General features: G+C 43.5%; 4 protein-coding genes across 4 annotated transcripts; all 4 read left to right on the forward strand.

Moving 5' to 3' along the window:
• Nucleotides 1-5,653: 5,653 nt before the first annotated feature.
• Nucleotides 5,654-9,598, forward strand: LOC310798137 (HORMA domain-containing protein 1-like; the record flags this gene model as incomplete). Its single annotated transcript, XM_083660620.1, has 7 exons — nt 5,654-5,749; nt 6,005-6,067; nt 8,347-8,491; nt 8,825-8,888; nt 9,286-9,322; nt 9,483-9,503; nt 9,587-9,598. Exons 2-7 carry the CDS (start codon nt 6,026-6,028, stop codon nt 9,596-9,598), a joined length of 321 nt encoding a protein of 106 aa, XP_083516746.1. The 5' UTR covers nt 5,654-5,749; nt 6,005-6,025.
• Nucleotides 9,599-9,751: 153 nt separating this feature from the next.
• On the forward strand, nt 9,752-16,948 carry LOC310798138 (HORMA domain-containing protein 1-like; the record flags this gene model as incomplete). The annotated part of the gene is made up of 5 exons (XM_083660621.1): nt 9,752-9,778; nt 10,132-10,199; nt 12,065-12,216; nt 12,734-12,891; nt 16,715-16,948. The coding sequence occupies 5 exons, from the start codon at nt 9,752-9,754 to the stop codon at nt 16,946-16,948; spliced, it is 639 nt and encodes a 212-aa protein (XP_083516747.1).
• A 3,651-nt stretch (nt 16,949-20,599) lies between these two features.
• Nucleotides 20,600-24,544, forward strand: LOC310798139 (HORMA domain-containing protein 1-like; the record flags this gene model as incomplete). Its single annotated transcript, XM_083660622.1, has 7 exons — nt 20,600-20,695; nt 20,951-21,013; nt 23,293-23,437; nt 23,771-23,834; nt 24,232-24,268; nt 24,429-24,449; nt 24,533-24,544. Exons 2-7 carry the CDS (start codon nt 20,972-20,974, stop codon nt 24,542-24,544), a joined length of 321 nt encoding a protein of 106 aa, XP_083516748.1. The 5' UTR covers nt 20,600-20,695; nt 20,951-20,971.
• Nucleotides 24,545-25,093: 549 nt separating this feature from the next.
• Nucleotides 25,094-39,603, forward strand: LOC310798140 (HORMA domain-containing protein 1-like). The gene is made up of 9 exons (XM_083660623.1): nt 25,094-25,128; nt 27,091-27,242; nt 27,760-27,917; nt 32,035-32,115; nt 34,133-34,193; nt 36,076-36,137; nt 36,505-36,588; nt 37,856-37,921; nt 39,199-39,603. The coding sequence occupies exons 1-9, from the start codon at nt 25,115-25,117 to the stop codon at nt 39,355-39,357; spliced, it is 837 nt and encodes a 278-aa protein (XP_083516749.1). The 5' UTR covers nt 25,094-25,114; the 3' UTR covers nt 39,358-39,603.
• Nucleotides 39,604-72,089: the final 32,486 nt, after the last annotated feature.

Genomic DNA, 72,089 nt, shown 5'->3' on the forward strand with positions numbered 1-72,089 from the left:
GGCACCATTGTTCCAGGGCCCCCTCCTCCTCTCTGTAGGCCGTCTCGTCGCCCCCCGAGATCAGCCCCACGACCGCTGTGTCGTCTGCAAACTTCACGATGGTGTTCGAAGTTTGAGTCGCCAGATGTGTGAAGTACGTTACATTGAAACTGAAACATTTAGCCTGTGTTGGGTTAATAATTACTATCTCTGTGGATTAGTACTATCTACAAATGGCAGATTTGCGCTCAGACAGCCCAGATGGACATCACCATGTAGAAGGCTCAGAGGTCGATGGGGTTGGCCCATCGATGATGGTCGATGCCATCATCCATCGTGCCATAAGCCTAACTCCCAGCCCAGGACATTTTTCATTGAAGGAAAACAATTGAGTGTGTGTCCTACTTAAAACAACTGCATGTACAAAATGTGAGACAGAATTTGAAAATAATTTATTTCAATTTAGTGGGGTATGCTTAACTCAACAATAAAGAAAGGTATTGGAAAAAGTCGCATTTTGACTTGTAAAAATATCATTCTTCTATTAAAGAAAGTTATATATATATTTAAAAAAAAAGTAGCATTTTAGATTCAGTTTTGGAGCTTGAATTGACAGCCTCACCATTGTTATCTTGCAACTCCAACAATCCATGTTTCTCCTCTATGGTTTTGTTTGAGCTCTTCTTAATCTGCTAACAATGCTGGCTCACTGTTTGTTCCCCACAGCCAGCCCGCCATACTGATTAGGCTATTGCTATTACTATAGCTGATAAAGCATAGAAACATCTGCTTTCTAAGAAAAGATTTGAAGTGAAATCATCCCTGCCTCAAAATAAGTTATGCTCAAAGTTAAGTTCCCATATTTAACAAACAATCAAAAGTACCATACTTAGTAAGACATAATATGATGAGCTAGTGAATGATATGAGGCATGCCATCTGATTAAATATACCTCTGGAGAGAAATAAGAGGAGGCAAGAGAAGAAATCAGTTGTGAGGAGTGAGGAGAGGATAAGGCAGACAGCCCACTATCATTTATCACTGAACAGTACACTGCCCTCCAGAAGTATTAGCACCTCAAAAATGCTGTTTATCTAATTTTATTTATGCTCAGCAGAGACAATTATAGAATTGTATTGTGATACCTTTACTTGGATTGATTGATTTAGACAATGATGTATGTGGTGATTATTGGCATATCTACAACTGGCACTTTGTGTGCCTGACTGACTGACAACACCTTTGTTCTGGCTTCTGTGTGCCTGAGATGAGCCTGACTGACAACACCTCTGCCCCAAAATGTGCACAGGGCCTTCTGGGATATCCTGGAGTGTGAGCTGAACGACGCCCCCTCCTGAGTATCAACAAGTCATCAGACCTACTGCAGGAGATCAGAGAGGTCAGTTCACATGATCTGCTCTTTACAGCTCTATTGGATCATTGCAAACAAAGATCAGCCGTGCTTCTATTACATTGAATGCACAAAATAGTGCAGACATCTTTCTGATATGAAGTTGCCTCCTTTGGCATAATCGACATCTCAATTGTGTCAAAGCTGAAAAATCCTTATCTAACTCATCTGCTTCTCTTGAGCTACAAAGATAACACTTGAACTTTTCTCTCAATGGGATAGATCTTAACTGTCATTCCTTAATCCGGGCACCATTTGGATGCGGACCCAAAATCGTGGAGGTGCTGGACATGGACCTGATTTGCCAACAGGCTGACAATGATGCTGTGGACATCCAGGGGCTCGCCATTTACATCATAAACACCATGGAGAAGATGTGTGCGCCATCTAGAGATGAGGAGGTCAAGAAGCTCCAGGAGAGCACAGACAACATAGTGGCACTGTTCAAGTCAGCCAGGAGGACCTGGGGATCACTTGCTGGCTTGTTCTCTTCTCATCACTACTGTCCTACAGTAGTCAAGTCCCACAATAGTCCACTTAAGTGACCTACTGTAGGACTTGTACATACATGCATGAAATACAATTCCAAACTTATGTCAGTCAGAGAAATACAGTAAATACTTTTTGGAGTTTTCTTATCTAATTATCATCAAACTATGCTTGTATTTCAGGAAAAGTGTTAACAGTGAGGGAAGATCATAGATGGTAGCTGACTTTGTTGAGGTGGTTGCATCATTAATGGCAGCACCAGGAACACACTGATGATGGGCAGTCTATGGTTTTTGCACCTTGTGAATGTGTTCAGTTTTTATACATTTATTAGCAAAATCCTCCACCTTGGGTGGACCCCTCCCACCCCAGCCACCACCTGTTTCACAGACTTCCATCTGGGAAGAGGTTCCGATCCGTCAAGACCAACACCTCACGCCATCTTAACAGCCTCTACCCCATGGCTGTGAAGCTCTCCAACAACCCCCCTGCCCTCCCATTGACTCTGTGTGTGTCTGCCACACATCCACAGGGGAGCCCACCAACAACAACCCCCCCACCCCCCACTGACCCTGAGTCTCTCTCTCTCTCTCTCTCTCTCTCTCTCTCTCTAACACCCGATCAGCTGGGCTCCATGTTGCTATGTTTACAGATGTCTCTCTCTCTCTCTCTCTCTCTCTCTCTCTCTCTCTCTCTCTCTCTCTCTCTCTCTCTCTCTCTCTCTCTCTCTCTCTCTCTCTCTCTCTCTCACACCCGATCAGCTGGGCTCCATGTGGCTATGTTTACAGATGTCTCTCTCTCTCTCTCTCTCTCTCTCTCTCTCTCTCTCTCTCTCTCTCTCTCTCTCACACACTCACACACACACACACACACACACACACACACACACACACACACACACACACACACACAGTCTGACACCTCACTGTCCTTTAAATCCTGCTCAATGCACAACATGTTTCTCTGTCAATACCTGCAACCCCATGTGCAATACTAAAGCTCATTACTCTGCTGCTACTATTGGGCACCTTTCCACTGTACATATTGTGTTACCCTGTTATCTCAATACTGCTGCCATATCATGCACCTTATATATCATGCACCTTATCACTGTAGCCTACATACTTTATTACTCTGACTGTCACTTATCTGCAAACCATGTCAACACAAGCTCACCCACTTTTGCTACCTCTGATGCACCCTGACCCTGTACATAATCTGTAAACGGCAAACTTAAGCTACCTCACCTAGCTGGCAAGTCTGTTTATACTCTGTTAATACTGTTTATATCTGTTAATACTACCTATATATGTTAATATCTTTATCCTTTCATAATATTTTATAAGTTTGGTATGTTTCCACTCACGCAATATTTTTACAAGTCTGTTTATGCTCTGCTAATACTGTTTATATATATGTGTTAATACTACTAGTATTAACACATATGGTATATATATATAAACAGATAGTTTATATATAAGAGACTGTAACTTTACAGACAACCCACTACCCTAAACTTTGCAGATAGTATCTATATCTGTTAAAATCTGAATCCCTTTATAATATTTTATAATCTCTTTAGACTATTATTATATATTATTATATTTTATTTGTTTATGTCTTGTATATTTGTTCTTATTAATGTTAATGAGCAGCACCAACCACACCAAGACAAATTCCTAGTATGTGAAAACATACCTTGGCAAATAAAAAATAATTCTGATTCTGATTCTGAATAATAGTTTCCGAATGGAAGCTAAAGCTAAGCTAAACCTAAGCCACTTTCAGACATGGACTCTGGACTATGTCAGCTGAATCAAAGGAGTTAGTTACACTTTCATACAAGAGGCTTTTGCTTTCACACACGAGTCAATCTTTCATGTGGTTTGGCTGGGGGGGGGGGGTAAGCACACGCCCACTCACTCGCTCTGGACATTGTACTAGGCCCTAGGGCAGTGATTCTCAACTTGTGGCCCGCGAAGCGCGATAGGGTGCAATGTGGCCCCCTGATTATTTTCTAATTCACAATGAAAACAAACATTAAATAAAGTTTGACTGAGGTCCTGCTAAATTGTCAAATATAGCCACCTGCTCTCTGCCCAGGCACTTATATGTACTTAAATAACTTAACTGAACCTAACTAACTATCCTGTCTGTGCACAATTGTCAGACTAAACTCTGGCTGATGACCCAAATGGCCAAAAACCTACAATACACTACAGACAAATTTATATTAATGTTTGCTTATTAACTGGCCCCTGGCCTCCTGTCATTTAGATAAAGTGGTCCCCAGGCAAAGCAAGTTGAGTATCCCTGCCCTGCCCTAGGGCCTTGGGTGGTTAAGATCCATTTGTGTGGCTGCTTGCTCACAAGGGACAATAGACCCTTTTCACGGGGGCCATTTTGTGTCGAAAAGGCAGAATACACACAGGTGCGAGCAAAACACTAATGAGGGTGTTGTAGCCAATTTTGATGTGTTCTATATGTTGTGCATGTGTGTGGTATGGATATTGGTGTCAGGGGTCAACTTTGCTGTAGTTGATTCACCTGTACACTAGAGGGCATGGGCACCTAGGTAATCACCCTCACATTACTCTACATAGGTGGGTCACAGGTGCACGGCATGAGGGGAATCAGCAACTGGGAAGCCACAAAGTTTTTCAACCGTGTGTGGTCGGCTGGTTGAGGTCTTGTAATGCAGTATTAGTTTGTTTGTTTGTTTATTAAGTAAATTTCATGAGCTCGGTTTTATACCATTACTTAGTGCACCCGGCTTTTTGTAGGTGTATTTTTAAATATTTGCAATAATAAAACGTCAAATGCATATTCCATGGCGGACCTCCCTTCTTGCATCACCATGAGTTGGAAATGTCTTCAAATTCCCTCAAGTGGCATTTTTTGTTGTTGGATTGCCACTACAGAGGGTTTCCACATTCCAATCATGGAAGTGAAATGAAACCCTCATTAGTGTTTTGTTTGCAACCTGTGTTAACCCTGCCTTTTTGACACAAAATGGCCCCCGTGAGAAGCGTCTATTGTGTTCATACAAACTAACTGTCCTATAGTGGAATAGTTCTCATATTGAGTTGTCTTCATACCTTTTGAGGTACTGTGTCATTGTATTGCTTTGCAGTCCTAATGTAGACTGTCACATCCTCTTAAGGAAAAGAAGGTGCTGATTGCTGAACTCAAAAAGCTATAGTGCTCAAAATGTCTTATGGACCCAAAGAAAAGCATTTATATTGTTTGACAAAAGTTTACATGAATATGTGAGAAAGTTATTTTCCGCTGTAACAGTTAATACATTAAAATGTAAATGAAACACTGCATGTCTAATTTTTATTGAAAGACAAGCTGTGTAAAATATCAGGATCAATTCATGATTGATTTATTTGTATTTTTTCTGACAAAGATTTGAGATGCTCTGGGGGGGGGATCAGTGAAAACATGGCAGGCTTCTTCATTATTCATGGCTAACTGATGTCTGTTGGTTTGTCAGTCTGTAAATTAGATGTGTAACAGAACCCATATGGAACACAACATAAATATTTGGGATTGTAATGTCTCAACTACCCTCCTTTACCTACACTCTGGCTTTAGCACTACTAGATCTGCACCATAGACTATAGGTTAGAAAACCATTGAGATAATAGAAACACCATAAACAGTAATATTTCCGACCAGTGGGAGGCAGCAGTGTGCCGTAAGGCATCTAGTCTGCCGGAAAGCTATCCGAGGAAGAAGAAGAAGAAAGAACAAAGTGTTGCTGCCTGTCAATCAAACAGTCTGCGGGGAGACGACTTTACTCTTCACATCATTTCATCGAACATCAACACAACAGCTAGCTTTCATCCAGACTTTATTTTAAAGGTGCGTTGTTTAATAACGTTAATTGTAATTTGTGTTACTGTTAAAATACCGTTTTATTGTTACCACGTGAGTAAAAGGCAATGTTAACCAGCTAGGCCTACAACGTGAAAAGATGACAGATTAGCTTGCCGTAGAAATATAACGCTAATAAGTTAGCTAACTAATGCGAGCGCTAACTCATTTAGCCTTTGTTAGAAACAGCTGTTAGAAACATTAATCTTAGTCTACTTTGGTCCTCAAACTTCTCTGTTGTAGTTGCTGTTTTTCACTGCAACCATGGCATGTGTGCAGCGTCTGAGACCGACACAACAGAAACAGGTAAACGCTAAAACACATGAAGACAGTCACTGGTTCTCCCATTTGATGAGATCTCTCTCTGACACAAATATGAGAATATTTTATTGACATATAGTTTTGTCCAGAATTCATGTCTGTGCAGTTGACGTTGGCGAGATAACGGATAAACTGATCAGGACAGTCATTCTGCTACATTCTAACTGTGTTCACTTCTTGTAAATTAAATAATGCTGAAGTTTAACAAATCCGCATTAGGGCCTAACCCCTGGTGAGAACCACTGGACCTAGACGTTGCAAAAACCATGACTGCATATAACGGTATATTTCCCCTATGCATTCAGCAGGTCAGCTGCCGCTAACGTTATATTATTTTGTGTAATTGCTTCCAGTTCCAGGTCAATTCACACAGTAATAAACAAGAAACGTTGCGCTTATGTCAGCACATTATAACATTATGCTGACATTATAAGCATTAAAACATTAAAAGTGGTAGGCTACATGTCCCCTCCAATATTAAAAGGTGCTCAAAATGTCCTCTTTAATTTGTACATGAATGACCTCTCTGTACAGCTCAGTAGCTGTAGAACTGGATGTGTGCTGGCCGGGTAACACCTGGATAAATCATTGTATGTACGCTGACGATCTGACCATCCTGTCGCCAAGCAGTGCTGGTTTTCAACAGCTGCTGAATATTTGTTCTGCGTATGGAGTAGATGTTGATGTGAAATATAATGGTAAAAAGAGTGTCATTATGGTTTGCAGAACACGAGATGATAAGGATCTCTCCTTCCCTTCTTTGTATTTGTCAGGACAGGTTCTTGAAGTGTGCTGTAGAACCAAGTACTTGGGTCACATTCTTACTGATCAAATGAGTGATGATGATGACATGTATAGGCAGCGGCGTGTCTTGTATGCACAAGCTAATATGCTGAGGGAAAAGATTAGCCTGTTTAGAGCCTATTGTACTCCTCTCTATACTGCCCCCTGTGGGTCAAGTTTAAGCAGGCTAGCACGCTTATGTGTGTGGGGCATCGCTGCTCTCCATCACTGGTCGAGGGTTGCCGGTAGGTTAGAATAGCTTAGGTTAGGCCATAGATTACTACTGTAATTTGCTACTGTTGTGTCAGATAGAATTAGCTAGACATATTTTCTGTGAAGCCCTCTGAGACATGCTTGTGAATTAGGGCTATACAAATCAACTTGACTTGACTTGACTAGCATTCAAAAGCTTCAGGTTGCTTACAATGACTGCATGAGGATTCTGCTCAGAAAGCCAAGGTGTTGCAGTGCTAGTGAAATGTTTTGTGGTGCAGGAGTCTACACCTTTCATGCCCTGCTGAGAAATCTGACCTACAAGTTTATCTGTCGTCTTAATGTGTCTCAGAACCTGATTATCATGCTGCTGTCTCAACCTGGTCTCAGTGCTATTAAGTACCAGTCTAGCATTTGGGCACATTGGTACAACTTTTTAATGTAATGTATTGGGGTATGTGTATGTTATGATTTTATGTATTGTCTGTTTTTATACTGGACATTGTGTCTGTTAATAAAGTGATGATGATGATGATGTCTCCCTCAAAAAAATGAACCGATGGACCGATTTTTAAATGGCGTTGTTTTGAAAAGCCGGCTTCGTGGCAGAGAATGAAATTGAATGAAGAGTATCTTCTCATTATAAAGTGCAACATAAGTTACTGCTTGTATCATAATTTGCATGATTCCTCCCTCAAATATTGATGTTATCCACTCCACTATTTGTACTTAGGCTTCAAAAGCTCTTCTGGTGCTGTTAGACCTATAGGCCCATTTCAAACAATCGTTTTGAGGTGGTAAAGCAGGGAGTAAAGCAGGTGTAATCAATGACATTAATGAGGGCCCTGGCACTAAATGGAATGGAACAATCATGAATGGTATTGGTTAGACCTGCTTTACTTCCTGCTTTGCCATGTCAAAATGGTTGCTTTGGAACGGGTCCATAGAAACCTCCCGGCAGGGCACGCTTTGCTAGCGGAGAAGAAGAAAAGGCGTGTGTGTGTGCTTCACCTGCCCTGCTACAACTTCATTACAGCATGAGTTTACAAAGATTGAACACATAATCAAATAAAAATGTCAGTTCTCTGCTTGTTATGACCTTTCACCTGGACTTGCAGTTGTTAGCTTCTACATGACTAATATGGTATCTGTCTTAACTGGCGAGTAAAAGCAAAACTACAAAACAAAAGACAGTAATTACTGGATTGCTGCCATGTTTACCTGGTCCACACATTCAACCTGTGAGTCATTGTGTTTCACTCAAACAGCATCATCAGGTGTTGCTTGACACAGTTACCACAGAGCAGCAGTCCGTGCTTGTTGTCAAGAAACTTCTGGCCATTGCAGTGTCCAGCATCACCTACCTCAGGGGCCTTTTCCCAGAGAAAGCCTATGCCAGCAAATATGTTCAAGGTACCTCACATTCACATACTGTATGAAAATGTATTTGTCTCCATACCACAGCACCTGGTACATCCCACATTTCACCAGCCGCTTCCACTATTTTACCAGCCAACTAGATTTTTAAAGCTGGATACGACCTACAGTACAAACTAATAAGAGTCCGTTTCTTGCCAGTGGCTGGTAGCCAAACTGATCACCCACAGCCAAAGATTGACCAACATTTGGCTGCTGTTAATTTCCTATTGATGAAGTGATACTAGCTGTCTTGATGTTTCATCTCATTTACCATTTCAAATCATGATTTGCTAACGAGAGGCTTATATTTGTTTTCCTCTCCCACAGATCAGAAAGTGATGATTCTTAAGGAGGGCCGCAGTTGTCCTGGTGCCAATCAGATTGTTCAGTGGTAAATAACTCCAGTACAGTTTGACACTTAAGGGGCATAGCCACTGTTTAAAGTGACTGGGGAATGGCCTTTTGATGGTCTTGTTTCTGGAATGGGACATAGCTCTAGTTCAAACAGGGACTCAAAAGTGGGCGGATTGGACCGGAACAAACATGGACAGTGACTCGGAAGAACTCAATGTTAGTTCTGAAATCTGGATTTTTGACATTAGATAAATCCTAGGTACAGGGATCCATTCCACTCCAAGAGGATATTGATATAAATGTACAAGAAATATTTGTAATGTATTATGATACATATAAGTAGCTAAAAAGGTGAAGAAGTCATTTTTCATAGTTCAGTTCTAAGAAGATGTTAGAGAACATGTTAACTGGCTGTGTTTACTTCATCCTTCCAGGATGCACGGATGCTTTGATGCCATTGAAAAGAAGTATGTAAGTCATCTCCTGCTTTGAGATGTGTCATGTCAGCTTGGTGGTGCGTCATGATCAACTTAGAGACCACTCCTAAAAGTCAGAAATACACTCAACTGCCAAAGCCCATCCTCATTGACACTTTTGCTCATGTAACTGACCCAACTTGTTTTTCCACCAGCTGCGGACAGTCATTTTGTCTGTGAGTATCTTGGTACCTATTGACATACGCATTGTTTGGTGTTTATGGATGATGTGTGACAGTCATATTCACTTTGTGAGGAGCTGACCAAGTAAGTCACAGTGGAAATGGATTTCAAAAGATTTTGACCTGATTGATATCTACAATACTTTTGACAATCTTGCTGATTATTGTGGGGCAGCCTTTGCTCTTTAAGGAAATCCCAAAATATCCAGTGCTGATGTTGGATTCATTTGATCCCTTTCTAGATGTACACTGATCCAGAAAACCCCCAGGTAATTTGCAAGTCTAGTCCTTGCAGTTGTTGATGTTTTAACACCCGGTCAGCTGGGCTCCATGTTGCTATGTGTTTACAGATCTCTCTCTCTCTCTCTCTCTCTCTCTCTCTCTCTCTCTCTCTCTCTCTCTCTCTCTCTAACACCCGATCAGCTGGGCTCCATGTTGCTACGTTTACAGATGTCTCTCTCTCTCTCTCTCTCTCTCTCTCTCTCTTTCTCTCTCTCTAACACCCGATCAGCTGGGCTCCATGTTGCTATGTGTTTACAGATGTCTCTCCCTCTCTCTCTCTCTCTCTCTCTCTCTCTCTCTCTCTCTCTCTCTCTCTCTCTCTCTCTCTCTCCACCACCAGAAAGTGACTGAGTTTTACCAGTTTAAGATTGAATACACTGCAGAGGGACATCAGATGGCCTTTGAAAGGTAGGATTTGTTATGCTGGGAGTCAGTTAGTTAACTGACTCATTGAAACATGTGGGATGATGATTATGCAAATATTTTTTAATGTCTACTTCAAATCAGTGCAGAAAACAGACTTTTGAGGTGCTGATGACAGGAACACCTCTATAAGCTGCTGTGTGTGTGTGTGTGTGTGTGTGTGTGTGTGTGTGTGTGTGTGTGTGTGTGTGTGTGTGTCTTGATTTGTAACAGTGCACACACTGCTTATGGGGATTATGGTACGTGTTGTTTATGTGTGCCACACAGAGTTGTAAGAACCTTCCATAAGGGAAATACAGTGTGTACTCATGCAGCAGCTGGCAGTATGGTAGAAGTCAGCACGGTGGAGGAGTGGTAGCGCTTTCGCCTCACAGCTAGAAGGTCCTGGGTTTCGATTCCCGCCTGGGACGCTGTGGATGTGACCCCCCCCCCCCCCCATGTCCTCAGTGCCTAGGTGGGCTATCTCGTCAAAAGGGCCTCTCTGTGTGGAGTTTGAATGTTCTCCCCGTGCTCCCCTGGGGGTTCCTCCATACAACATCGGTATGGGCCCCCACCAAAAAAAAAAAATGCAGAAGATGGTCACCTGACCGGCGACGACAGAGAACTGAAGATGATCCCCGGGCGCTTTACACTGAAAGCTGCCCACTGCTCCTGGCTGCCCCCCGGAGGAAGGACATGCCTCCATGGAGGAAGGACATGCCTCCATGGAGGAAGGACATGCCTCCATGGAGGAAGGACATGCCTCCATGGAGGAAGGACATGCCTCCATGGAGGAAGGACATGCCTCCATGGGATAAATGCAGAGACTAAATTTCATGGTGCCACTCAGCATGTGTGTGTGTTCATGCAGTGTGGTGATTTAAAGACGGGCGTGTCATTCAGAACCTCCTTAGTTGGCACATTCACTTCCTAGGGATTAGCGAGTTAATTGATAACTGTGATTGGCTGAATCTACGCATGAATTATTACATATTTGTTCATCTTAGTTCCAACAGCACTGTGCTAGCACAGCACTTCACTGTTCACAGGTGAAGTTATTCAATTCATCATCGTTTGACCGTTCCAGTCATGCATAGGCCCCGCCCCTCCACCCGAGCTGGTGCATTTTTAGTCCAACGTCATTCAGAGGAGCAGGTTCACCTCAGGATTCACCAACTACTTTCACCATTTGACATTATAATTATTGCATTATGTCATTTAGCAGACGTTTTGATCCAAAGCCACTTACAACAATAGAACATTTTTGTCAATAGTAATGAAATCAACTGTGTACCACATTCTTCAGGTCTTTTGACTAAAATGCCATTTAGTCATATTTTAGTCATATTTTAGTCATCTGAAATAAATGTTTTAGTTTTAGTCGTTTTAATTGACTAAATATCATAAAATTCTAGTTGACTAAATCTACAGTAGATTTAGTCGACCAAAATCCAGCGGGCTTAGTTAAAGTGTAATGCATTAGTAAAATCTTCTCTGGAATTTGCACTCTTTGGAAAGATCTATTAGTCTGTTATTATGGAATGGTATTAACGTTTGAACGTGCAATACAGACAGAGATTTAACTGGTAAAGTTCTTCTTCTCTTCTGATTGGATCTCTTCCCAATTTAGTCTAGGTTTTATTCGTTCACGAAAATGTCAATAGATTTCCTCATAGTTTCTGTCATCACAACATTGTTTTAGTCAGTTTTAGTCTAATTTTCATCAGTGAAAAAGGGTAGTTTTAGTTTTAGTCTAGGAAATGAACACTGGTTGGATACCTGGCACAGGGACTGAAAGAGCAGGCACATTGAGCAGCAGTAGTGGGCTGGTGATTGCTGTTGACTTGTCATCCGGCCATTTTCAATCTCAGCAACAACAACAACAAGGTGTCGGCCATGGCCTGCGAGAACACCAAGAAGGCCAGCATCCTGCTGGTGAGGAAGCTCTACACTCTGATGCAGAACCTGGGTCCTCTGTCAGAAGAGGTCTGCCTCAACATGAAGCTGGCCTACTACGACCATGGTAACACACACACACACACACACACACACACACACACACACACACACACACACACACACACACACACACACACAGCTTTAGCACAGTTAGAATCTCCAGCAGTGTAGCATAAATTAATTGCATAACTCAAGAGTAATTTCTTTAGTGCGCCCGGGTAATGCAGCGGTAGTTTGCCTGCCCACCTACACGAGGGTTGCTGGTTCAAACCCCTGTGTTACCTCCAGCTTGGTCGGGCGTCCATACAGGCACATTTGACTTTTGTCATTTTAAGCATTCTCTTATTTTATCATTGATTATCTGTACCCCAGTATTCTACCCCAGGAAATTGGCAGTTAATGGGGATCCTAAAATAGATGAATAAAACCAAGGAAATGTTAGCATTGTAGCCAAAAATCATTAATCAATTATCCAAATTGTAATCAATACATTTTCTGACAATTAACTAATTGGTTAATGGACTAATGGTCTCAGCACTGTCTGTCCCTCTGTCTGTGTCCCTCGTCTGCCTGTCCTCCAGTCACTCCTCAGGACTACCAGCCTCCGGGCTTCAAGGAGGGTGACAGCTACAGCATGGAGTTTGAGAAGGAGCCGGTGAAGCTGGCCCTGGGCGAGGTGTCCACCGCCTTCCACAGGGTGAAGGTGGACATGACCACAGAGAAGCACAGAATGGAGCAGGTGAATGACAGGAGAAGACAGAGGGAGAGAAAATAGAAAGAGAAATGACATCATCAGTGTGTGTGTGCCCCCCTATGACATCACTGATCAGTCTTGTCACAATGCCTCCTTGTGTGTGCGCGTGTGTGTGTGCCTTTATGACATCACTTTTGACATAATCACTGGTGACATTACATCATTAGCTAATTAGCCTAATTAAAAAATACGGCTCCGTCAGGTCACCCGCACGGGTGCCCTTTACACACCCTGAAGGTTTCAGCCCGATCACACGTAAAACGGCATAGCTGTGGCCGAACACAGAACTTGAAACAAACAAACAAAGCCCACATACCCAATTGTATATATAATATATAATCTATCTATAATCTATTATATATAAGTGATTTTATATGATTTTACTGTGTATTGTTTATCATTTTAGTGTTTCATTGTTTTATATGCCACAATTTTATTCTTGATTTTAATTGTTTTAACTTGTTTCAATTGTGATTACACTGTAATCAGGGCGTCCTTGGAGCGTGCTCGCAATGGTCCTCCCTGGTAAATAAATGTTAAATATATATACGGTATACTAGGGATCTATATATACTAGGCTCTTTTATATACATAAAATGTTGATCTATGGGCCACTCTACCCCACAGAGCCCAGTACAGCCGCACTGCACTGCCTGTACTGTCTATATATTTACACCCCTCATTCTGTCTATTATAGCATCTAATGTTCAACTTTATCATCAGTATATAAATGGGAGCTGGGGCTCTGTTTGTTTGTTTCTCTGTCCCACTGTGATTGTCCCACCATGATGTCATAAATCCCACTGTGACATCATCCGTGATGTCATAAATACCACTGTGACATCATCACTGATGTCATATATCCCACTGTGACATCATCAGTGATGTCATAAATCCCACTGATGACAGCATCAGTGATGCTGGTCTCATTGGCCACACAGCAGCCGAGTTGCGGGCAAGGCCGCACAGTGAGCAGGCGAAAGCCTAGGAATTGAGCGAGCATAGCGCACGAGATCCCTAGTTATAATAAAATCACCATGTGCTTATGATGCCTGAGCAACGTGTAAAGTGAAGTCATGCCATTCGAAACATTTAGAAAACCACGGACAGAACTGGAACAGGAAAAGCTTGGTATGGTATTTAGCAATAGCAGGGAAGTGTTCTACCTTTGGATGTTCACTGAAGGCAGCAGCAGGGAGGCTAGCTGGTTAGAGACATCAGAAGGTCTCAGGTTCAATCCCCCGTGACTTCAACTGTCGTCCCCCCCCTACAAGATTTCCCCCGCCACTATAGCCACTTCTTAACATGCAGTGGAATCCGTATTATAACCTGCACCTAGCCGGTTGGCCTGCATGTTAAACAACAATTAGCCGGCCTACGCGCACTCCCGCGACTCCGTATCTTATCTACCTCGACCACCGGTATAAGATCCGCTTCCACGCAATCGTGGCTCATGTTTAACAGGGGCAGGTCATTATCCGCATATCCGTAGTGGGCAGGTGTGGCTCTTCGTGACTCACTTCACGTTCGCTAGTTTATTAATTAATGAATCGTTCGGGCAATCGCTTATATCAACGAGCAAACTCACGGTTTCCTCAAGTGCTGCAAAAACGGCTTGATTTGTTAAGTGATTAGATTAGATTAGATTCTTTAATGTGGGGGCTAGAATGACCGTGCTTTCCGAGGTGAGGACTGGCTTGACTGCAGTTGCAGGCGGCCAGGTCCAGTGCATCAGGAGGGACGCTGCTGCCTTGCTTGCTTGCTCCCATGTCAGAAAAAGCCTAACTTTTGTGGGGAGAAATACATTGAAAACTAGTCAGATATGACTTGAAATGCCATTTTTTATCGAGATCATGCAACAAGGAGCCTACTTCAGGCAAGCAAGACGGCAGGAAAGAACCAGAAGCGTGCCTGCCGCCGTCAAAAGCGAAAGCGACCCGATGTAGGCTGTCAATTTAGTGGAGGTAAAAAGCCTTTTTACCTACTCGGCCAATCAATCAATCAATCAATCAATGGCTCGCGCTTGGTTCGTATGATGAGAAGATTAATCAAAATGCTTACCACAAAGCCACATGGGAGCCGAGAACCAGTGCAGGAGAGCTGTCCTGGCACCATTGTTCCAGGGCCCCCTCCTCCTCTCTGTAGGCCGTCTCGTCGCCCCCCGAGATCAGCCCCACGACCGCTGTGTCGTCTGCAAACTTCACGATGGTGTTCGAAGTTTGAGTCGCCAGATGTGTGAAGTACGTTACATTGAAACTGAAACATTTAGCCTGTGTTGGGTTAATAATTACTATCTCTGTGGATTAGTACTATCTACAAATGGCAGATTTGCGCTCAGACAGCCCAGATGGACATCACCATGTAGAAGGCTCAGAGGTCGATGGGGTTGGCCCATCGATGATGGTCGATGCCATCATCCATCGTGCCATAAGCCTAACTCCCAGCCCAGGACATTTTTCATTGAAGGAAAACAATTGAGTGTGTGTCCTACTTAAAACAACTGCATGTACAAAATGTGAGACAGAATTTGAAAATAATTTATTTCAATTTAGTGGGGTATGCTTAACTCAACAATAAAGAAAGGTATTGGAAAAAGTCGCATTTTGACTTGTAAAAATATCATTCTTCTATTAAAGAAAGTTATATATATATTTAAAAAAAAAGTAGCATTTTAGATTCAGTTTTGGAGCTTGAATTGACAGCCTCACCATTGTTATCTTGCAACTCCAACAATCCATGTTTCTCCTCTATGGTTTTGTTTGAGCTCTTCTTAATCTGCTAACAATGCTGGCTCACTGTTTGTTCCCCACAGCCAGCCCGCCATACTGATTAGGCTATTGCTATTACTATAGCTGATAAAGCATAGAAACATCTGCTTTCTAAGAAAAGATTTGAAGTGAAATCATCCCTGCCTCAAAATAAGTTATGCTCAAAGTTAAGTTCCCATATTTAACAAACAATCAAAAGTACCATACTTAGTAAGACATAATATGATGAGCTAGTGAATGATATGAGGCATGCCATCTGATTAAATATACCTCTGGAGAGAAATAAGAGGAGGCAAGAGAAGAAATCAGTTGTGAGGAGTGAGGAGAGGATAAGGCAGACAGCCCACTATCATTTATCACTGAACAGTACACTGCCCTCCAGAAGTATTAGCACCTCAAAAATGCTGTTTATCTAATTTTATTTATGCTCAGCAGAGACAATTATAGAATTGTATTGTGATACCTTTACTTGGATTGATTGATTTAGACAATGATGTATGTGGTGATTATTGGCATATCTACAACTGGCACTTTGTGTGCCTGACTGACTGACAACACCTTTGTTCTGGCTTCTGTGTGCCTGAGATGAGCCTGACTGACAACACCTCTGCCCCAAAATGTGCACAGGGCCTTCTGGGATATCCTGGAGTGTGAGCTGAACGACGCCCCCTCCTGAGTATCAACAAGTCATCAGACCTACTGCAGGAGATCAGAGAGGTCAGTTCACATGATCTGCTCTTTACAGCTCTATTGGATCATTGCAAACAAAGATCAGCCGTGCTTCTATTACATTGAATGCACAAAATAGTGCAGACATCTTTCTGATATGAAGTTGCCTCCTTTGGCATAATCGACATCTCAATTGTGTCAAAGCTGAAAAATCCTTATCTAACTCATCTGCTTCTCTTGAGCTACAAAGATAACACTTGAACTTTTTTCTCAATGGGATAGATCTTAACTGTCATTCCTTAATCCGGGCACCATTTGGATGCGGACCCAAAATCGTGGAGGTGCTGGACATGGACCTGATTTGCCAACAGGCTGACAATGATGCTGTGGACATCCAGGGGCTCGCCATTTACATCATAAACACCATGGAGAAGATGTGTGCGCCATCTAGAGATGAGGAGGTCAAGAAGCTCCAGGAGAGCACAGACAACATAGTGGCACTGTTCAAGTCAGCCAGGAGGACCTGGGGGTCACTTGCTGGCTTGTTCTCTTCTCATCACTACTGTCCTACAGTAGTCAAGTCCCACAATAGTCCACTTAAGTGACCTACTGTAGGACTTGTACATACATGCATGAAATACAATTCCAAACTTATGTCAGTCAGAGAAATACAGTAAATACTTTTTGGAGTTTTCTTATCTAATTATCATCAAACTATGCTTGTATTTCAGGAAAAGTGTTAACAGTGAGGGAAGATCATAGATGGTAGCTGACTTTGTTGAGGTGGTTGCATCATTAATGGCAGCACCAGGAACACACTGATGATGGGCAGTCTATGGTTTTTGCACCTTGTGAATGTGTTCAGTTTTTATACATTTATTAGCAAAATCCTCCACCTTGGGTGGACCCCTCCCACCCCAGCCACCACCTGTTTCACAGACTTCCATCTGGGAAGAGGTTCCGATCCGTCAAGACCAACACCTCACGCCATCTTAACAGCCTCTACCCCATGGCTGTGAAGCTCTCCAACAACCCCCCTGCCCTCCCATTGACTCTGTGTGTGTCTGCCACACATCCACAGGGGAGCCCACCAACAACAACCCCCCCACCCCCCACTGACCCTGAGTCTCTCTCTCTCTCTCTCTCTCTCTCTCTCTCTCTAACACCCGATCAGCTGGGCTCCATGTTGCTATGTTTACAGATGTCTCTCTCTCTCTCTCTCTCTCTCTCTCTCTCTCTCTCTCTCTCTCTCTCTCTCTCTCTCTCTCTCTCTCTCTCTCTCTAACACCCGATCAGCTGGGCTCCATGTGGCTATGTTTACAGATGTCTCTCTCTCTCTCTCTCTCTCTCACACACTCACACACACACACACACACACACACACACACACACAGTCTGACACCTCACTGTCCTTTAAATCCTGCTCAATGCACAACATGTTTCTCTGTCAATACCTGCAACCCCATGTGCAATACTAAAGCTCATTACTCTGCTGCTACTATTGGGCACCTTTCCACTGTACATATTGTGTTACCCTGTTATCTCAATACTGCTGCCATATCATGCACCTTATATATCATGCACCTTATCACTGTAGCCTACATACTTTATTACTCTGACTGTCACTTATCTGCAAACCATGTCAACACAAGCTCACCCACTTTTGCTACCTCTGATGCACCCTGACCCTGTACATAATCTGTAAACGGCAAACTTAAGCTACCTCACCTAGCTGGCAAGTCTGTTTATACTCTGTTAATACTGTTTATATCTGTTAATACTACCTATATATGTTAATATCTTTATCCTTTCATAATATTTTATAAGTTTGGTATGTTTCCACTCACGCAATATTTTTACAAGTCTGTTTATGCTCTGCTAATACTGTTTATATATATGTGTTAATACTACTAGTATTAACACATATGGTATATATATATAAACAGATAGTTTATATATAAGAGACTGTAACTTTACAGACAACCCACTACCCTAAACTTTGCAGATAGTATCTATATCTGTTAAAATCTGAATCCCTTTATAATATTTTATAATCTCTTTAGACTATTATTATATATTATTATATTTTATTTGTTTATGTCTTGTATATTTGTTCTTATTAATGTTAATGAGCAGCACCAACCACACCAAGACAAATTCCTAGTATGTGAAAACATACCTTGGCAAATAAAAAATAATTCTGATTCTGATTCTGAATAATAGTTTCCGAATGGAAGCTAAAGCTAAGCTAAACCTAAGCCACTTTCAGACATGGACTCTGGACTATGTCAGCTGAATCAAAGGAGTTAGTTACACTTTCATACAAGAGGCTTTTGCTTTCACACACGAGTCAATCTTTCATGTGGTTTGGCTGGGGGGGGGGGGGTAAGCACACGCCCACTCACTCGCTCTGGACATTGTACTAGGCCCTAGGGCAGTGATTCTCAACTTGTGGCCCGCGAAGCGCGATAGGGTGCAATGTGGCCCCCTGATTATTTTCTAATTCACAATGAAAACAAACATTAAATAAAGTTTGACTGAGGTCCTGCTAAATTGTCAAATATAGCCACCTGCTCTCTGCCCAGGCACTTATATGTACTTAAATAACTTAACTGAACCTAACTAACTATCCTGTCTGTGCACAATTGTCAGACTAAACTCTGGCTGATGACCCAAATGGCCAAAAACCTACAATACACTACAGACAAATTTATATTAATGTTTGCTTATTAACTGGCCCCTGGCCTCCTGTCATTTAGATAAAGTGGTCCCCAGGCAAAGCAAGTTGAGTATCCCTGCCCTGCCCTAGGGCCTTGGGTGGTTAAGATCCATTTGTGTGGCTGCTTGCTCACAAGGGACAATAGACCCTTTTCACGGGGGCCATTTTGTGTCGAAAAGGCAGAATACACACAGGTGCGAGCAAAACACTAATGAGGGTGTTGTAGCCAATTTTGATGTGTTCTATATGTTGTGCATGTGTGTGGTATGGATATTGGTGTCAGGGGTCAACTTTGCTGTAGTTGATTCACCTGTACACTAGAGGGCATGGGCACCTAGGTAATCACCCTCACATTACTCTACATAGGTGGGTCACAGGTGCACGGCATGAGGGGAATCAGCAACTGGGAAGCCACAAAGTTTTTCAACCGTGTGTGGTCGGCTGGTTGAGGTCTTGTAATGCAGTATTAGTTTGTTTGTTTGTTTATTAAGTAAATTTCATGAGCTCGGTTTTATACCATTACTTAGTGCACCCGGCTTTTTGTAGGTGTATTTTTAAATATTTGCAATAATAAAACGTCAAATGCATATTCCATGGCGGACCTCCCTTCTTGCATCACCATGAGTTGGAAATGTCTTCAAATTCCCTCAAGTGGCATTTTTTGTTGTTGGATTGCCACTACAGAGGGTTTCCACATTCCAATCATGGAAGTGAAATGAAACCCTCATTAGTGTTTTGTTTGCAACCTGTGTTAACCCTGCCTTTTTGACACAAAATGGCCCCCGTGAGAAGCGTCTATTGTGTTCATACAAACTAACTGTCCTATAGTGGAATAGTTCTCATATTGAGTTGTCTTCATACCTTTTGAGGTACTGTGTCATTGTATTGCTTTGCAGTCCTAATGTAGACTGTCACATCCTCTTAAGGAAAAGAAGGTGCTGATTGCTGAACTCAAAAAGCTATAGTGCTCAAAATGTCTTATGGACCCAAAGAAAAGCATTTATATTGTTTGACAAAAGTTTACATGAATATGTGAGAAAGTTATTTTCCGCTGTAACAGTTAATACATTAAAATGTAAATGAAACACTGCATGTCTAATTTTTATTGAAAGACAAGCTGTGTAAAATATCAGGATCAATTCATGATTGATTTATTTGTATTTTTTCTGACAAAGATTTGAGATGCTCTGGGGGGGGGATCAGTGAAAACATGGCAGGCTTCTTCATTATTCATGGCTAACTGATGTCTGTTGGTTTGTCAGTCTGTAAATTAGATGTGTAACAGAACCCATATGGAACACAACATAAATATTTGGGATTGTAATGTCTCAACTACCCTCCTTTACCTACACTCTGGCTTTAGCACTACTAGATCTGCACCATAGACTATAGGTTAGAAAACCATTGAGATAATAGAAACACCATAAACAGTAATATTTCCGACCAGTGGGAGGCAGCAGTGTGCCGTAAGGCATCTAGTCTGCCGGAAAGCTATCCGAGGAAGAAGAAGAAGAAAGAACAAAGTGTTGCTGCCTGTCAATCAAACAGTCTGCGGGGAGACGACTTTACTCTTCACATCATTTCATCGAACATCAACACAACAGCTAGCTTTCATCCAGACTTTATTTTAAAGGTGCGTTGTTTAATAACGTTAATTGTAATTTGTGTTACTGTTAAAATACCGTTTTATTGTTACCACGTGAGTAAAAGGCAATGTTAACCAGCTAGGCCTACAACGTGAAAAGATGACAGATTAGCTTGCCGTAGAAATATAACGCTAATAAGTTAGCTAACTAATGCGAGCGCTAACTCATTTAGCCTTTGTTAGAAACAGCTGTTAGAAACATTAATCTTAGTCTACTTTGGTCCTCAAACTTCTCTGTTGTAGTTGCTGTTTTTCACTGCAACCATGGCATGTGTGCAGCGTCTGAGACCGACACAACAGAAACAGGTAAACGCTAAAACACATGAAGACAGTCACTGGTTCTCCCATTTGATGAGATCTCTCTCTGACACAAATATGAGAATATTTTATTGACATATAGTTTTGTCCAGAATTCATGTCTGTGCAGTTGACGTTGGCGAGATAACGGATAAACTGATCAGGACAGTCATTCTGCTACATTCTAACTGTGTTCACTTCTTGTAAATTAAATAATGCTGAAGTTTAACAAATCCGCATTAGGGCCTAACCCCTGGTGAGAACCACTGGACCTAGACGTTGCAAAAACCATGACTGCATATAACGGTATATTTCCCCTATGCATTCAGCAGGTCAGCTGCCGCTAACGTTATATTATTTTGTGTAATTGCTTCCAGTTCCAGGTCAATTCACACAGTAATAAACAAGAAACGTTGCGCTTATGTCAGCACATTATAACATTATGCTGACATTATAAGCATTAAAACATTAAAAGTGGTAGGCTACATGTCCCCTCCAATATTAAAAGGTGCTCAAAATGTCCTCTTTAATTTGTACATGAATGACCTCTCTGTACAGCTCAGTAGCTGTAGAACTGGATGTGTGCTGGCCGGGTAACACCTGGATAAATCATTGTATGTACGCTGACGATCTGACCATCCTGTCGCCAAGCAGTGCTGGTTTTCAACAGCTGCTGAATATTTGTTCTGCGTATGGAGTAGATGTTGATGTGAAATATAATGGTAAAAAGAGTGTCATTATGGTTTGCAGAACACGAGATGATAAGGATCTCTCCTTCCCTTCTTTGTATTTGTCAGGACAGGTTCTTGAAGTGTGCTGTAGAACCAAGTACTTGGGTCACATTCTTACTGATCAAATGAGTGATGATGATGACATGTATAGGCAGCGGCGTGTCTTGTATGCACAAGCTAATATGCTGAGGGAAAAGATTAGCCTGTTTAGAGCCTATTGTACTCCTCTCTATACTGCCCCCTGTGGGTCAAGTTTAAGCAGGCTAGCACGCTTATGTGTGTGGGGCATCGCTGCTCTCCATCACTGGTCGAGGGTTGCCGGTAGGTTAGAATAGCTTAGGTTAGGCCATAGATTACTACTGTAATTTGCTACTGTTGTGTCAGATAGAATTAGCTAGACATATTTTCTGTGAAGCCCTCTGAGACATGCTTGTGAATTAGGGCTATACAAATCAACTTGACTTGACTTGACTAGCATTCAAAAGCTTCAGGTTGCTTACAATGACTGCATGAGGATTCTGCTCAGAAAGCCAAGGTGTTGCAGTGCTAGTGAAATGTTTTGTGGTGCAGGAGTCTACACCTTTCATGCCCTGCTGAGAAATCTGACCTACAAGTTTATCTGTCGTCTTAATGTGTCTCAGAACCTGATTATCATGCTGCTGTCTCAACCTGGTCTCAGTGCTATTAAGTACCAGTCTAGCATTTGGGCACATTGGTACAACTTTTTAATGTAATGTATTGGGGTATGTGTATGTTATGATTTTATGTATTGTCTGTTTTTATACTGGACATTGTGTCTGTTAATAAAGTGATGATGATGATGATGTCTCCCTCAAAAAAATGAACCGATGGACCGATTTTTAAATGGCGTTGTTTTGAAAAGCCGGCTTCGTGGCAGAGAATGAAATTGAATGAAGAGTATCTTCTCATTATAAAGTGCAACATAAGTTACTGCTTGTATCATAATTTGCATGATTCCTCCCTCAAATATTGATGTTATCCACTCCACTATTTGTACTTAGGCTTCAAAAGCTCTTCTGGTGCTGTTAGACCTATAGGCCCATTTCAAACAATCGTTTTGAGGTGGTAAAGCAGGGAGTAAAGCAGGTGTAATCAATGACATTAATGAGGGCCCTGGCACTAAATGGAATGGAACAATCATGAATGGTATTGGTTAGACCTGCTTTACTTCCTGCTTTGCCATGTCAAAATGGTTGCTTTGGAACGGGTCCATAGAAACCTCCCGGCAGGGCACGCTTTGCTAGCGGAGAAGAAGAAAAGGCGTGTGTGTGTGCTTCACCTGCCCTGCTACAACTTCATTACAGCATGAGTTTACAAAGATTGAACACATAATCAAATAAAAATGTCAGTTCTCTGCTTGTTATGACCTTTCACCTGGACTTGCAGTTGTTAGCTTCTACATGACTAATATGGTATCTGTCTTAACTGGCGAGTAAAAGCAAAACTACAAAACAAAAGACAGTAATTACTGGATTGCTGCCATGTTTACCTGGTCCACACATTCAACCTGTGAGTCATTGTGTTTCACTCAAACAGCATCATCAGGTGTTGCTTGACACAGTTACCACAGAGCAGCAGTCCGTGCTTGTTGTCAAGAAACTTCTGGCCATTGCAGTGTCCAGCATCACCTACCTCAGGGGCCTTTTCCCAGAGAAAGCCTATGCCAGCAAATATGTTCAAGGTACCTCACATTCACATACTGTATGAAAATGTATTTGTCTCCATACCACAGCACCTGGTACATCCCACATTTCACCAGCCGCTTCCACTATTTTACCAGCCAACTAGATTTTTAAAGCTGGATACGACCTACAGTACAAACTAATAAGAGTCCGTTTCTTGCCAGTGGCTGGTAGCCAAACTGATCACCCACAGCCAAAGATTGACCAACATTTGGCTGCTGTTAATTTCCTATTGATGAAGTGATACTAGCTGTCTTGATGTTTCATCTCATTTACCATTTCAAATCATGATTTGCTAACGAGAGGCTTATATTTGTTTTCCTCTCCCACAGATCAGAAAGTGATGATTCTTAAGGAGGGCCGCAGTTGTCCTGGTGCCAATCAGATTGTTCAGTGGTAAATAACTCCAGTACAGTTTGACACTTAAGGGGCATAGCCACTGTTTAAAGTGACTGGGGAATGGCCTTTTGATGGTCTTGTTTCTGGAATGGGACATAGCTCTAGTTCAAACAGGGACTCAAAAGTGGGCGGATTGGACCGGAACAAACATGGACAGTGACTCGGAAGAACTCAATGTTAGTTCTGAAATCTGGATTTTTGACATTAGATAAATCCTAGGTACAGGGATCCATTCCACTCCAAGAGGATATTGATATAAATGTACAAGAAATATTTGTAATGTATTATGATACATATAAGTAGCTAAAAAGGTGAAGAAGTCATTTTTCATAGTTCAGTTCTAAGAAGATGTTAGAGAACATGTTAACTGGCTGTGTTTACTTCATCCTTCCAGGATGCACGGATGCTTTGATGCCATTGAAAAGAAGTATGTAAGTCATCTCCTGCTTTGAGATGTGTCATGTCAGCTTGGTGGTGCGTCATGATCAACTTAGAGACCACTCCTAAAAGTCAGAAATACACTCAACTGCCAAAGCCCATCCTCATTGACACTTTTGCTCATGTAACTGACCCAACTTGTTTTTCCACCAGCTGCGGACAGTCATTTTGTCTGTGAGTATCTTGGTACCTATTGACATACGCATTGTTTGGTGTTTATGGATGATGTGTGACAGTCATATTCACTTTGTGAGGAGCTGACCAAGTAAGTCACAGTGGAAATGGATTTCAAAAGATTTTGACCTGATTGATATCTACAATACTTTTGACAATCTTGCTGATTATTGTGGGGCAGCCTTTGCTCTTTAAGGAAATCCCAAAATATCCAGTGCTGATGTTGGATTCATTTGATCCCTTTCTAGATGTACACTGATCCAGAAAACCCCCAGGTAATTTGCAAGTCTAGTCCTTGCAGTTGTTGATGTTTTAACACCCGGTCAGCTGGGCTCCATGTTGCTATGTGTTTACAGATCTCTCTCTCTCTCTCTCTCTCTCTCTCTCTCTCTCTCTCTCTCTCTCTCTCTCTCTCTCTAACACCCGATCAGCTGGGCTCCATGTTGCTACGTTTACAGATGTCTCTCTCTCTCTCTCTCTCTCTCTCTCTCTTTCTCTCTCTCTAACACCCGATCAGCTGGGCTCCATGTTGCTATGTGTTTACAGATGTCTCTCCTCTCTCTCTCTCTCTCTCTCTCTCTCTCTCTCTCTCTCTCTCTCTCCACCACCAGAAAGTGACTGAGTTTTACCAGTTTAAGATTGAATACACTGCAGAGGGACATCAGATGGCCTTTGAAAGGTAGGATTTGTTATGCTGGGAGTCAGTTAGTTAACTGACTCATTGAAACATGTGGGATGATGATTATGCAAATATTTTTTAATGTCTACTTCAAATCAGTGCAGAAAACAGACTTTTGAGGTGCTGATGACAGGAACACCTCTATAAGCTGCTGTGTGTGTGTGTGTGTGTGTGTGTGTGTGTGTGTGTGTGTGTGTGTGTCTTGATTTGTAACAGTGCACACACTGCTTATGGGGATTATGGTACGTGTTGTTTATGTGTGCCACACAGAGTTGTAAGAACCTTCCATAAGGGAAATACAGTGTGTACTCATGCAGCAGCTGGCAGTATGGTAGAAGTCAGCACGGTGGAGGAGTGGTAGCGCTTTCGCCTCACAGCTAGAAGGTCCTGGGTTTCGATTCCCGCCTGGGACGCTGTGGATGTGACCCCCCCCCCCCCCCCCCATGTCCTCAGTGCCTAGGTGGGCTATCTCGTCAAAAGGGCCTCTCTGTGTGGAGTTTGAATGTTCTCCCCGTGCTCCCCTGGGGGTTCCTCCATACAACATCGGTATGGGCCCCCACCAAAAAAAAAAAATGCAGAAGATGGTCACCTGACCGGCGACGACAGAGAACTGAAGATGATCCCCGGGCGCTTTACACTGAAAGCTGCCCACTGCTCCTGGCTGCCCCCCGGAGGAAGGACATGCCTCCATGGAGGAAGGACATGCCTCCATGGAGGAAGGACATGCCTCCATGGAGGAAGGACATGCCTCCATGGAGGAAGGACATGCCTCCATGGAGGAAGGACATGCCTCCATGGAGGAAGGACATGCCTCCATGGAGGAAGGACATGCCTCCATGGAGGAAGGACATGCCTCCATGGAGGAAGGACATGCCTCCATGGAGGAAGGACATGCCTCCATGGGATAAATGCAGAGACTAAATTTCATGGTGCCACTCAGCATGTGTGTGTGTTCATGCAGTGTGGTGATTTAAAGACGGGCGTGTCATTCAGAACCTCCTTAGTTGGCACATTCACTTCCTAGGGATTAGCGAGTTAATTGATAACTGTGATTGGCTGAATCTACGCATGAATTATTACATATTTGTTCATCTTAGTTCCAACAGCACTGTGCTAGCACAGCACTTCACTGTTCACAGGTGAAGTTATTCAATTCATCATCGTTTGACCGTTCCAGTCATGCATAGGCCCCGCCCCTCCACCCGAGCTGGTGCGTTTTTAGTCCAACGTCATTCAGAGGAGCAGGTTCACCTCAGGATTCACCAACTACTTTCACCATTTGACATTATAATTATTGCATTATGTCATTTAGCAGACGTTTTGATCCAAAGCCACTTACAACAATAGAACATTTTTGTCAATAGTAATGAAATCAACTGTGTACCACATTCTTCAGGTCTTTTGACTAAAATGCCATTTAGTCATATTTTAGTCATATTTTAGTCATCTGAAATAAATGTTTTAGTTTTAGTCGTTTTAATTGACTAAATATCATAAAATTCTAGTTGACTAAATCTACAGTAGATTTAGTCGACCAAAATCCAGCGGGCTTAGTTAAAGTGTAATGCATTAGTAAAATCTTCTCTGGAATTTGCACTCTTTGGAAAGATCTATTAGTCTGTTATTATGGAATGGTATTAACGTTTGAACGTGCAATACAGACAGAGATTTAACTGGTAAAGTTCTTCTTCTCTTCTGATTGGATCTCTTCCCAATTTAGTCTAGGTTTTATTCGTTCACGAAAATGTCAATAGATTTCCTCATAGTTTCTGTCATCACAACATTGTTTTAGTCAGTTTTAGTCTAATTTTCATCAGTGAAAAAGGGTAGTTTTAGTTTTAGTCTAGGAAATGAACACTGGGTTGGATACCTGGCACAGGGACTGAAAGAGCAGGCACATTGAGCAGCAGTAGTGGGCTGGTGATTGCTGTTGACTTGTCATCCGGCCATTTTCAATCTCAGCAACAACAACAACAAGGTGTCGGCCATGGCCTGCGAGAACACCAAGAAGGCCAGCATCCTGCTGGTGAGGAAGCTCTACACTCTGATGCAGAACCTGGGTCCTCTGTCAGAAGAGGTCTGCCTCAACATGAAGCTGGCCTACTACGACCATGGTAACACACACACACACACACACACACACACACACACACACACACACACACACACACACACACACACACACACAGCTTTAGCACAGTTAGAATCTCCAGCAGTGTAGCATAAATTAATTGCATAACTCAAGAGTAATTTCTTTAGTGCGCCCGGGTAATGCAGCGGTAGTTTGCCTGCCCACCTACACGAGGGTTGCTGGTTCAAACCCCTGTGTTACCTCCAGCTTGGTCGGGCGTCCATACAGGCACATTTGACTTTTGTCATTTTAAGCATTCTCTTATTTTATCATTGATTATCTGTACCCCAGTATTCTACCCCAGGAAATTGGCAGTTAATGGGGATCCTAAAATAGATGAATAAAACCAAGGAAATGTTAGCATTGTAGCCAAAAATCATTAATCAATTATCCAAATTGTAATCAATACATTTTCTGACAATTAACTAATTGGTTAATGGACTAATGGTCTCAGCACTGTCTGTCCCTCTGTCTGTGTCCCTCGTCTGCCTGTCCTCCAGTCACTCCTCAGGACTACCAGCCTCCGGGCTTCAAGGAGGGTGACAGCTACAGCATGGAGTTTGAGAAGGAGCCGGTGAAGCTGGCCCTGGGCGAGGTGTCCACCGCCTTCCACAGGGTGAAGGTGGACATGACCACAGAGAAGCACAGAATGGAGCAGGTGAATGACAGGAGAAGACAGAGGGAGAGAAAATAGAAAGAGAAATGACATCATCAGTGTGTGTGTGCCCCCCTATGACATCACTGATCAGTCTTGTCACAATGCCTCCTTGTGTGTGCGCGTGTGTGTGTGCCTTTATGACATCACTTTTGACATAATCACTGGTGACATTACATCATTAGCTAATTAGCCTAATTAAAAAATACGGCTCCGTCAGGTCACCCGCACGGGTGCCCTTTACACACCCTGAAGGTTTCAGCCCGATCACACGTAAAACGGCATAGCTGTGGCCGAACACAGAACTTGAAACAAACAAACAAAGCCCACATACCCAATTGTATATATAATATATAATCTATCTATAATCTATTATATATAAGTGATTTTATATGATTTTACTGTGTATTGTTTATCATTTTAGTGTTTCATTGTTTTATATGCCACAATTTTATTCTTGATTTTAATTGTTTTAACTTGTTTCAATTGTGATTACACTGTAATCAGGGCGTCCTTGGAGCGTGCTCGCAATGGTCCTCCCTGGTAAATAAATGTTAAATATATATACGGTATACTAGGGATCTATATATACTAGGCTCTTTTATATACATAAAATGTTGATCTATGGGCCACTCTACCCCACAGAGCCCAGTACAGCCGCACTGCACTGCCTGTACTGTCTATATATTTACACCCCTCATTCTGTCTATTATAGCATCTAATGTTCAACTTTATCATCAGTATATAAATGGGAGCTGGGGCTCTGTTTGTTTGTTTCTCTGTCCCACTGTGATTGTCCCACCATGATGTCATAAATCCCACTGTGACATCATCCGTGATGTCATAAATACCACTGTGACATCATCACTGATGTCATATATCCCACTGTGACATCATCAGTGATGTCATAAATCCCACTGATGACAGCATCAGTGATGCTGGTCTCATTGGCCACACAGCAGCCGAGTTGCGGGCAAGGCCGCACAGTGAGCAGGCGAAAGCCTAGGAATTGAGCGAGCATAGCGCACGAGATCCCTAGTTATAATAAAATCACCATGTGCTTATGATGCCTGAGCAACGTGTAAAGTGAAGTCATGCCATTCGAAACATTTAGAAAACCACGGACAGAACTGGAACAGGAAAAGCTTGGTATGGTATTTAGCAATAGCAGGGAAGTGTTCTACCTTTGGATGTTCACTGAAGGCAGCAGCAGGGAGGCTAGCTGGTTAGAGACATCAGAAGGTCTCAGGTTCAATCCCCCGTGACTTCAACTGTCGTCCCCCCCCTACAAGATTTCCCCCGCCACTATAGCCACTTCTTAACATGCAGTGGAATCCGTATTATAACCTGCACCTAGCCGGTTGGCCTGCATGTTAAACAACAATTAGCCGGCCTACGCGGACTCCCGCGACTCCGTATCTTATCTACCTCGACCACCGGTATAAGATCCGCTTCCACGCAATCGTGGCTCATGTTTAACAGGGGCAGGTCATTATCCGCATATCCGTAGTGGGCAGGTGTGGCTCTTCGTGACTCACTTCACGTTCGCTAGTTTATTAATTAATGAATCGTTCGGGCAATCGCTTATATCAACGAGCAAACTCACGGTTTCCTCAAGTGCTGCAAAAACGGCTTGATTTGTTAAGTGGGGGCTAGAATGACCGTGCTTTCCGAGGTGAGGACTGGCTTGACTGCAGTTGCAGGCGGCCAGGTCCAGTGCATCAGGAGGGACGCTGCTGCCTTGCTTGCTTGCTCCCATGTCAGAAAAAGCCTAACTTTTGTGGGGAGAAATACATTGAAAACTAGTCAGATATGACTTGAAATGCCATTTTTTATCGAGATCATGCAACAAGGAGCCTACTTCAGGCAAGCAAGACGGCAGGAAAGAACCAGAAGCGTGCCTGCCGCCGTCAAAAGCGAAAGCGACCCGATGTAGGCTGTCAATTTAGTGGAGGTAAAAAGCCTTTTTACCTACTCGGCCAATCAATCAATCAATCAATCAATGGCTCGCGCTTGGTTCGTATGATGAGAAGATTAATCAAAATGCTTACCACAAAGCCACATGGGAGCCGAGAACCAGTGCAGGAGAGCTGCCGCGCAGGTGCCAGGTGTGGAGTGGGACTGAGAGATTAAGGTACCTACTAGCATATTGCTGGAGATTCAAGTTGTCGCACTTATTACTTTTAGCTAACGCTACGTTGTTTTTTCATCAGGGCAATGTCCAGAAGATATGGGTTCATGAGTTTCTGCAAATGCAGATAGATAGGCTACAGTAGGAGCATGCATGCATGTTATCTGTTTCAATAACGAAAGCGTCCTTACCGAGAACGACGTGCCGACCAATTAAATATTCTTGCTGCGAAATCGGCCTCTTAATGACAACACTGGAATAAATAAGATCGACTACGACTATAGAGGCTATAAAGAATGGACTATAGAGAAATAAATGGATTCAAAACGTTTATTTAGGAAACATAGGCTATCAAACTTTTGTGGGGAGAAATACATTTAAAACTAGTCAGATATGACTAGTTGCCACTTGTAAAATAAATCACCCACAGTGATTGACGACGGTGCGACCACTATTTTGACTGCCTCATAGCTAAAGCTGTTTCCTATCACATTTCTTGTGTTTGACATGCTACCGCGCCACCGACCCCCCAACGACCTCTGAGCCTTCTACATCGGATCATCGTAATTACTTATCGGTTTGAATTAAAATTGTGCCGTTTTAATAATAAAAAAGGCGAAGTCCACTTACCGTGACGCGCGGGGGATGTGCCGGCGGCATTAAACAAGCGCGCCCAGTTCAGTTCAGGAAAGACTCCACTCCCCCTCCTCCTCCCCCTCCTCTGCTCCACTGCTTCTCTGAACTGGGTGCGATTGTTTAATGTCGCCGGCGCGTCCCCCGCGTGTGAGAAGTCGGCTGTGTTGTGAAAACTTTTTAAGACAAAGAAGAAACTTCACGTTCTTTCCTGTTTTCAACCTAAAGTGAGTACAAGTCTTCAACTGTGAATTTAACTCGCCTGTTTCCAAAGTGAAAGTTGGACTCGCTCCATACTAGATACAGCAGCTGCGTTTCTCTAGTCATTTATCCTAAACTCTCTCTAACGTTATATCAGCCAGTAATTCAGTCAGTTTTCTGCCAGCTAGTTAAATTCAACACACACACGTTGTTGGTGAGGATCTGTAACGTTAACGTTATTTGTTTTGCGCCGTTCAAATTGCTGGTAGTGACAGCCACTGCCCACTTCAGTCACCTGGCTCTGTGCTGTAGCACAGAGCAGAGGCTATCAAAGCCCGCTGGTATCATAGAGCTCAGCTGTCCTGTGTTGTTAAAATGAATGCATTGCAGCGGCTAGCCAAATGGAATTACAGCAACGCAGCTGCAATAAATCATTAATTATTCCCCCCACCCCCACCCGCGACAATGCCATCATCCAAAACGATGTTTCACTGTAAAACAATCACGATGGGTATTTTCATGACATCGCACAACCCTATAATCCATAAACCATTTTAGATTTAAAGCATACAATATTTTCGTTGAACTATGAAGCTTTTGCACACACAAAAAAGTTTATATTTTTATTTTCCTGAAAACCTTTCGCGGCCCCTCTGGCAAAGTGCCACGGACCCCTGGCGGTCCCCGGACCCCCATTTGAGAACCACTGCTTTAGAGAGACACTAATGCTCCACTGGCTGCTCTATGGCTGAGCCTGACCTCTGACCTCTCTAAATGAACATAACAGCCAGGAATCAATAGAAAGAGAAAACAATGAAACAGTATTTGGGTTCATTAACACTAGAAAGGCCAAACTGCTCTCACTTAACTGCTGTTTGAATTGTAGAACAGAAATAACTTTGAAAATGTCCTTCCATGACTCATCCTACAGCCACTTTCAGTACAAACAGTGACTGTGTACAAAGAAACGTAATAATTATATTGACCCTCTTTATAACTGACTTTCTTGGCCTTTGCTTGGAGCCCCAAAAATCCAATGGCCTTTCTGGAGTTAAGACCAGTAAAAGACGGTGAATAACACGCTTCATGACAGTCAAGGCTTCTGGGAGGTGGTTTTATATTTTGATTGACAGCTGTGTTGGTGAACGTCTGCAGGTGGAGGAGGAGCCTGAGTGTTCCAGGGACAAGTGGGACGTGGAGGAGGAGGAGGAGGAGGAGGAGGCCACTGTGATGCAGGTCAGCACACAACTTAGATATGGATCTACGTCTTTTAATATATCTACAGTCAAATACATTTAAAGGGATAGTTGGGTTTGTTTGAAGTGGGGTCCTATCAGCTAGTTCCATACACTAACTGAAATAGGTAAAGTGTTCTGGACGCTGAGCACACCGTGTATGGAGACCCAGCACTCTGAAGCAGCAGCCTCCAGAGCTCTCTCTCTCTCTAGTTCAGGGAACCAGGAACTAAAATGTAATTTAGCCACCTAAAACAACGCCCATATATACAAATCAATATCAGTGTACATGTACGCTCTATTTTGACCATTTTCAGCGCTTTACTTTACCGTCAAACAGCCCTCTCATTCGGCACTTCATTTCCTCCCACCCATAGGACTACCGTGTTCCTCCGCTAAACGCCTGCACAGAGCCGCGGCGCTGGATTACTCTATATTATAGAATATTGTAGTCTATATTATAACGTTACATATCAGATGAAGGTGGTGAGATTATCATCCTTGCCAGTTACAAAACAGGAAGGCTTAGAAGAGAAACAAAACACTGACTTACTTTAGAGACAACAAGTCACCTGGCCTCTCTGGTCTGGGACGTTTTCCCCAATTTATCCTGGGAATGGTGAAAAAGGTCTGCAGGACACTGGCATTCAGTAAGGCAGCATATCATGGCAGTTGCCCGTCGCTCTCTTTCTGCCTGTTCACTCTCTCTCAAAAGTTCCTCTTCTGTATATTACTGTCTCTGGTTCATAATTGTATCCTCTTGTCACCAAGGTGAATGGCATATCGTCCTCACTATCAAAATCACTCATATTTTCGTTTGTGTATTCTATTTGTTGTGTCTTCAATAACAAACCGGGAGAAATAACCCAAAATAACAGCTGATCTGCGGAGTAATCCAGCGCTGTGGCTCTGTGCAGGCGTTTAGCAGAGGAATACGGTAGTCCTATGGTTTACTGGCTGACCCCTGTGTTGGAACATAAGGTGAATATGTATTCCAGATGGAGAGCTCCCATTTCCTCCTCTGGCAAAACGCTCCGTTGTGACACGTTTTACGTAAACACTGCCCATCTGCTTATATTAACCACATTAGATGCAAAGTGGGTTGATAATCGGTAAAACCATCCTTTAAAGATAAGCTATACAATATGTTGGAGACTAGCAAATGAAGAGAAGACTTCTCATCAGAGGCGCATTATTATGATCCAAACATATTCATGCATGCATATCATATAGAACGCAGAGCCATCTTGACAATGTTCCCCAAAGTATTTTTTTTTTTTTTTTTTTTTTACCTTTATTTATACAGGGAGAGTCCCTTGAGAGCAAGCTCTCATTTGCAAGGGACAAAGAACATATACAGCATTTACAAAATTACAGGTTAACAAGACAGACAATAAGAACAACAAGAGCATAATTAAATAATTTCAAAGAAAACATGAACACACCCTACGAGGAATGCTTTCTAAAAGTGCTTTAAAAGAATCAAGTGATCCATTTTTAAGTTTTCCTGGAGCACATTCCATTTGTTGGGGGCGAACCAAGAAAAAGCGGTCTTTCCTTGTTCGGTCCGCACCCGTGGGACAGACAGTCTGATATAGGACCGCGATCGTGTTTGATAACCTCCACTGTTACAAGAGAGGAGTGAGGATAGGTAAGATGGAAGTTTCCCAATTAATGCTTTATAAATGAAGTACCAGGAACATTTCTACAAGTTGAAAATGCATCTCTGTCGTCTCTGCAGTGGACATCTTTCCATTGACTATGATGTTGTCATTGTTAGCTCAAATAAATGTGTTCACGACACTGCATCAATCTGGGCACCCAGAAACTGGTGGGAATAGCGTGACCCTCCCACGTGCTACGTCCGTGCTACGTCCCCCCCCATGACATGGTTTTCATCTTTAGTCATGTGACCAGTCATGTGACCAGGTCAGACATATTAGGTCGTTGACTCATGCTGTTGTGGTCATTGTTGACATGTTGTTGTGGTCATTGTTGACATGGTTTTCATCTTTTAGAGTCATGTGATTGAAGACGTGGAGAAGCCTCGCAATGACAACTCATACCTGGACGACTCTGGTACGTCTTCCTCTGAGTTCACTTTCAGAAATGCTTCAGTCCCACTTTTTTCAGTCTGTAAAGTGTTCATCACCCTTGCAGCTTTTGTAAAATTTTGAAGGAAGAAAAAAAGTGTCTTCAGATCCTGAGAAAGTATTAAAATGTCTTAAAGATCCTGAGAAAGTATTAAAATGCACCAAAACCTTCCAACTATGTAATTTAGGCTCTTATGTGCCTAATTGTAAGCATCAACATTGTAGACATTAGTTTCAACCCAAATCCTAAATATTGCCATTTCTCTGTTTTTACTGTTTGCTGAGACTGGAGTTGAAGTGGGCGCTACACTTAGGGCTCATGATGTTACAACCATATCCCATCATAAATGCTAATGAATCTTATAGGAGCTCTCAGCTGTCTGTCAAACCTGAGATTTAAAAGATGCCGCCTCCCTCTCCAGCATGAGACGTTACTCACACATGCTCTGTGTCATTTGGCATTTGCCAGCCCAGGGACTGTGACTGACTATTGAGCTCCAGGAATCCCCCCGGCATTCCAGTGCAACTAAGCCCGTTGCCGAGTGCTCACATTCAGGATGCAGTTGAGGAAGCGGGTCGGGGAGCGACCTTGAGCTCCAGGGAGAGACAAATCGCGGAAAAAAACAAACATTTTCATGATAGAAAACATTTATCTATCGTTTCACTTTCATATTATGCTCTATCGTTTATAGCATTGTGTTGCAAATCCCACGCTCTTCCGTCAGTGTTTTTTTACTCACCTCCACACCGCACCAGACTCTGTCAACACGCCCCTTGTGAAGTTACCTCCAGTTATCCACTATAAGTCAGCCTACAGAGGCATTTGCGCTGTGTTAAGTCTGCGTTTGATCCAAATTTGCGTGCGTCCTCATAATGTTAAACATGGCAAAATATCTCCTCATCCTCTCGTCATCGCAAGGAAATCCATTGAGGAGCCGACAGACAGCTGTTCTAATCTTGTAATTGACTAACCAACTAATGAACTAACCTGAACTGACAACAGCATGTCAGCAGCCGTGCGTTGGCATAGACGGGTGACCACTTGACGAAGCTTTGGTTAATAGCTTCGGTTAGCTTTAGCAGCTTAAGTTTATATATCTATAAAATAGTTTCCTTGGGTCGCATTGGTCCAAGTTATTTTTCTTGGATAACAGGTGTTAGAGAATGGAATTTCCGGGAAATTACATTCTCTAACAACAGGGAAATCCCAGAATGTATTTTTGTTGAGTGAACTTGAATGCATTGAACTGGTAACATGGAAATCCCGAAGTGGAATATTTTTGTTCATTTATAAACTGAACTGAGGGAACTGGAGTGAACTATAAATGAGAACAGTCTTCTAGCCGTTTCTACTCTCAACACAGTCTTGTGCTCCAGTTATATCACACAAAGAAATCATGTTGGTGGTTTCCTTTAGCCTACACAAGAAAATGTGCTGCACTTTCAATTTGATGCATGAAATGTAGGCCTATTATGTCAAATGGAAACTGTTTTATAATTGACTATAGCTGCTTTAAAAAAGAAATTGTAGTTGGTGATCGGTCAGGAAGATATTTCTCATGGGTGATCGGTGGCAAAAAAAAAAACGTGATCGGAGCACCCCTGTCTTAAATACTGTTAAATATAGCAGTTTAAGTCTTCAGTTAAAGACGTCTTCAAAATGCTGTTTCTTTGGTGCGCTGTTTTATGCTGATCTTCTCAATTCTGAGCTTTTACATTTTTCTGATTTGACAATGACAGTGTAGCAAGCCATAACAAGCCCTCAATAAAAATATATCATTTATATATATACATTGGTAATATCACTGAAATAAATGTCACTATGGTTGAATGTGTTTTGTGCTGTTTTTATTGGATGGACTGTCCAGATGAGATCCAGATGATCTGCCAGGAGAACATAGAGTGTGAAGAAGTCATGGTGAACTCACAGGTTAGTGTGGCATTAACAGCAACACACAATGAGCATGTGTGTTGTTGGTGGGAGCAGAGAAGAGCGCCCCACCCCCTCTTATTGATACACTGTGACATTTACCTTATTCACCCAAATCTATTTCAGGTGTCATATAGCTCTCTCTTACTCAGAAAAAACACATCTCAAACTGCCTTTATTGGATAGAATTACATGAACAAAGCTGTGTTATCAAATAAACACAAATGACAGTGGAGATTGCTGACCAACAGCAGCCAACACAGTGGGTAAAGGAAGTCTGTCAGCGCTGTGTAAACACAAAGAGAAGGACCACTTCAAGTGCTCTTCTGGTCGGTGGAGTTACGGCCATCTGTCTGTCCCCTTTCAGATGGACACTCTGGTGAAGAACACGTCTGACATAGAGGTGACCCTCATGAGGACCAGGAGTGGAAGGGTCACCAGGTCCACCACGGTCAGTTCACCATCCAAACCTCAACAACTGCCAATTCTCTGCTTAAACTGTTGCTTACAGCTAGGGGGCTTGAACGCCCTTCACACTGAAAACACTGGCTAATGGCTAATGGCTATGTTTCCATGCACCAGGCTATTGGCCACACTGGCTCTTACGCTCTTATTCAGGTTCTTCTGTTTACATCAGGGATGGGCAACTTTGATGATAGAGAGGGCCACAAAAACATCCTTGCTACCAGAGAGCCAGATTGTGACCGTGCACTTCCACCAGTAGCCTACTGTAACACCATCACTCACAATTACTCTATAGATACTAATTTGATGAAAAAGACTGGTAATCAACGTTTATTATACCAACAACATTTATATTTTTCATATTCAAATTTATGAATTCTTCCATTCAGATGACACCAGAAACTTTGCTCTAGCTTTATTCATTTGATGGGGTAAATCACCCAAATATGTGATATTAATCAGATTAGTAATGTTGCATGTGCAATGTGCATCCTGGTGGATATAGTTTGTTACAGTAGCATTAGCTCAAATGCTAACATTAAACAGTATGTGGGTGGACAATGCTCACGCCATTAGCGCCACCGCCATGTTCTGGGATGTACAGTAAAATAAAAACACAGATTTTGGTTTTCTAACCAAACCAAACCAAAAATGTCTGCCTTGTTTTTGTTTTGTTTGTTTTTTATTGACCCACACTGAGTGAGTGAAGCCAGTTGCCCACCCCTGGTTTACATGAACCTTTCATACCCTGTGATTAATTTCCTCCGTCCCTCTTTGACTGAGCAATAGATGACTTTAGAATAGACATAATAAGTACTGCTTGCTGACATGTTGTTTGTTGTTGACATCAAGCATCATGCATGCTGTAAGGCTCTGTGAAGGAGTGAAAAGTGAAAGTGAAAGGAGTTGAATGTTTCCATGCTACAGTAAGTGTTCATCCAGTATAAGATGGACTTATCTCAGTCATGTATGTCTGATCTGTGCATGTTAACACAGCCAGTGAAGCGTGGAAAATCACTGTAGTACAATACTTCAGCAATATATTGTCTACGTTTTGAGGACTGTCACCTTTTCTTTTAGTAGAAAACTAACCCACAATTTATATTTGACCTGGTGTAAAAAAGAAAAACAATCATTTGAGTTATTTGATGTTGTCTTCAAGACAGTTCTTTGAATTTACTGTGTGTGTGTGTGTGTGTGTGTGTGTGTGTGCGCGCGGACGCGTGACTCTATGTTACTTTGTGTGCATGCAGGAGAGGAAATTGACCACCAAGATCAGCAAGAAGCCATCGCCCACCCCCATCAGCCAGGACAAGAAGGTGATGCACTCATCCTGCTGTCATTAATGTAGTCCAGCCTCCTGTCCCTAATTGACTAAATGCAGCCTGCAAACAATAAGTGTTGATCCTCTTTGTTAGTCTATATATTAGGAATGAACCTTGATCCATGTTTCAAACGATGGCTCTGTGAATTTGAGGGAATTGGGCCTGGAAAGTCCTTGAATTACATGTTTAAGAAGGTGTGGAGTGCAGGCAAGAGGACACAAAACATTTGATCATATGTCTTTCACCTCAAACAAGACAGGAGGACGCTGCTTTCAAGTCTGACTTTTACCTACATTTGCCAGAAAGATGAACATTTCAGCTTTTTGCCAAGTAGGGGCGTGTGTCCTTATAGCTTCTTTTGCTCCAGTGTCTTTTTTCAGTTGTTTCCAAAGAGTAGAGAGTGTATGGAGCTGTCTGAAAGTGCGCTTTGCCCATCGTCTTTTTTCAGAGCACTCCGGCTTTTCTGTGCGTCCGCTCCAGCGCTCCCATACAAAATATATCTGAAAATATCGGAACTTTTCAGAAAGGCGCGGGTGTCGAGCACTTCTTTTCAGGCAACTAATCATGTGGAGAAACTGTCACAACAGCTGCACAGAACAAACTCATCAGAGTAGTTCTGAAGCCTGCCCCTCGAACTCACCTTCATGCGCGACATTTTAAATCTATTGGTTGGCTCAAGGTGGAGGACAGAGTGGCCATGCTGAAGCTGTGACTCCCATAACCACAGGACCAGGGCCAGCAACCACAATGTCATCACACTTAGATTTAGGACTCTAATTGGGAAAAGCACGCTCACCTACTCTGGAGCTGTAGCTTGGATCAGCCTACCTGCTTAAATCAATTAGCTCCAAAAATCGGTTTAAGGGGCTGTGCACATACGACGCGTTTATTTAAAAAAGAACGCTTTGGAAATCATGTCGAGAGCGCTTTCATTGTGCACAAAACACAGTGCACGGAGCGTTTTTTTTTTGCGCTTTGTTTTGTTTTCCCCTGCAGTACAGTTAAGGACACACGTGGATCACACGGACGGTAGCATCTGGTTTTGTCTGTTTGATGTTGTTCACTGTGAACATGAAAGCCAGATTATTGCCATATTGTTTTATGTCCTTTTAAGGCCTTGAAAATGGACGAATTTTGAAGTTGGAACCTCTGGCTTGTATGACAGATTAGTCCGTTTTGATCACCTCGGTGTCTCAGAGACAGACTCGGCCTGTCAGTTGTGGCACGCTCTGGTGACGTGTCTGCTTTGTTTCTTCTTCTGTTGTTTTCAGATGTCTAAGCTTGAGTTCCCTAACAGCCCGGAGGTCGTGTCCCAGGAGCTCCTGTTCCAGGACGTCCTGTCCCAGGAGCTCCTGTTCCAGGACGTCCTGTCCCAGGAGCTCCCGCTCAAGAACAAACGCAAAGTCAGCGAGCCCAAAGAACGCTACTAGCCTCCAAAGCCACTGCAAACAAAGCAGCTACACCAAATTAGATTGTTTTTTTATTACAAGTTGTGTGACTGACTGTATCGTTTATATCTGTCGTTTTACTGTTGCGTTCTCAATTGTTTAACCGTTTGTTTGAAGGTATCTTACTGTACCACAATATCAAGCCACAACAATAGTAAGCTTTCCCTGTAATACTGTGCCCACATTATGTTATCACAATGTTGTCACAATATGCACGGCGCCGCATGCCACTACAAATCAGTTCATAATGGAGGACCCTTGTGTCAATGTTCTCATCATAGTTTCAGTTCACTAAGGCAATATGTTTTTCCAAAGCAAAATACTTGTTTGTTTTTTAGATGGGCCATAGAGTATGTTTAATAAAAAGGGGATTAATACCGTATACTGCAATATTTTGGTTTCATTTCAAATTTCATAGTTAGATCCCTACCGTGCATTAATAGTATTTTGGAATTTCACACCTAATGGTTGTATGTTATGTGATGTATTTCCTCTTATTTTTTTATTTATTATTTTTTTACCTTTATTTATACAGGGGGAGTCTCACTGAGAGCAATGCTCTCTTTTTCAGGAGTGCCCTGTTCACATTCACACACACATTCATACCTGGAAGCTGACCAGTACAACCACAGTCTGATCTGCTGGCCACTGATCAGCTCCACTGGAGCGGTTGGGGATAAGGGCCTTGCTCAAGGGCACCTCAGTGGTGCAGTTATTGTAGTTATAACTTGTTATGTGGGTGAATAGATACCAGGAAGTGAGTTCTTTCTGAGGAAGATGTGATCAAAGCATTGGACACACATTCTTTGTCTTATGAGTCATGTTATAAAATCTAATATACAGTATTTTGGATAGGATACCTCATTGAGAAGGACTTCTTTCCTCTCGTCTGTGGATTCTCTTAATGCTGGTTGAAGCAACACATTCCTTGAATCTACGCACCTACATTTGAAGCTTGTTGGACTTTTAATGTGCCTTGTGTGCCTACCTAGAAAATAGGATAGGAACAGCCAACCTCACTGTAATCCAAAATGACCACAAGAGGGTGTTACGTGGCCATGGGATGCATTGATGGGATGAGTTGGGAGAAACCTGGTGCTAGAGGGGTCAGTAGAGACCGTTACGAGAGCATTATGGCAAATTTCAATGTTTCAGGCATCACCGTAGGAAGGCTTTTCTCTTGTTAAACACGATTTCAGACGGACAAGCCCGTCTTTATTGTCACACGATTACAATCAACACATGCACGGAGGGCCACAACACACACATGTTGACGGTGGCCGGTGAAATTTGTCCTCTGCATTTAACCCATCCAGGCATGTCCTTTCCTCCGGGGGGCAGGCCAGGAGCAGCGGTCGCTTTCTCGTACAGCGCCCGGGGACCGACTTCGGATGTTGTCGTCACTGGTCAGATGACGATGACGATCTGATCTTCTGCATGTTTTTAATGGGGGGGGGGGGGGGGGGGGGTTATATAGCCTACGGAGGAACCCCCCTGGGGGAGCACGGGGAGAACATGCAAACTCCACACAGACAGAAAGGCCCTTACAACGAGATACCCCACCTGGGCAGGAGGCACTGAAGATATGGGGGGGAACACAACCACAGTGTCCCAGGCGAGAATCGAACTCAGGACCTTTTGACTGCGAGGCGACGGCTCTACCACTGAGCCACCGTACCCAACCGTGCCCAGCACAACTCTTTGATTTCTAAAGAAGTGATATGTTTGTTCATCAAAAGGTCGCACAGTAATTGTTATATGCTGTATATTTAAATAATATTTAGCAATGAAAAGAGAAAAAAAGATTCCACAAAGAAATGAAATTTCACAGTTTTATTTGTCAATGACAAAAAATATATAAACCATTTCATATACAATTCATGTCTCATGGTGACTGTGTATAAAATGTGTTTTCTGATTTAATATATTTGACTGTAGGCTATGCATGGGTTGATGATTTCATACATTTTACTAAATATACAAGCGATAGTTAATGCAAACAGTTTGCACTGTGACAAATGAAATCGCTCAAAGTACAGATGACATACATACAGATGTATAGAATATGTATCAAGTCTGCAACATCAGAGAATTCAGTTCTTGTTTAAATTGAAAAAGAAAAAATCAAGTAGCAATGCACAATATTGATTTCAGTGTGCAAGTATCCAGAGAGGTTGGCTCAGTAGGTGAACATAGTTTTATTTGGCCCGAGCCTTGACCAGTGGCTTGTTCTGATAGTTTGATAGGAGGCAGGCTACTACTACTGCAAATTTGAGGCAATTTGAAGGCCAATTTAGGGGTATAACTCATTTTAAATATTCCGATTTTAACCAGATTTAGAGGAATATCTAATTTTAGGATGAGACTTGTCACGGAAAAATAACTCCATAACTGAATAATATTAGTATATAAAAGTTGCATGCTGTTGCAATACTGTTGTGAAATCATCTAAGCATCAATATGTACTTGCTCCTTTTCTCCCTTTAGGTTGTTGTACTACAACAGATAGCAACACAGGCAGAAACATTGAACGATACTGAGTGAGGCTTGTAATATACCATGCATTTTAACCATAATTCTAAAAAGCAAGACAGAAGATTTAGATAAGGTGTATTAGAATTTTTTTTATTTTTTGCGGATTCAACAACACAACATCCCTTTCCAATAGTGTAAAGTAAAAAATATTTTCAAGAGCAACAATTCTGCATTTGTTCCCTATATTTTGGTTATTTATTTATTGGGTTGTTTATTTATGTATTTATTCATTCATTTTTGGGTTCATTTTTGGGTTGGTGCCTTCAGGGGCAGTTTAGAAAAACACTGCTCCATGCAGAGGCCTATTACAAATGGTGCATTCAAGGCCAAGAGAGCTCGGAAAAGGCATTTCTCTTTGAATGCTGCCTTCAGTGACGGCATGGAAAGGGTAATTTCCATACAAAGCACCATTAGAAATGCATTCATGGTCAGGAAAGGGTACTTTTTATTTTATTTTTTAATGTGTCTGAGCTGTTTGTTTTGTTCATGTGTTGTTGGAATGAAAATGAAAAATGTATTATTATAATAAAATAAAAAAAAGGGCACTTTTTACAGACTGAAAAAAAGGCAGGGGCTCAAACCCCCTTTCATGTCTATGTGTGCACGTGCCTGGTCCTCTCCACATGTATCCTTAAGCGTGCAATGTCCTGAGTGAGCAGCACTTCATCATGAGACAGCTGTGACTTTTTACTTAGAAAAGTTGGTCTGTAAACTTTGCAGGGCACCAGGTCATCCATTTTGAATCCCTTGTCTACTATTACAGCCATATCTTTATCCAAAAGAGGGATGATGCCAGATTCCCTCAATAATTCCTTGTCACTGACAGAGTTACAAGTTCAAGTTTATTGTCATATACCGGCAACAATGCAAACATCTGTCACCTGCAATGAAAATCTTATACTCAGCGCTCATTTCAACTTCACTGTAAAAACGGAGTATTAAAAGGTTAAAAGAGGTATAAAAATAAAAAACATACTTAGAAGTAAGTAAAAACAAGAACCCCAAGTGCACAGCAATTCACACATGACAGAGAGTCTACACAAAACATTAAAGTGAGCTATAGACCAAATCACCGTGACGTCACCATGTAAACAAATTTACTTCCGGGTACCACTTGGGGAAGGCGGCAGGTTTAAATGTGCGTGTTGTCAAATAAATGCTGTCAAACCCTCTCGTTGTTTTCGGCCGACTACTTTCAATTTAAATGGTTAAACGGTTGGTAAACATGCTTGTCCGACGTATCTAGCCTTTCTTCTGTGTTTGTTTTATGTAGTGTTAGCTAGCTAATAACGTTTGTTTGTCTGTCAAACTCGCTGTTTTTTTGCAGAGTCGTTAACGTTACAGACAGAGTAACCTTGCGTCACCAGGCTCTTCTCGGCGAGAAAGAGCCTGGTACAGACAGAGCTACTGACGCCACGTCAATTTAATTTAGCTTCAAGTCTACTCTGGTCTGGTCCAACAGGTAAATTAGCTAGTCTGGTCTCCACTAACGTTAGTGAAAGTGTTGTTATGAATGATAGGCCTATTAAACAACAACACAACACGGACGAACCATTTTTGTCTTCTTTGTCTGTTTTTGTCTTCAACACGTCAGTTTGTGCCGTCCACCGCCATTATAATGTGTGGACCTCAGGGGTACCCAGAAGTAAATGTAAACATCCCCGCTGATTTGCTCTATAGTGCATCCAGAGCCAGATTAACACCCCCAGGGGCCCTGGGGCACTGAAGCTCCCAGGGGCCCCCCTACCCATCGTCCGGATGTTTGGATGTTTTTTCGCCATATTTAGAGGAATATCTCATTTTAAATTAACATTAGTATTATACTGTTATGTTATTATTCCGTTTCTGAGACTCAGTTTCTCACTCACTCATAGGCGATTCTAGGCTTTGCAAAGAGATAGCACCAGCAGGATAAAGATATTAGTCTGACTGGGGGGTTTCTAAGGGGGGCTGTGCCCCCCCTGGACAAAGAAATTTTGTACATTTTAAAGTAAAATGCATGAATCTGATGCACTCTGAGAGCAAAATGAAGAGGCTAATCTTCACATTAATATCCTCTTCACTGTGCTGTGGCTTTACAATGATGAAAAAATAATTGACATTACATTTCCAATACAAAACAGCAGAGGGTGCCGCAGCACCAAAAGCACCCCCACTTCCCGCGCCCCTGGTCACCACTTGCCCACAGGCATCCAATGAGACTAAATCATCAGACTTAATCTTCTTGGAAACACATTTTATTTTGTCCTGATTGGTCTTAGATTTGTGTCATAGTTCTGTGGAGCCCAACATGAGCCCGACCAAAAAAGAAAAAAAAATATATATTTTTTTTCTTTTTTTTTTGGAGGGCCCCTTCACCCCGAGGGCCCCGGGGCACCTGCCCCGGTTGCCCTATGGTTAATCCGGCCTTGAGTGCATCAATAGTGAATACAACGAGGAAATAAACCTAACAGCACGCCTATCAGTCCTTTCAGGGTAGGGTGGGATTTATACTGTGAAAACATCTCAAGATGAAGGCATCTGACATCTCATCTCTGCACAGTCAACAAGGACTTGGATGTCAGAGGACTTGCCAAACACACTCGGCATCTTGGCTTTAATTGTCTCAGGAGACATCCATATCCCAAGAGCGCCCAATAAGGTGTACAAAAAATGTACCCAAGTCCTGATGATCCTGCAGACTGTGGACTGATGAATGTTGAAGCGATGAGCCAGATCTTTCTCCTTCAGACTCAGTGACCGGTACAGCAAGAACAGGAACAGCTCATGGTGGTGGGAGATGGGGGTGGGGGCAGACAAGTCTTAGTGTTAATGATAATCATTACCTGGTCATCATAAATGTAATTGTATGTAAATCATCAGACTTAATCTTCTTGGAAACACATTTTATTTTATCCTGATTGGGGACAAAATGCGCCACTGTATGTGATTTTAATTGGATTGAATTAGCACAGATTAGCAGTGTTCTCTTGGGTGCTGCTTTATCATCAAGCTGCTTGTAAAAACAAAATGATGTAGTTATGATTCAGAGCTATGCCTAGCGGTCGAGGAGGTGGATCAGCAGGGGCCTGGTCAGGAGAGGAGGTGGATGAGCAGGGGCCTGGTCAGGAGAGGAGGTGGGTCAGCAGGGGCCTGGTCAGGAGAGGAGGTGGATGAGCAGGGGCCTGGTCAGGAGAGGAGGTGGATCAGCAGGGGCCTGGTCAGGAGAGGAGGTGGCTGAGCAGGGGCCTGGTCAGGAGAGGAGGTGGGTCAGCAGGGGCCTGGTCAGGAGAGGAGGTGGGTCAGCAGGGGCCTGGTCAGGAGAGGAGGTGGGTCAGCAGGGGCCTGGTCAGGAGAGGAGGTAGGTCAGCAGGGGTCTGGTCAGGAGAGGAGGTGGGTCAGCAGGGGCCTGGTCAGGAGAGGAGGTGGGTCAGCAGGGGCCTGGTCAGGAGAGGAGGTGGGTCAGCAGGGGCCTGGTCAGGAGAGGAGGTGGATGAGCAGGGGCCTGGTCAGGAGAGGAGGTGGATCAGCAGGGGCCTGGTCAGGAGAGGAGGTGGATGAGCAGGGGCCTGGTCAGGAGAGGAGGTGGGTCAGCAGGGGCCTGGTCAGGAGAGGAGGTGGGTCAGCAGGGGCCTGGTCAGGAGAGGAGGTGGGTCAGCAGGGGCCTGGTCAGGAGAGGAGGTGGGTCAGCAGGGGTCTGGTCAGGAGAGGAGGTGGGTCAGCAGGGGCCTGGTCAGGAGAGGAGGTGGGTCAGCAGGGGCCTGGTCAGGAGAGGAGGTGGGTCAGCAGGGGCCTGGTCAGGAGAGGAGGTGGGTCAGCAGGGGCCTGGTCAGGAGAGGAGGTGGGTCAGCAGGGGCCTGGTCAGGAGAGGAGGTGGGTCAGCAGGGGCCTGGTCAGGAGAGGAGGTGGGTCAGCAGGGGTCTGGTCAGGAGAGGAGGTGGGTCAGCAGGGGCCTGGTCAGGAGAGGAGGTGGGTCAGCAGGGGTCTGGTCAGGAGAGGAGGTGGGTCAGCAGGGGCCTGGTCAGGAGAGGAGGTGGGTCAGCAGGGGTCTGGTCAGGAGAGGAGGTGGGTCAGCAGGGGCCTGGTCAGGAGAGGAGGTGGATCAGCAGGGGCCTGGTCAGGAGAGGAGATGGGTCAGCAGGTGCCTGGTCAGGAGAGGAGGTGGATGAGCAGGGGCCTGGTCAGGAGAGGAGGTGGGTCAGCAGGGGCCTGGTCAGGAGAGGAGGTGGATGAGCAGGGGCCTGGTCAGGAGAGGAGGTGGGTCAGCAGGTTCCTGGTCAGGAGAGGAGGTGGATGAGCAGGGGCCTGGTCAGGAGAGGAGGTGGGTCAGCAGGGGCCTGGTCAGGAGAGGAGGTGGATGAGCAGGGGCCTGGTCAGGAGAGGAGGTGGATCAGCAGGGGCCTGGTCAGGAGAGGAGGTGGGTCAGCAGGGGTGAAATAATGATTTGGTCACTCACTCACTCACTCACTCACTTACTCACTCTCTCTCTCTCTCTCTCTCTCACTCTCTCTCTCACTCTCTCTCTCTCACTCTCACACGCACGCACAGACACACACACAGACAAGGAGGCAAATTGTGACAAGACTGATCACTTTAGGTCCTAACTAAAGGATAGTGTCTGTCAGACACTATCAACATGCCATAAGTGAAGAGTTACTACCATCCTGGATGTGTTGTACTTGCTTCATACAGCCTGTAGTCGGGTTCAGGAGCACTGAGGAGGCTGATTTTTGGACAAAATAAATTAAATCTACTTTTTTCCCTACCACCTCCTCCTTTGTTACAGCAGAGTCTACCACAGTAACATAGCCTAACCAAAACCACCATAGCAACCAACACCAAACCATTTCATTGTATTCATGCTTTATTGGCTCACATATCTTGCAACCTTGATTCAACACATTAAAATGGTAAAATAAGCTTTGATTCTCATACAGATAATAATTTAAATAAACACCATAATTATCATCAACAAATGTGATAACCAGTATCATTGAACAAAGGCCTACAGGCTACCCCCCCCCCCCTATCCTTTTCAGGGGAGGCCATGTTTAATATGCATCAATAAGTAAACAGTTAACAGCTGATTCTTTTTTTTTGGCATCATCACAGTCATTTGTGAAAACTCAAGTTTTTATTATACAATCATTTCTGCAAAGTGCTTTGTGACAATATGCCTCACAAATAGGTTGTAATGTATTTTTATAGTCTTTCTTCAATAAAAGAAAAACTACTGTTTCAGTTGGTCGCACAGCACATGATTTGGTCACTCACTCACTCACTCACTCACTCTCTCTCTCTCTCGCTCTCTCTCTCTCTCTCTCACTCACACACACACACACACACACACACACACACACACACACACACACACACACACACACACACACACACACACACACACACACACACACACACACAAGGAGGCATTATGACAAGACTGATCAGTGATGTCATAGGGGGGCACACACACACACACACACACACACACACACACACACACACACACACACACACACACACACACACACACACACACACTCCTACTGTGCGTAGGCAGCAGTTTTGTTGTGTTCTCAGCAGGTTCTCACTACGCCCCTCCCCCATCACCTCCCTCCCCCCGACCCCGCTCGCATTTCTTACCGCAAGGCATTCTGGGTATTGGGTGACGTGTTGAAGCGGCCATCATGAAAACGTCTTGTAACAACACAGAGTAACGTTAGCACTAGCAGTAGCATACTAGCCTATTTCCCGTTTATAATACTTTAAGAAGTTTAATTTACAAACAGAAGACTCGTATGTGCGGACGATATTATCAGGAATATATGAAGTGGAACCAGGGCTCCGTTGATCAGAGGAAGAAGACTCACTGGACTCAGATTAATGGTTTAGCTGTGAAGCTAACGTTAGCTGTGAAGCTATTGGAGCTTTGAAGGAAGTTTGTCAGTAAAGTTCAGGAGGAAAAGTTCCTGTCACTGTGTGAAAATTAAAATGTCTAAAGTCCAGAAGCTGAGAGCTGTGGTGAAGCAGCGCCTAACTGCGGGTGATGAAGATAAACTGCTGGACGCTGTGCGGTTACACAGAGAAGCCTTGCCTCCAGGCCTCCAGCAGCTGTTAGTTCCCGCTGAGCAGCAGGAGTGGAGCCCCAGTCTCGACCAGGAGGACCCAGAGCCCCCACACATTAAAGAGGAACCCCGGACCAGTCAGGAGGGAGAGCAGCTTCAGGAGGGACCAGAGCCCCCAGACATTAAAGAGGAACAGGAGGAACTCTGGATCAGTCAGGAGGGAGAGCAGCTTCAGGAGGGACCAGAGCCCCCAGACATTAAAGAGGAACAGGAGGAACTCTGGATCAGGAGGGAGGGAGAGCAGCTTCAGGAGGGACCAGAGCCCCCAGACATTAAAGAGGAACAGGAGGAACTCTGGATCAGGAGGGAGGGAGAGCAGCTTCAACGGCTGGAGGAGGCTGATATCACCATGTTCCCATTCTCTGTTGTCCCTGTGAAGAGTGAAGAGGAGGAAGAGAAACCTCAGTCCTCACAGCTTCATCAAAGCCAAACTGAAGAGAACAGAGAGGCAGAGCCTGTAGCCACCTGCTCAACTGAACAGATGAAAACAGAAGCTGATGAAGAGGACTGTGGAGTATCAGAACCAGCCAGGAACTTTATATACTTACATCAAGCTAGTAATTCACATTCACAACCAACTAGTGATGACAGGACTTCAGACTATTCTGAGACTGAAGACAATGATGATGAATGGGTGGAAACTAGTGAACTTCAGTCAGGTTTAGGCTCACAGAAAAACAGTGAAGTTCCAAGGAAGAAACACTTCTGCTGCTCAGTTTGTGGTAAAAGATTTGCTAATGAAGCACACTTGAAGAGACACATGATAATCCACACAGGAGATAAACAATTTAACTGCTCACTCTGTGGTAAAGGTTTTGGTCAGAAAGGAAACTTGAAGACACACATGGTAGTCCACACAGGAGATAAACAATTTAATTGTTCAGTCTGTGGTAAAGGTTTTAGTCATAAAGGAAACTTGAAGAAACACATGGTAGTCCACACAGGAGATAAACAATGTAATTGCTCAGTTTGTGGTAAAGGTTTTGGTCAGAAAGGAGACTTGAAGACACACATGGTAGTCCACACAGGAGATAAACAATTTAATTGTTCAGTCTGTGGTAAAGGTTTTAGTCATAAAGGAAACTTGAAGAAACACATGATAGTCCACACAGGAGATAAACAATTTAATTGCTCACTCTGTGGTAAAAGTTTTGCTCGTAAAGAACACTTGAAGACGCACATGGTAGTCCACACAGGAGATAAACAATTTAATTGCTCAGTCTGTGGTAAAGGTTTTGGTCAGAAAGGAGACTTGAAGAAACACATGATAATCCACACAGGAGATAAACAATTTAATTGCTCAGTCTGTGGTAAAGGTTTTGGTCAGAAAGGACACTTGAAGAGACACATGATAGTCCACACAGGAGATACAACATTTAATTGCTCAGTCTGTGGTAAAGGTTTTACTCAGAAAGGAAACTTGAAGACACACATGGTAGTCCACACAGGAGATAAACAATTTAATTGTTCAGTCTGTGGTAAAGGTTTTAGTCATAAAGGAAACTTGAAGAAACACATGATAGTCCACACAGGAGATAAACAATTTAATTGTTCGGTCTGTGGTAAAGGTTTTAGTCATAAAGGAAACTTGAAGACACACATGGTAGTCCACACAGGAGATAAACAATTTAATTGTTCAGTCTGTGGTAAAGGTTTTAGTCATAAAGGAAACTTGAAGAAACACATGATAGTCCACACAGGAGATAAACAATGTAATTGCTCACTCTGTGGTAAAAGTTTTGCTCGTAAAGAACACTTGAAGACACACATGGTAGTCCACACAGGAGATAAACAATTTAATTGCTCAGTCTGTGGTAAAGGTTTTGGTCAGAAAGGAGACTTGAAGAAACACATGATAATCCACACAGGAGATAAACAATTTACTCTCTCGTAACGGGACAAGCCCCGTGTTTTATTGTCACACGAACACCACAACACACTCATGCTGACGGTGGCCGGTGAAAATTGTCCTCTGCATTTAACCCATCCAGGCATGTCCTTTCCTCCGGGGGGCAGGCCAGGAGCAGTGGTCGCTTTCTCGTACAACGCCCGGGGACCAACTTCGGATGTTGTCGTCACTGGTCGGATGACGATGACGATCTGATCTTCTGCATGTTTTTGGTGGGGGGGGGGGGGGTTATATACGGAGGAACCCCCTGGAAGAGCACGGGGAGAACGTGCAAACTCCACACAACCAGAAAGGCCCTTACGACGAGATACCCCACCTGGGCAGTGGGCACTGAAGATATGGGGGGGAACACAACCACAGTGTCCCAGGCGAGAATCGAACTCAGGACCTTCTGACTGTGAGGCGACAGCTCTACCACTGAGCCACCGTGCCCCCCATTTAATTGCTCAGTCTGTGGTAAAGGTTTTGGTCAGAAAGGATCCTTGAAGAGACACATGATAGTCCACACAGGAGAGTAAACAATTGAATTGCTCAGTCTGTGGTAAAGGTTTTGGTTGTAAAGGAGACTTGAAGAGAGAAACATTTAACTCTGGGTTCCCACGGCCATGGAAAACCTGGAAAAGTCATGGGATTTCAAAATCTTGTTTTCCAGGCCTGTAAAACTCATGGAATTGTTCAAATCCTTGAAAGTTGATGAAAAGTTGTGACATTTGTGTGTAATGAAATTGTTCCAGTAATCTTCCCGTGTATAACCTTCCATGTAATGTAACATAATGGTAACGGCAAATGTATTCTCTGTAGCTGTTGACGTAACGTAGCTCTAACTTGTTTGTCGATTTCAGTGCTTCTTGTATTTTATACTAATATTTTTGTGGAAAATTCCTGTTTTCGTTCAATAGCTTCCATGATGCAGTAAACGCACTAAAAACCAATATAAGGAGAAGTGTCTATTTGTCTATAATAATCATTTCTGGTATTTGAAAACAGTACAAAAGTGTAGGCTACTACTGTATTACTGACTCAATAAATATGGGGGGGGGGGAGACAATGTTTATGTTGAAATAAGAAAAAGTTGATGTTCAAATAAATATACCAAGTAGTTATATAAGCTCTCTGGTTGTATTGGTTTGCCACACACACAATCTTTATTTATTTTAGTATTTTAATATATTCAAACGAATATGTTTTGTTTAGAGGGAATATTCGAATATGATTTTGGGGCTATTTTGACAGCCCTACATCCCACGCTCCAGAATCTCATCTAGCCTGATACGGGCTCTGCTGGGGATTGCACTAAATGCAGACAGGTGGAGCAGAGGAAAGGGGGGAGGGGGGATCCTTTAGGTCCTAACTAAAGGACACTATCAACATGCCAAAAGTGAAGAGTTACTACCATCCTGGATGTGTTGTACTTGCTTCATACAGCCTGTAGTCGGGTTCAGGAGCACTGAGGAGGCTGATTTTTGGATAAAATAAATGTAATCTACTTTTTTCCCTACCACCTCCTCCTTTGTTACAGCAGAGTCTACCACAGTAACATAGCCTAACCAAAACCACCAAGAGCAACCAACACCAAACCATTTCATTGTATTCATGCTTTATTGGCTCACAACTCTTGCAACCTTGATTCAACACATTAAAATTGTAAAATACCGGTAAGCTTCGATTCTCATACAGATAATCATTTAAATAAATACCATAATTATCATCAACAAATGTGATAACCAGTATCATTGAACAAAGGCCTACAGGCTTCTTGACTTTTTCTGGAGCATTTGACTCCCCCCCCCCCCCCCCCCCCTATCCTTTTCAGGGGAGGAGGCCATGTTTAAATATGCATCAATAAGTAAACAGTTAACAGCTGATTCTTTTCTTTTGGCATCATCACAGTCATTTGTGAAAACTCAATTTTTATTATACAATCATTTCTGCAAAGTGCTTTGTGACAATATGCCTCACAAATAGGTTGTAATGTATTTTTATAGTCTTTCTTCAATAAAAGAAAAACAACTTTTTCAGTTCATCGCACAGCACATGATTTGGTCACTCACTCACTCACTCTCTCTCTCTCTCTCTCTCTCTCTCACACACACTCACACACACACACACACACACACACACACAGACAAGGAGGCAAATTGTGACAAGACTGATGACTGATGTCATAGGCCCTATGACATCACTGATAGGGACACACACACACACACACACACACACTGATGATGTGATCAGTGATATCATAATTGGGCGAGCGCACACACACACACACACACACACGGCGCACACACAATCTCACAATCACACACCCAGTCTTTCACTCACTCACACACACGCACGCGCACACACACACACACACACACACACACACACACACACACACAAACTCACAATCACACAACCAGTCTTTCACTCACACACACACACACACACACACACACACACACACACACACACACACACACACACATTGGTGCATACAGGGACATCATCAGTTGTCTCTCTCTACCTCACACAAAATACATCTCTCTGCTTACACCTGTCAGGAGGAGGAAGCCCCGCCCCCCCCGTGTGTCAGAAGACACAGCTGATGTCTCCATGAAGGAGGAAGCCCCGCCCCCCCGTGTGTCAGAAGACACAGCTGATGTCTCCATGGAGGAGGAAGAGGACGTCCTGCTCCCCCCTGGCGCGCGAGTGGGGTAAAACCACCCATATATCTCATGGGCTGACTCACCAAAAGACGGTGCTGCGGCTCTAAACTACAGGTTTGGGGGTTCTAGAGCAGAACACAAGACGTCTGCTCAGGTGTGCGTTTACTGCGATGGTTAAATCCCCGATCGTGTCTGCCTGGGCTGGGCTAGCAGCTAAATTCTAACTTTGCTGAATGGATAGAACAGGGGGTTTTACCCCACCCTGACCACGCCCCCAGCCAGGCTGAGCCAGCTAAACCAGCGTCTATTGACGAGACGTGGCCTCAACCTATTGTCGGGTGTTGCACGTAAAGATCATATATACAGACGTTGAACACTCCAACTTACTTCACTTTTTTTTCTTTTTTTCTGAACAACATATGAACAAGACAAACAGGCTCAGACACTGGAAAACAAAAGAAAGAAAAACAAACAAAAACACATTATCAACATTCAGTGTGACGTCATGCTACCAGTCTTGTAAGGTGCTTATAAGCACTGCTTATATGCTTGCGTATTGTGCCCAGGATCCCACACAGGGGATCCATAACCAGTCTGGTGAATCACCCGTCGCCCCCAAACTCAACGAGGTACGTTAGAAACGGGTCCCAGATGGCAGAGAATTTCTTAAGTGAGTCAGTCCTCAGGAACCTAAGTCTCTCCATCCGTATAACAGAGGTCATATCCGTCAGCCAGTTTAAAAGAGGGTGAGGAGGGGGACTTCCATTCCTTCAGGATTAGTTTCTTGGCAACAGTTGTCCCTTGTGTCAAAGACTGTTGCACAGCTGTAGGGAAGTTCAGAGAAGACTCCGAGCAGCCAAAGATGACGAGTTCTGCCTCCAGCTGAAGTGCGATTTTGTAGGCCTTAGAGTACCAGTTAAATATTTTGGCCCAGAATCCAACCAGTGAAGGGCAGAACCAAAAGGCATGAGACAGCGTGCCCTCCGACACCTGACACCTTTCACACAGTGGTGATACAGTAGGATAAATCTTGTGTAATTTATGCTTGGAGTAGTGGAGACGGTGAGCAACTTTAAATTGGATCAGCTGGTGTCTGCTATTAACTGAGCAGAGTTGCACAACCGACAAACTCCTTTCCCATATAACATCAGATAAATCAATACCAAGTTCCCCTGCCACGCTTCTCTAATCCTCTCAGTAGAGGCCATGGTGCAGTTATCAAACAGACATACAAATCTAGAGATGAGGTGCTTGGAGTGAGGAGGGCTCAGCAAAACATCAAAAAAAGCATGTTCACTTGGGAGCGCTTCAAAGGCCCAATCTTGGATCGAACAAAATTTCTGATTTGCAGGAATCTGAGCCAGTTTGTGCTCGGCCAACTTACTTCACTGACAGCAACCTCCACATTTTTCTTCTCGCCAATTCTCAATGGCTTCCTTGTTTTGCTCGGGAGTACAAAAAAACTTTAAAAGGCGTTTTATTTATTTTTACATTTGGTGTCTGCGCACGACAACAGCTATGTTTTTTTTTAGCTATGTTTAATTCAAGAAAGTGTGTGGGTGTGAACGGAGCGTTGCTTATTTCATGCAGTGTCTCTATCAGTTTCAGCTTCTATTTTCTTTTTCTATTCTCTTGTATTCTTGTATTTCTCTTCTATTTTCTCTTCTTGTAAATAAATGTTCAAATGTTTTGTGTGAGAAAGTCTTGGATCGTTTATTTGAACTTGTGAAAAATGGGAACAAAAAGAAGTGTTGCATTGATATTTAGAGAGTGGCAGAAACACACAGACGGACAACAAACAAGTGCCTCTTTCAGACCACAACTGTGTTTTTACAGGGACTTGCTCTTGGTCTGAATAGACCCGTGGCTCACCACCTCCTGCTGCTGTCATGTGTTCTTCATAAAGAAGTTGTTGCTCAGCTCTGAGACTACTAAGACCATGTTCACATTACAGGCAAATCAGATTTGCTGCTAAAGTCATTAATCATCATTATCTTGATTGGTTTCCCAAATCTGATTTGGGAGTGTGTCCGCACTGCCACAAATCTGATTTGGGCAAGTGTTCAAGTCGGATCTGTGTGTCCAGACCTCCATATGTGGTTTGGGACGAGTGACACAGATCAGACTTGGAGCATCCAGACTCATAAAACCAATCTGGATAGAATTATTAATAGGTCATTAAAGTTCACAAATCAGATTTGGCCTCCTAGTCTGAACATGGCCTAAGTCTCCTCTAATCTGTGATGCCTGCCTCCATGTGGCCAGTTACACGAGGGCTAGGCTATAGAGGGGATTTAGAAGTGTGTATACTATACAGTCTATGCTCTATTAAACTGTACTCTGTACACTCCCCCACTCTACAATTAAGACAATTAAGAATGTGTGTTGCTATTGAATAAGCGGGTCAAGCCCCTGTTTTCTTCATGCGCTTCCTTTTGCAGTGCAGGCATCAAAATAGATCACTTGGACGATGTTGGCTTGTTGCCTGTCCAGTCTTCCATCACAGCGGTCGTGATGCTGGTGCAGAGCCTCTCATTTCCTCTTCAGGAGGAGATGAACTCTCCTGTCAGCACAGCATCAGCACCATCACTGTGTGACAGCTAACAGGGGGGGGGGGGGGATATGCGCTATCTTGTGTTTTGAAGATTGCTTGTTCTGCTTGAAATGGAGTTATCTGCAGAGGCTCAGGCTAGCCTTTTGTTTGGAGCAGGTATATTATATCCAGCTTTGTATCATTACAAAATCGGTTGTATATGATGCAAATTAACAATGTTCCCTGACACATCCCCTGGCACACAGCAACCTCACTACAGGGGTATGTTTAGATTGAACCATAATGTTACTTTGACAGAAAACCAACTTTCCTACAGTACTTGAAGGCATCTTGACACACAGGCTACAGTAGCTAGCAGCGACCCCTGAAAAGAAGACAACCTTACAACATCAACAGAGAACAGAGACCAGTGACATCACTGGTCCACACTAACTCAAATTAATAACTCATTAACTCAAATCAACTCTCAATAACTGTCAAACTAAATGAATGATGAATAGTTTGACAGTTATTGAGAGTTGATTTGAGTTAATGAGTTATTAATTTGAGTTAGTGTGGACCAGTGATGTCACTGGTCCACACTTTAACACTCAATAACTGTCAAATTAAATGACAGACTTCAAAACCGTTTACAGTTTTCTGATATACTACTGATGTTCTAATGATACAAAGCTGGTTGAAAATGGGCGGAGTGTTCCTTTAAACATTTAATCAGTAAACACCCCGTTAAAAACAGTTGTATTTTCCACCTTTGTAATCAAGAGAGAAATTTGACTTAATTCACAACTTGAAAAATCCTCAAGGTACTTTGAAAATCAGCTTGTCCATCTTTTGTATGAGGTGGTACCGATATGTCAAAATTTCAGCCTTGGCCCATGGACTAATGGTGAACATGAATCTGTACATCACTGTTTCTTGCCATTATTTGCAAATTCTGATCTGAATGTCAATGATTATTAAATCCAGAAACATTGTGTCACATGGCTGTATGCTTACTTTAGTAGGTGGTAGCACTGGTGCTAGTAAGCAAAACACAACAACTCAGTAGCACAAAGACAAATTTAGTAGCACACACTGGTGGCAGTTGAACACATGTTTGTTGTTAAGATGTTAACGTAGCCTAGTACTATACTGATACTGCTTATTGATCTGGTACTTTAACGGTATTCTTATCGGTTATTTGAGTTAAATTAAGAATAGAAACAGTCCCAAAATCTTTAAATGGGTGTGTTCATAAATTCAATGTGACCATTTGATCTCAGATCAGAGCACTCTGAACAGAGTGTCAACAGCTTTACTCACACAGTCAGAACACCGTCTCTGACAGAACATTTGTCTCAATATATTGACAAACACATTAAATATATGGGATCAAATAATCATGATCCCATAGGCATCCAGGATTTGTGCGAATTGAGCAAGGAGGGCACCCTTTTCCAAGTTTTGTCAGAGGGGAGGCCCACAGTCTCAGACTTTGAAAACCCCTGCTTTAAGACACAAATAAATATTTGTCCCTTATTATTTATCCCGGTTTGTATAAATATATATATTTTTATATGAAACCTTTTATTTTTGCTGTCCATCTTGACCAGGACTCCCTGGCAGAAGAGATATTGTATCTCAATGGGACCTTCCTGGTCACATTTTTCAAAGTTCTATTTGCTACTCACCAATGATGATGTTGATTGGTAGATCTTTGGATGACATTTTAATGAGCCTCAGTCAACTTGTACGTACAGGAGCGTGACCCCATTGACCTCGCAGTCTTTTCCCCCCAAACTTCCAGAGCTACTACGAGGAACAGCATGGATGGTGCTGAGAAAGAACTCTACCAATCATCATCATTGGTAAGTATACAGGCAAATAGGGCTAGACTTTAAAAAATGTGAACTATCCCTTTAACCATCAGTCTGTCACTGCTCATCCATATTAAAACCTCTAGTGCAAATCTCCATACAAACATTTCACCCTAACCCCAAGCTCAATGATGACACCTGGTGACCAAACCAGGAAATGGCTCCTACACTACCAGTTAGCAGATTTCTATTCTCTGGACTAAAGAGCAATAACCAAGGGGGAATAAAAACAAACAAGTGTCAATCAAATTCCATACATTTCTCTTTATTAATATGATCATAGATATTATTCAAAATTATGGTTTTAATAAGATAAAATAAAGCAATTACAAACGCACAACACATGTAGACGTCATAAAAGACAACAGGTATTAACATGAATGATCAGAGGCACACTTTCATCACTGAAATGAATAAAGTGCAGCAATCGGCAAATGTTCTGCGTCATGTACACCGTGGGGGCGGGGCATGATACACCATGGGGGCGGGGCATGAGGGTTAAGGAGTGTCACCATCTCTTGGATTCTTTTTTCTCATGAGGTTTGTCACTTGGGTGAAAGTTGTTCCAACGCTTTCATATCAACTCCTCAATCCTCATATCCCCTCCCCCGCAACCCAACAACATGACTCCAATCGGATATCAGCATTGTTTAATTGCATAAGTGATTTCTCTGCTTTTTCTGTTTTAGCAATCGCAGTTGGCTAAAATAAACTAGCCGTAGTGGAAATCGTATCAATATATTTAGAAATATATTTATATTCATTTTTATACATAGCAAGAAGAGCTGCCTGCAATACAAAAAAAGCATTTCCAAAAAGACTTGCTTCTAAAGCAGAGTTCAGTAACAGCTCTGTACTACACCAGGCCTCTGTGCACAGCCGGTACAGAGTTCAGTAACAGCTCTGTACTACACCAGGCAATGGCGACGTCGACAGTTTAGGCTTCAACACCGACACATGACCAAATAAACTAAAATTATTTAAAAAAGTGTAAGTCCTGGACTCTACTCTGATTTTTCCACTGCTGGGGAACAAGTGTCTATTCCTCTTATAGTGTCTTTGTTCCTCGATAGGCGACCTGCCGGTTACAACGCACTGCCGGACACACGGCCAGTAAAATGCTCTGCCATTGGACACACGGTCGTTAAAATGCTCTGCCATTGGACGTGCGTGCTTCATGTACTTCCTGTTAAAGTGGAATAGTCCATTTACAATGGGGGGGGGGGGGGTGTGATTGTGCAGGAAGAAAAGTTCACACCAAGGAGTCTGACGTTCAAGACGAGGCTGGAGACCGACTGTTGGGCAGATGATGTTTCGGTGTGTTTTGCGGGTCTCAAACCAACGTGGATTTTTTTTTTCTGTCTCAAGGCGTTTCAGGAAGAGGCGTCCTACCAGGTCTTTAGGAAACCTCAACCTGAATGATTTCTTCTGTCTTAGGGGGTCTCCGTAAGTTCTTAGTGAGTCTCTGGAGGTCTTAAAAACCCTAGATGTTGTTGTGTCCGTCTTACTGAGGGTTTCGGGGCGGGTCTCGAAACCAGGTTTGTATTTTTCTGGTGTTAGGGTGTCTGAGTGGGTCTTAACGGGTCTCGGCGAGTCTTTGTGGGGTGTTGGACCGAGGTGTCGTTTCCGGGCGCGGGGTCTTAGGAGGTCCTGACCAGGTCGTAGACGTAGATGTGGAAGTCGTCATCGAACTTGATGAAGTAGACGGAGGGCTTGGCCCCTACCTGGTGGATCACCATCCCTGACCGCTTCCCCCTGTCCTCTTTGGCGTACTCCACCTGTTTACCAACCACGCTGTCCACCACCTCACCGGGCTCCTGCTCGGCTGGGACGCTGTCGTCTGGGGATGAGTCGGATTCAGATCCAGACTGCAGAGAAGAAGGAGACAGATTCAAAATACTGAAACTACTGATGGGTTCAAACCACACTGGTCCTTCAACTAAATGATCAACATCTTTACAGACTGGTTGCTCTATATCAGACTCAATTAAATTCAAAGAGGTCCAGTCAGAGAAAATGTCCTCAAGTAAAGGTCCGGAACATTGTAACGTAGCTTGCGCTATGATTCAGTGCCATTGAACTCAATGATTGCAGTAGCCTAATGGTACAACGTCTCTGTATGTAGTCAACAACTGACTGTTAAATCAAAGTAAACATCAACAATGCTTATTTACAGTTTTCATATTTAACTGGATTAATTATATATAACTAGCCTACTATAATAAATAAATGTTATTTTCTCATTTCAAGTAAAATAATGCATTTAAAAATAACATACAACAGAGTGCTTTGGAAAAATGTGCATCTTAAAATGAAGTGCTTTAATTTAAGAGAAATAAGTTTACCCTTTTCTTCACTCCATTTCACACTCAGCCAACAAACAACCTTTTCTCTTGAGAGAAGTGAGCTCCCTATCTATCTATCTATCTATCTATCTATCTATCTATCTATCTATCTATCTATCTGTCTGTCTGTCTGTCTGTCTGTCTGTCGATCAATGCAATTGCAATGCAAACCTCGCATGCCGTTGCGTTGGGCAGTGAGTGTGCCCTGGTGTGTATATGTGTGTTTGCTCATGTGTGGCGCTTCCATAGACAGGTCAGGATCGCACCGCACTTCACACGAGACATACTGGTTCTGATCTGCCCGTAAGAACAATAAATGGACATGTAAGAGTGGTTTCTTTTGAGCACACCATGTGAAATTACTATCTCTCGCCTCGCCTCCCCTCCCTCCGTGTATCACACTCTCGCAGCACCACTGAGAACGAAGCAACAGAGAGAAACGATTCGCTTATTTGATTGGCCGAGTAGCATCACGTGTGATGATTTACAGCGCATTCATTGGTCTGTGAGCTTCCTGGCAGATAAAAAAGGTAGTACCGTAAAGACTATAAAAGCAGGTGTCGGTTAAAATAGAAACGGTCCGTGAAAATGTAAGTTATCAATGATTTGTAGGTTATAGGGCTCGGCCCGGATAGGACGGAGTCTCGGTCCGGATGCGGACCGGAGTCCGGACTTTGAGGATCGCCGCTCTATATAATAGCAACCAGTCTGTAAAGATTGTAGAATATGCTGACTTTGTCTTGGCATCAAAACCTAAAGGCCCTGATACAACATGAGCGCTCTGACAGGGAAACAGAGCTCTCTTCCTGTTACACAGCTGTGGCTTGTCTATCCAGCGTTGTTGCTGTGTTCTACTTACACAGCTTGGGCTCCTTCAGCATGATGACCTTGTGGACGGAGACGTTGTGCAGAGGACAGATGGACTGACAGGCCTCCTCAATGTCTTTGCCAACAGTGTCTGGAATCCTGGAGCACAAGAGACATTTCACAACACATTAGTACACAGCACGCCATTAACCATTTCCCTTTGTGAGACACAACACTATTCAGTCTATGAGACTGGAGTCTTAGTTAACACCAGAAAGTCCGGGTCCTTGGTTCGAGCCAGAGAAGAGGATGATACATTGTTTTGTTTTTCAGCTGGTTGGGTTTGCGTTCACAAGGCCAAAATCCACTAGTCCTGCCCACACCAACCAAAGTCACGTGGGCAGAAATCTCCTTCTGTTATTGGCCATACTGACTTCCTCCCGATAGTTTACGTTGAGGCCATCGGCCATTGTTGATGACGTGTCACTATGCGACACACAGTTACTCCATGTCAGAAAATAAAGATGGACGCACGTCGTTTAACCAGTCAATTTATGTCTGTTTATTTAGACAATTATATGTCAATAGAACAGTAAACATTACAGACTCCACGTTTGTCCCCTGCCACTAGTCATTTTTGTCTGTTTGTGATGTCGCTGGTAACGAGACGAGATAAGCTGCTAATTGCTACAGCTAGCAAGCAGCTTCTTCTTCCGCGGGAGCTTCCAAAACAGGAAATAACAAAAAAAATCAACACAAAAAATCACGTGCTTCCTCTGACTAGTCCGGGTGGGGTTCACACCAGAAATGGGCCGCTCCAGAGTTCGCTTGAGAGCGGATCGAGACCACCTCTCACAGGCGAACCAGAGCGCGGTTTTTAGTCCGCACCAGAGTTCGAGTAGGAGCGTTCACACCGACCCTATGGACCAGGGTAAGGTCCGATAGACCGGACTAAACAAGGCTGGTGTGAACCCGCCCTTATGCCGGGATCAGACTACACAAATTCAGCCTGATTTTACAACCATTTGGTCGCGCGCGAGCCTGATGAAAAGACTGGCATGCTAGTCTTTTCATCAGGCTGAATTATTTTCTCATGTAGTTTGATAAACTATTAGGATGAGTTCCTTTTGACTTCAACTTGAAGTGCGGAAAAACACAGAGCGTCCCCTCCCCGTAACCATAGCAACTGAAGCTGTGTTCACACCAAGATATTTATTTTTCGCTCTGTCGCTTGATTCAACCCTTTGGAATCGCTCTGTCGCTCTGTTTAAATCGCTCATCAACAGGCACAAGAATTGACGGACATGTGGGGGCTATAACGTTACGCAATGTCATGATATTTGTCCACTACGAGCCACCGTCATTGTTTACAAGCTAAGCCTATCAGCGTGCCCCTAATGCGAGCTCCATACCGGTAGTACAGACTTCACTTCATGTCAGCTGTCAGCCTGTCAATGTGGTTTGTTGCCACACAATCAACCAGCGGTTTGTTCCAAGCCAGTGTGATCCTTGACTCGCTCTCACACGGCAGCCAATCAGCGTTGAACAGCGAGCGACTGATGCCAGCGTATTTTCACTCGAGTTGGGATATTTCATCTCGAGCGACGAGCGTATTTTCTCATTATCGCTCTGTCTCTGCCGCTCGGACGCCCAGCGATTTTTCTCCCAGGCGGATATACGCTCAATCGCTCGTTTGCATTGACTTTGTATGTAAACTCGACGCCAGCGAAAAACTTTAATAGGTCGGTGTGAACGCACCTTCACACACTCTGCCTGCCTGATGAGAGAGCAGAGAGAGAGCCGCAGCAGCATGCTGTGAGCTACACAATCCATGATATTGTAGGCTACAAATATAGCAGGCTAAAAAACAAAAAACAAACACTCTATTCCTTCAAAAGTTGTAGCTGTCATAGATTGTGTTGCATAGTTGATTTCTATATTGCTGACAAAAATGTGTTATTGTAACTCGCTTTGGATAAGAGCGTCTGCCAAATGATGTAATGTAATGTAATGCTAGATTTTGTAACCGATAGGCTATTTCTGGCTTTCTGCTGTGGCGCTGTGCTGTCTGTCTTGCCTGCCCGTATCAATGCCTACGCAACTGTGTAGTCACAGCAAGAACATCTCACTACTATAATAAGGCCAGTGGTGGCCAATGGTGTGCGTTACTTACAGCTTGTTGACAACATCCTTCAGGTCATTGGTCTGAACCTCACGAGACATGATCTCCTTCATCTTCTGTTGGACCTGCTGCTTCTTCAGGTACGTGCGCTTCTCTATGAAACCCACACAAGACAGTCGGAGCCGGTAGCCGTCGGAGGTCTTTACAAGGACACGCGCCTCCATCGGGGTCTGAACAGAGGGAATATCATCACATCTTGGTTAGCATCCGTATTTGACACGGGGAGGGAGGACATTTAAAAAGGGAAATGCCCTTTCATAGTACTCAGTGTTTCCCCCATATGCAGCATGGCCACCACTGCTATAGCTTTTTTCTTTAGAAACAAACCTTATATTACAGATGCTTTATATCCAGTCAATTCACACAGCAGTAAAGCATATAACAGTAAACAATAACCTTTGTGCTTCATGGCTTACCTGATCCTGTCAGCACAACACAAAGGTGTAGGAAGCATGTGGGGGGGGGGGGGGGGGGGGCTTGCCAGGGGAAGGTTTAAATGTACCCCTCTAAAAATTAAACACTAAAGTCTGTTAATTACCGCCACATTGAAAAACCACTGGACTGTTATTTTGAAAAGCCGTTATTTTGAAAAGGCTGTTTTTTTGGATGGGCCTAGGTTTGTTTAATTAAAATGGGGGAATACTGTGAAATGCCATGATGTTTTTGGTATATACTGTTTGTACCATACTGTGACATTTCATACCATTACATCCCGATGGCTTAATACAATTTGGCTGTCCTACTAGACAGGACAGGACTAGACAGGCTGTCCTACTAGACAGGACAGGACAAGACAGGCTGTCCTACTAGACAGGACAGGACTAGACAGGCTGTCCTACTAGACAGGACAGGACTAGACAGGCTGTCCTACTAGACAGGACAGGACTAGGCAGGCTGTTCTACTAGACAGGACAGGACTAGGCAGGCTGTTCTACTAGACAGGACAGGACTAGGCAGGCTGTCCTACTAGACAGGACAGGACTAGGCAGGCTGTCCTACTAGACAGGACAGGACTAGGCAGGCTGTCCTACTAGACAGGACAGGACTAGGCAGGCTGTCCTACTAGACAGGACAGGACTAGGCAGGCTGTCCTACTAGACAGGACAGGACTAGGCAGGCTGTCCTACTAGACAGGACAGGACTAGGCAGGCTGTCCTACTAGACAGGACAGGACTAGGCAGGCTGTCCTACTAGACAGGACAGGACTAGGCAGGCTGTCCTACTAGACAGGACAGGACTAGGCAGGGAAATAAAGACAATTGTGCTTCACCACCGCTGCTACAACTCCATTCTAGAGGAAACACTGGTACTCTTACACTGCTAGATTTGTATTGTTCGATGCATTTGAGTTTCATTCTGATGAAGTCACAATATAACTCTTTACAGTAAGTATAGTAAAGGGATTCCAGTTTGTTTCAGAGCCATGTTAAGAGGGTTTGTAAGCATATTTTGACGATTCTCGCCATAATATCATTAATCGTGATGATTTGGGACAAGATAATGGTAACATGAAATTGTCATATCATCCCACCTCTATCTGGGTAGAGGTGCTGTTCTCCTGGGAGGCCTTGATGGACTGCACGGCCAGGGGACGCTGCTGCAGCTCTGACGTGTGCTCAATGTTCCCCATGGTCCTCAGCTGGGTATGGGAGGGAGGAGAGAACGGGACAATGTGTTACAAACAGTCAGTACCACCTGACATTTTCATCTGAAAAGAACAGACTAATAAACCACAACTTGAATGAAAATTAACTACCCCGACGAACCTAACAACAACAAACTAGTGGGCCTGTGCAACATACAAGTAGCATCACTTCTCATGTCTCAAAATGATAAAGTCGCTCATTTCAAAAAGCAGGAATCAAGCAAAGAAGCAGTATTTAGAAATCCATTCTAAAATGAGATATGCACCTTTTGAAAAGCTTGATACCTATGATTATAAAAAGAATACACATAGTTAACACTAATGATGGCAGAAGCCACTTTCAGATCAGGAATATCTCAGGAAAATCATTGGGCATTGTTGCTTTCACACATGTGGAACACTTCTGGTGTAGAGTAGAGAGGAGTTGGTGTGTAGTTAGGACTGACCTTCAATGACTTTAGTGAGTGAGTGTGTAGTTAGGACTGACCTTCAATGACTTTAGTGAGTGAGTGTGTAGTTAGGACTGACCTTCCAGGGACTTTCTGGGCATTGCTCCAGGGAGATACGCCTTCTCTTATTTTCACTCCCTGGAGTATCTTCCGGCCTGGGCCGCTTCTTCGGGGGACGGGCCGTTGGCCTGGGCATGATAGGGCAGCGGTTGGCAGGCTGATGACGAGGGGGGAGGGGGGGAAGCAATTCAAATTAATTACCTAATTTACATTTTAGGCCTTCAGCTAACACCCTTATGCAAAGTGCCTAACAATTAAAATGAGATAAATATGTGACTAATGCAGGCAGCATGTAACATAAAGCCTAATGTTTCGAGGTCTGTTAAAGACTTGGGATGACAAGTGGGATTGACTCTAAAATCAATGACCAACCTGTTCCTTCCCTGCTTTTGAGCACTGACCAACTGTAGCCTATTATAAAAGAATGCTTGCTATGCTGATATCACTGATTGATGATGCACATTGCACAGCCATCGTTTCATTTTCATCAAGTAAGGAAAACCCAGATATTATCTTAGCAACGCCAACTATTTTAACATGCAGTTTGAAACAAGTAACGTTATCGTAGCATAGTGCAAATATGAGGCAGACGAGATCAGCTAGTTAATGTTGACGCTCATCATCACATTAACATTTAACGTTAGCTCAAATGTTAGCAGCAAACAGGTGGGCATATTAAAACCAGTTAAAATCGGCACTGCTAGCTGTCGTCCATTAACGTACTAACGTTACTTTGAATGTCAATTTAGCGTTGGTTAAACATAACTACATTACTACCATCATGTGTTGGAAGTTAGCAAGACTTTAGCTAACGTTAGCATAGACGTAAGTTACAGCTGTCTCTGAATGCCAATTTACCGATAGCTAAACAAAACTACAATACTGCCGTTATGTGTTGAAGTAAGCAAGAAAAACGTTAGTATAGACGTAAGTTACGCAAGCGTTAGCTCACAAGTTAATAATGCTTACAGTCTAGATTTACTGATAGACGGTGGAATGAGTCTGTCTGGCTTGTTGAATGTTGATCAGATCAACTTGCTCTCCTCTCATCTGGACTGGTTGTGAGTTTGAAGGATGCTGTTGATGCCGTGAGCCACGCCCACGCAGGTGACGCAGCTGCCTTCGAGGTGTGATTGGTTGCCGGATCGTCATGTGACCCAGGTAGCTACAGACGTATTTTACAGTCTATGCTCCCGACCAGTCTACACTGCACAGTGCACTACACACTGATTGTCTGTGCCCAGCTGCGAATTTGAACAGACGTCAATCGACTAGACAACTTCGAAGCAAGCAAGCAACAGACTCTCTTTCACCAAAGAAAGTAGGTTAAAACTGTTACAACTTGAAATAGCGTACATTCGCTTTTTTGTTTTTGTGTACTTAGCTAACTTTACTTTACTTTACTGAATTATGTTAGCTAATCTTAGCTATTGCTAACGTTAGCTAAAACGTAATTCATTCGAGCTAACAGCTAAATCATATGATTCAACATGATGAAATGATGAAACATAGAATGAGGATTTGTTTCAGGTCTGAGACTGATATTTTAACGTTAATGTTACATCTCTAGCCCCTTTTGGGACTGTGGCATCTAGCTAAATCAATGCAGACTTTGGACATGTATTTAACGTTAATCTTGCTCCATTGACGTTGTCTACCGGGACGTTATTGTAAACACACATTGTGAGTCAGATTATTTTTAAAATACGCATGGGCGCCTGGCCAAACCCAGCGCTTGACTGCTGCGTAGGTGGGCACTGCATAGCTAAAACGAAGGAATTCAAAGCATATCATGTTATTATCCTAAGCCCTCACTCTTTATCTATTAGCATACAATATCATTGATTAGATTACATTATTATTAGTAGACCTTTCCTTAATATTAATACACACAAAAATAAAGATTGTTCACAAGTCCCAATTTAACCTCAAGTCCAAGTCAAGTCTCAAGTCTTTGAGGATAAGTCTCAAGTCAAGTCACTGTGTGTGTGACTTAAGTGTGACTCAAGTCCAAGTCTCAAGTCCAAGTCCCCATCTCTGGTGTGAGTGTGAGAGAGAGACAGTGTTGGGCAAGTTACTTTCAAAATGCCATATAGGTACTACATATTACTAGTTAATTTCATTTGAAAGTAATACGTTACTTTACAATATTACTGTCTGTGTAGAGTAACTCATTACTTATTACACTACTTTTGCTTTCACCAAAATAACTGCAGCAGCAGAATGACATTGCCACCACGAAACCATCCCGAAAAATAATTTAAACCGTCTTGAAGTCAGTGTAAATCGTCCAAACTTCTAAATGTTAACCTTTTCCTTTGTTATTGGCTTCTATAGTGGTTATTTGCATACAAAAACAATTTGATTAGGAAATTATTGTATATTTATTATGTGCTTTGAATGAAGATGAATGAAGATCGCCCATCATGCAGCAGAGTGGATATAGATACACGTGTTTATGCATAATATGATACATTATTGGGTTGTACTGGTCAGCTTCCAGGTATGAATGTGTGTGTGAATGTGAACAGGGCACTCCTGAAAACGAGAGCATTGCTCTCAGTGAGACTTCCCCTGTAAGAAAAAGCTACAGTATCAGAACCATGGACAGCAGCGCTCTGACTCCTGGTAACAGACAGTCAAAGTATTGAAGCAGCACTTGAGAGCAGAGGAGCTGTAAATTTCACTGTGGTTCTGAAATGACCGCTGACATGTGTTGATTTGATGTTGAATTTTGTTATAGATTGCTAATGACTATGTTACAAAAAAGAAAACCATGTCAGATGGTTTTGCCTTTTGAGGGAATATATTGCAAATGGCACCACTATAAATGTAATGTGTGTTCTTATTTGACATATTTCTGGGGTGGCAATTTGAGTCATTTGCAAGGGCCTGTTCTCTGCTCAATACGTTGATGGAGAGTCTGCTCTCTCCAGGGGCCCTTCTACACCAGGGGCCCCAGTGCACCCGCACTGCCTGCACCATATATACCTACACCCTATATCTACACCATATGTCTATACCTACGGCCCTGCTCAGTGTGTTCCCCAGGTTTCACGGAACACTATGTTTCCCACTTTCGGCCCACTATCTATTAACTAAGTGCTGTGTTGTTTCTGCCTAAGGTCATTAAGCCAGAGTACTACGAGCCGTGTGGGAAGATCACTCTGAAGCACCCAGAGTACCACTGCCATCCGTCCTCAACATGGGTGGCACCTCTGTCAAAATTGGGTCAGGATCCAATCAGGTGAGCAGGTTCTGTAACATAAAAACAGCATTCATTTTATAGACCAAAACACATACATGTTATACACACAGACATAAAACAGCCATGCAAAAAACGATGAAAGGGTAGCACATCTCAGTTTTCAAAGTGTAATGTCAGGATGGTATGAGAAAATATATACCGCTTAAGCCTGTGACAGTCTTTCTACTCTGCTCCACAGTGCTTTAATGTGTATTAACACCTTATTAATACTAAGAGATAAAGTAGACCTAACATTAGTCAGGCCACTAGAAACTCACAATTGAACACCATACACACAAGACTGTGTGGTAGGAATACTATAGTCTACAATAGGATATTGAAGAAAATGAGTTAATAGAACAGCTATTCATTCAATCCTGCACTCTTGAATTGTCATTTCAATTCAAAAGAGGGGGGCAATTTGAGGCAAGCACACTTTGCAAACAAGTAGCGTTGCACAGACTACAGTTCATTCATACACATTTATAACACATTTAAATATGGTAATATCATAACAAGGATTAATGGCACCGGGCCGTCTATAGTTGGCCAACAATATCCAACAGCTCAAAGGCACAAGAGTCAAAGTGCAACTGCATGAATTGATGTGTTCACACACTGAACACTGAACACAAAGTGAACATTTCCTCTTGTACTGTGGCTGTTCACAAGTCTAATGTTTCCTGGAATCAAAGCAAAGTTGCTTCTGTTTGTTTGACATGCAGGCAGTTTAAAAACACATTCCTGATGGCATTAGGTTAAAGCAGTCACAAAGGACATGTCTGGGCTCATTGATAATCTCATGTGCTATATTTATATCTTATAGGTAACGCATGCCGAGGAGGACCCTGACGCTCCCCCCGCCGCCAACAGCAGCCATGTATACGCCTCTGTCAACAGCACCTCAGACGTCGTGGACGATATTCGCAAATGTGGCTACCTGAGAAAGCAGAAACACAGACGCAAGAGGTTCTTCCTGCTGCGCGCGGCCAGCCACCTCGGCCCGAGCCGCTTGGAGTATTACGACAGCGAGAAGAAATTCAGGAGCTCTGCTGCCCCGCCTCCACCGAAACGGGTTATTTACCTCCACCAGTGCTTGACGGTCAACAAAAGGGCAGATTGTAAAAACAAGCACCTCATTGCCCTCTATACTACTAAGGAGCAATACTTTGCTATTGTGGCTGAAAAGCAGCAGGATCAAGAGGACTGGTACGTAGCGGTCAGTGAGTTAATGATGGATTGTGATGATTTAGATGATGGCTATGGTACGGAGTCGCTTGTTGTCGGCACGCCGCCGTCGAGTACGAGCTCCGGCGCCGATCGCTTCCCAACGTCCAGCGAGGGTGAGGGGACGCAGACGGCCACGCTGCAACACCTCCGCGCCATGGAGGGGCGCTACAGCCACGCCACGCCTGCCTCCTCTGCCTCCATCTCTCCTCCTCCCAGGGTGCCGCCCTCCAAGGTGAGACTCAAATATACTAAGATTGGAAATTATGTTGATGTTGATGTTATGATTACTTCTCCAGCGCAAAAAGCAGATAGCGCCTGTACCAACTAAGTTAGGGCCCTGTATGTTTCCCTCTTTCGGCCCACTATCTTGACTAAGTCTTGTCTTGTTTCTCCCTAAGGTCATTAAGCCAGAGTCCTGCAAGCCCTGTGGGAAGACCACTCTGAAGTACCGTGAGCGCGGCCTGCTGCCATGCGTCGCCAACATGGGTGGTACCCCCTTCAAAGTTGGGTCACAATACAATCAGGTGAGCTTAGTCTCTAACATAAAAATAGCATTAATTTCATAGACCAAACACATACATGTCCATACACACATACATAAAACAGCCATGTATATAGTGCAGAAAAGATGAAAGGGCACATGTCAGTTTTCAAAGTCAAGGAGGACAAAATACTCACATTTCACTTGATTTCTTTGGCTCACAAGCAGCAGACGGAGCATTCCCGTCGATCTCCTGACCGGAGCACCCCCATGTGGAGACAGGAAGTCGCACGTCTGTTCAGAAGGATAGGCTCGGTCCTTTGTCCTCCACCTGCACCTGAGAGACACCAGAGACAAAACCCTCCACTGTCCCCCCTGCAGCAAGAGGTAGGCGCTCTAGACTAATAACAGACATAACAGTTTCTTCTCGATCAAAGAAATGTCCGCATAGTTGTTGTTGTATTATGCCTTGCTGACTGTCTATTTGTTTGTTAAAGGGAAATGACTACATTGTGGCCAAAGCCACAGTCACTGTGCCTGGTGATGGAGGACCATTCATCAGCCAGACGGGGGCGTGGGAGAGGGTGGACGTTTTACCACCTCTACCTCCACCGCCGCCACCAGCAGACAACAGTTTGAGCAGGTGAGCCTGTCAGGAGCATACAGAGAGACACAGCAGGTTCATACATGCTTCAAGTTTCCCACAGCACTGGGCCCCACTGGGGTCATAAGATGGAAAAGTAAGGACAGTCAGTCACTCACACATGCAGGCACTCAATCAGTCAGTCAGTCATGGATGCTTAAGGCCTTGATATACTTGAGCAAATCAGGAAATAAACAAATCAGCTAGCGACCTAAAAAAACCAAATTGTGTTTCGAGCTCTTCATCAGATTTCATTATTTTGTTAAAAATAATAATAATAATACATTTCACTCATTTTGACCAGTGTCACGTCTCCCCCTAAAACATGACAATTTTGTGTCCCTGAATTTCATGTGTCTCCCCAGTTTCTCTGAGTGGGACCTCGGCTGCAGCTCGGACCAGGACACAATAACAAGCCTGAAATCTCACAGACAGCAGTTGAATCTGAGAGCGGGGGCCGAGTGGGAGAGAGTCATATCTCCTGAATCCTACTTGGCCATGAGCCATGAGCCGCAGCTCTGGATCAGCGGAGGCTTCCCGAGTTACTCGCAGCCCCAGAAGATCCCCGAGCCCGAACCAGGAACAGAATCTGAAACGACCCTCAGCCCAAGCCCCGCCCACAGCCTGGAGGCGGAGCTGGACATCCCCATGGAAACGGACATTGATGATTTCCAGGAAGAGCAGGCGTTGCCGGTAGAGGACGAGCCAATCGGCAGCGAGCTGGCGTGCCTGGCCCTGCCGGTCACCGTCCTAGAGACGGACATCGACACCTTGCCCGATGCGGAGGCCTCACCCTCGGGCAGGACGAGGGCGGAGAGTGGGTCTCTGGAGGAGGAGCTGGAGGCCGGGGAGAGCCTGCGTAAGAAGCTGGGGGTGCTGAGAGAAGCTCAGAGGTGCCTACAGGACAACATCAGAGCCAACACACAGCTGGGAGACAAGGTGGGGAGAGATTTAATCTGCTAATTCACTCATCTGTTCAGTCAGTCAGTCAGCCAGTCAGTCAGTCAGTCAGTCACTCAGCCAGTCAGTCAGTCACTCAGTCAGTCAGTCAGTCACCCCATTCCCTCCTCAGTTACATCGCTCTCTGCCTTGAAGTCCATTTGTCTTGTCTCTGACTCTGTGTCTCCATGTCTGTCTCCAGGTGGAGAGCATGGTGGTGGCGGTATGCAAGCCAAATGAGACAGACAAGTTCCGCATGTTCATTGGGGATCTGGACAAGGTAGTGAACCTGCTGCTGTTGCTGTCCAGGATGCTGCTGAGGGTGGAGACCTCACTGGACAAACTGGACACAGACACAGCGCACCATGAGCGGGTGAGGGATGAAGAAAAGACTAGAGTTCTCAAACACCTTTATTTTGACACATTTACCTAAAAAAAAGACAAATTATGATGATGTCAAAACTAATATTAGTCAGTCAGGATAACAATGATACAAGATGTTAAACTACACAACTGTACTACTGAAGGCATGAAGAAATGCATTTATACACTCAATTAACATGCAAGTCCTCACGCTAAAAACAACCAGCTCAGAAACAGTCAAAGTATCAGATTTGTGCTGCATGGAAACAGTAGCACAGGACAATCAGATGGGACGTGTTTAGACTTGTGTGTATGTAGTCAGAAAACATCAATATTCTCTCTCTCTCTCTCTCTCTCTCTCTCTCTCTCTCTCTCTCTCTCTCTCTCTGTTTGCCTGCAGCTCCCCCTGCTGGAGAAGAAGCGTCAGCTCATGCGGCAGCTGTCTGAGGCCCAGGACCTGAAGGACCATGTGGACCGCAGAGGGCAGGCTGTGGGGCAGGTGCTGGCCCGCTGCCTCTCCCCCGAGCAGCACCGAGACTACAGGTGAGTGGGGACGCTCAGTGCCACCATGTTCAGCTTCTTTTTCTCGCGATATGAGATTTCATCTCAACGATACGTATTGTCACGTTTTGATCTCGCGATATATCGTGGGACGATATATTGTGACATCCCTACTCAGAGCTGTGCACACACACACACCCTACTATGTGGAGCTGC

The sequence above is a fragment of the Poromitra crassiceps genome (assembly GCF_964638095.1).
Source record: "Poromitra crassiceps genome assembly, chromosome: 25".
Classification (NCBI taxonomy): domain Eukaryota; kingdom Metazoa; phylum Chordata; class Actinopteri; order Beryciformes; family Melamphaidae; genus Poromitra; species Poromitra crassiceps.

Bases quoted from the DNA above. Each gene is read 5' to 3' on its own strand.
- LOC310798140 (XM_083660623.1), top strand. The intron at 36,138-36,504 runs GTTAGTGTGGCA...GTCCCCTTTCAG, and splicing joins AAGTCATGGTGAACTCACAG to ATGGACACTCTGGTGAAGAA. The intron at 36,589-37,855 runs GTCAGTTCACCA...GTGTGCATGCAG, and splicing joins GGGTCACCAGGTCCACCACG to GAGAGGAAATTGACCACCAA.